Source organism: Vanessa cardui, chromosome 14 (assembly GCF_905220365.1).
Source record: "Vanessa cardui chromosome 14, ilVanCard2.1, whole genome shotgun sequence".
Lineage (NCBI taxonomy): Eukaryota > Metazoa > Arthropoda > Insecta > Lepidoptera > Nymphalidae > Vanessa > Vanessa cardui.
Window position 1 is genome coordinate 5,527,027 of NC_061136.1, and position 60,948 is coordinate 5,587,974.

Here is a 60,948-nt window from a genome sequence, read left to right on the forward strand (position 1 = left end):
TTCATTGTGTACCGTTGCCATTTTTCTATACATGCATTTTAAAACTTTTTTCATCACATGTTCATTAATTATTAATATCTATTTCTTTATCGGTTTTTTGGAACTTTTTTTACACAGCGTTCAATAAAAGGTCAAATATCCTTTTATAAGGAACAATCATTATGCCAGGCGATCTTTCCCTCACTTTCCTTTCTTCTTGTTTCATCATCCTCCTGCCCTTATCCCAATTTTATTTAAGGTCAGCGCAACATGTCTTCTTTCATACTTCTTGATATCATCTCTCAAGCAACATTCTTTCCAGCCTAGTCTTTCACACAATCTATCAATCATTTCATTCGTCGTCCCTTAACTGTCAGTCTGTCTCATTTTCAACCGACTTCCAAAAGGAGGAGGTTATCAATTCGTCTGTATTTTTTTTTTTTTTTTTTTTTTTTTTTATGTTTGTTACCTCATAACTTTTCACTGGGTGGACCGATTTTGATAATTTTTTTTTTGTTTGAAAGGTAGTGCTTCCCGTGGGGTCCCATTTTTTTTATTTTTTTTTCCGATGATGGTATCCATGTGAAAACGACATAAGTCTTAAATTTGCATTATGTATATGCGCGACAAATAGGTGAATAACTGAAAATCACGTTAACCAATTTTGATAATTCTTTTTTTATTATAAAATATATACTTCAAGGGTAATTTGGTAAAAGTTTGGTAAGGTTCTGAGCAAAGGATCCATGACAAAGTAACGGAACGGAAGGGAACGGAACAATTCTGAGGAGCACGTTAACGATACTCGGTCGAATCTTTTATTTATAGGTTATTTGGATATTTGAGTCACCTTCCGGTGACTTAATGTGGTTATGTTTATGTAATTATCATAGTCGAATATTATAATCAACCCACCCCGGCTTCGCACGGGTGCAATACTGATACTAAATATACTACAGAATTTGTTTATTTACGACATCACATCGCAAACTTCTAAAATTATCAGTGTTTCTTTACTATATTGTTCATTTATTATATACACAAACCTTCCCCTTGAATCACACTATCTTTTAAAAAAAAACCGCATCTAAATCTGTTGCGTAGATTTAAAGATATAGGGACAGAGAAAGCGACTTTGTTTTATACTATGTAGTGATGGAACTCCTATACGGCTCGCAGTTAGGGTGCGATATGGGGCAGAATTTCTTACTATCTTTAATCAAATTTTGTGTATGTGATGTGATGTCATATGATGTCCGAAATATAGTTGGTCTTTTTCAAAGTTTTTTTGCTGAGTTTGATTACAGCTCTTTCGAGGGATCCTTGTAGTTTACGCCGCGTGACGTATTAAGTCCGCATTTTCGAAAGTCTATTTTTGCTTTATTCGCAAGTTTCCTTTGAAATTGTCCTCGAAGTAGTTTCTGACTCATATAAACGGAACGCTTAATCTATCCATATTAAAAAAAATTAGTTAGTCAACATCAGCTTCACTTAAAATCAAAAAATAAATAAAATTTTAACAAAAAGAAAAACCGACTTCAAACAAAACACTATTTTAAAACAAATGAATATGCACGAGAAAGTAATAAAAATAATTGCGTATTCAACATATTTTTTAGAGTCTTCCTAAGTTAAATGAAATGAAAAATATTAGACTACTTAAAAGTCGATTAACGATTATATCATGTAGTTATAATTATTGTTATATTTGGAGTCGGTGGCAGCCAATAAAACCCTACAGTATATCTATCAAAAAACAATACGAGAATACTTTAACAAATATGTTTTTTACAAATTACCTTTTACACAATAATATACTGGATCAACCAAGGGGCTCGTATCGCTTCTTTCTTTTGATTGTTGGGGCAAGGGCACCGTGGCTGACACCGGCTCCAAATATACCAATAACTATAACTACATGATATAATCGTTAATCGACTTTTAAGTAGTCTAATATTTTTCATTTCATTTAACTTAGGAAGACTCTAAAAAATATGTTGAATACGCAATTATTTTTATTACTTTCTCGTGCATATTCATTTGTTTTAAAATAGTGTTTTGTTTGAAGTCGGTTTTTCTTTTTGTTAAAATTTTATATTTCATATCAATTATATGTATACATATATATACAATACTATACAAACTCTTTTTTTGTTATTTAAATAAAAAATAAAGATTTATTGCCTATTAAACACTCTCAAAAATCTTTAATATATAATATATAATCATAATGAACTAAATTATTGCACTGTATAAATATTTGTGCTTGTTTACTTGATTTATTGAGTAGGTAGAAAACCTTAATTAGGGAAAGGGATTCTTGTTTGTCTTTAATTATTCAGTTAGAAATTTTGAATGTAAAGTAAGAAGATACTCATAATTAAATTTTGAAAATTCTTAATAATTTTAGTCGTACCCGATACTATACACAACACGCTTAACTACTATCTCGAAATAAAACTACCGTGAAGGTACACTATATATATAAAAAATAAAAACATTTTTTCAAATTTGGAATGAGCAGAAAAACAAACTTCTGTTTTTTTTTTAATTTCACATTATCTTACATAACATTTTGTAAAACGAAGCGTGCATACGAAATTAGGGTAAGCAGGTCACTGTAAAGTTCCTTCTCTATTCATGAAGCAATTTAAATAGCTCGACCGTTATGGCTAACGTTTACGAACGTGGATGAAACTCACGCACTAAGTTTCACCAACGAAAGTACAATAGGGTTGTGGCTATGTATGTCCAACTATAACTAGTATAATTTCCCGCTAAGTGTTGTGTTTTGTTGCAATTTATTTAAACAAAAACGTCAGGATTTCTTTATAATATTTTGACACTTAAAACGTTTTAGAATTGTGTTAAAATAAAGATGAAAAAGTAAAATAAACACTAGTTATTTAATGCTACTCTTTCGCATTAATTACGGTACGATTTAATACCGATTTGGATATAGTAAGGCCTCGTCCACACATATTATAAAAAAAAAGTATTTATTTCAACCAGTACGAGTATGTTTCATACAATATTTACTTTTAGGATTTGTTAAAAGTGTCACGTTAGTATCTTTGAAGAAATATTTAAATGGATCAATTATCGTGCTTTTGTTCGTTTGTTATTATCATTACGTATACAAAATAAGCCGAGATGGCCCAGTTATTAGAACGCGTGCATCTTAACCGATGATTACGGGTTTGAACCCAGGCAATCACCGCTGAATCTGAATGTGCTTAATTTGTGTCTATAATTTATCTTGTATATTTTGCTAATTTTAACGGCTAAGCTAACCTAGCTATGGGAAATTTACAGGCTGCTAAAGTAATATAATACAAAATAATAATTTATAGGATCAATGTCACATATAAATACATTAATCTACTTAGCATCGTGGTAATTGGTTTAGTTTTATAAAGAAGGTTTACTAGCTTTTGCCAACGTGGATAATAACCTTACATAATTGAATAATCTTTATCTTAAAATGGATTACTTTAAAATACTATATAGTATAAAAGATAGGGCAGTTGAAAGAGCTGCGTTCTTAGAAGACTTACAATATTATTTAAATCATTTTAGGCCTTGCATAATTATTTCATCGACTTGTTTTAACAAGGTTCGATACGATATGATCATAGGATTTCGTATGGTTCAGTCAAAAGAATTTAAATTGGAGGATATGATAATTTTGGATGTAAAGTAAAAATATATATTTAATCAATATAATATATTTTTACGTAATTCAAAAAAAAAAGTAATCCAAACAAAATTACTAAACAAAACTTTAGTTGATTATTCTGTGTAAGCGTGTGAAGGAACCTGGTTTTCAAAAAAAAATAGAATGTTTTATATACAATTTATCTATACTTATAATAAATCTGTAGGGAAGTCAATTCTGTACATGAAATATTTTTACAAAATAACTATCAGGGGGTGATCAGGGGTCGATACTGATGGCAAAAATGCAATCAGTAAAATTTTTGTCTGTCTGTCTGTCTGTCCATATAACCGTTATAGAAACAAAAACTACTCGACGGATTTTAACGAAACTTGGTATAATTATTTTTCATACTCCTGAGCTGGTTATAGTATACTTTTCATCATGCTAAAGTCCATAGGAGCAGAGCACTGAAGGGAAATGTCTGAAAAAAGGGATAGTTACCCCATATTTTGAGCTTCCGTCGCGTGTTTAGCTTTAATGGTTAAAGCTACACAGAAATCATGTATTACGGAAATGTTCTCCTTAAAATTATACAAAAAAATATCCCATGACAGCCTATGTCTATCTTTTATGGTTGACTCACAATAACACGTGTCACTCCCAATAGCTAAGTAGTTCGAAGCATTCTGATTATATTTGTCTATTCCTACGTTTATAATAATCATCCCAAATTACAAAAGTTAACAGTATTAACTATTCCATAAAAAATCATGAAATCGGTATAGAAACACTAAAGTTATACATAAAATACGCTAATAATAAAGCTATCGCACGTGAGTACTAAATCTATACTATTATATAAATCTCTAGAATCTGTCTGTACACTTATTTTTGTCGTTATTCGTCATGTGTTCTTTGACTGACTTAATTTTTACCACTTTTGAAATTTTTGTGTGTCTGTATAATTATAAAAATTGGCATCCAGGAAAAACATGTACTTGCGCAAATCATTGGATATCTATAGATACAAAAGTATATATAGATAGCCAAAAGGATGTGTTTGCATGTGTGCCATCGATAAACTCAGAAACTATTTGATCGATCATTATGAAAATAGGTATGTTTATGGAGAAAGTAATTATTTCATCCGTATCATTAAAAATAACCAACAGATGGCCCTTACGTGTATCACGATACATTTATATTCCGATCAACCGATAATTTAAAAATATGAAATAAAAAATGAGAATCTATTCAAAAAGCATAACAACTAACTTAATTTCCGTCATATGCCAATAAACATAAAATAATCACAACAATAATAATTGTCATTTTAAAATGAGATAATTATTATAAATTACATATATGGGAAGAAGTGATTAGCTGTTTTGATTATAAGAAAGTAAATAATAATCATAATTGGTAAGTATACTCATAACTCCAATAACAATGAATCTTTAGTATAAAATGTAAACATAAGACACATAACCAAAAAAAAATAACTTATTTATATAAATAGAAACCACCATGCCATTGAAGAAACATAAGATCGGAATATCAACAATATATGCGTAGCGTCATCCAAAAGAGCTACGGAAACAACATACCAACATGAAATACGTTTAGAAACAAATAGAATCCGAATTTCTACTTTAAGAGCTGCCAAAACAGTTAGTCAACGAAATGATTAAAGCTTCCATAGCTCCTGAAGTCACAGCTGTAATTGTCGGTACAGAAATTACAAAACGAGGTATTGTTATCACTAAGCGACACAAAAACAATCAAGGTGTCGTTGAAAAATATCAATCGTATGACAATTATTACGATTATTCAATTATGATTATGCGAGCAGAAGATGGATATCATCTCGGACTGTATCAAAATAATCTCACGACTGGCTCTGTGACATCGAAGAGTTTGATTTTTATGCTTATCGTATAATTAGAGATAATCAATCTAACCATATTCTGAAGTATCGTCAACTGTTTTAACAATTCATTGTTGACATGTACGCTATGGTCGAGAACGAAGGATTAAGCTACATTCGATGCAACCAATCAAAACTTCGAGCCAAGTACATTTATTTACAAGATACATACAGATGACAAGGTTGTAAATGTTATATCATCGATATTTGATAGAACCGGATAATATAGGACGTTTTTGGTGTAATACAAACTTTTCTAGACTATAGAAATTTAATTAAAATTTTCATCGTACCAACTCTACATCGAGATTACACCAACAAAAACATTCTCATAAATCATATCTGTTTCCGGATTCAAAAAAAAGAAGATATGATCTTGATAAATAAGTTTATGGGTGTTATGACCAATCTGCAGCCTATCGAGAACATCATTGATGAATATTAAATGAAATAATTTTAAGTATTTGATTAGATCTCGCATATTTCTTGATAATTTGTACATTGTATCGGTAATTAATTACAAAATGAAAAATTAAAAAAATATTTTTCTACGACTAATGCCCAGCGAAGCGGGAGGGTATAGCTAGTGTTAAATATAGATAGGTATATATAGGTATATAGGTAGGTAGGTATAGGTGTATAATATATTATAACAATTTCTCAGACGAAACACAACTAATCGTGTAGGAAAAAATATCTTATCTCATCAGTTAAAAATCTTTCTTTTTCTTTATTCAGAATATCTAATATTTTTTTTATGGAATAGGTTGGCGAACGAGCATACGGGCCACCTGATGGTAAGTGGTCACCATCACCCATAGACAATGACGCTATAAGAAATATTAACTATTCCTTACATCATCAATGCGCCACCACCCTTTGGAACTAAGATGCTATGCCCCTTGTGCCTATAGTTACACTGGCTCACTCACCCTTCAAACCGGAACACAACAATACTGCGTACCGTTATTTAGCGGTAGAATATCTAATGAGTGGGTGGAATCACCAAGAATTGTCAAAATACAAATAATTATAAATACTTTTATAATATAATTTTGTTAAATTACATTTTCAACAACTGCCGTAAGCAATACTTGTTACGGTTTAGGTAATTTTATTTTATAGCTTTCGCAAGATAAATAACTTTTCCTTAAATTGTTCTGAACTCCGAAATTACTTCAATTCTAAATAAAAGTATTTTCTGAATAATTAGTTCACATTATAAATAAATAAATATATAGATTAAACCTTTGGGTACACGAGTTAATCCACAGTAGATCGTTTAGCGTGTATAATGTATCACAACAAATCAAAACTTTCTCCAAGTTGGCTTTTACAAGCAGTCTTGATATTTTACTTAAAAGTCGATTAACGATTATATCATGTAGTTATAATTATTGTTATATTTGGAGTCGGTGGCAGCCAATAAAACCCTACAGTATATCTATCAAAAAACAATACGAGAATACTTTAACAAATATGTTTTTTACAAATTACCTTTTACACAATAATATACTGGATCAACCAAGGGGCTCGTATCGCTTCTTTCTTTTGATTGTTGGGGCAAGGGCACCGTGGCTGACACCGGCTCCAAATATACCAATAACTATAACTACATGATATAATCGTTAATCGACTTTTAAGTAGTCTAATATTTTTCATTTCATTTAACTTAGGAAGACTCTAAAAAATATGTTGAATACGCAATTATTTTTATTACTTTCTCGTGCATATTCATTTGTTTTAAAATAGTGTTTTGTTTGAAGTCGGTTTTTCTTTTTGTTAAAATTTTATATTTCATATCAATTATATGTATACATATATATACAATACTATACAAACTCTTTTTTTGTTATTTAAATAAAAAATAAAGATTTATTGCCTATTAAACACTCTCAAAAATCTTTAATATATAATATATAATCATAATGAACTAAATTATTGCACTGTATAAATATTTGTGCTTGTTTACTTGATTTATTGAGTAGGTAGAAAACCTTAATTAGGGAAAGGGATTCTTGTTTGTCTTTAATTATTCAGTTAGAAATTTTGAATGTAAAGTAAGAAGATACTCATAATTAAATTTTGAAAATTCTTAATAATTTTAGTCGTACCCGATACTATACACAACACGCTTAACTACTATCTCGAAATAAAACTACCGTGAAGGTACACTATATATATAAAAAATAAAAACATTTTTTCAAATTTGGAATGAGCAGAAAAACAAACTTCTGTTTTTTTTTTAATTTCACATTATCTTACATAACATTTTGTAAAACGAAGCGTGCATACGAAATTAGGGTAAGCAGGTCACTGTAAAGTTCCTTCTCTATTCATGAAGCAATTTAAATAGCTCGACCGTTATGGCTAACGTTTACGAACGTGGATGAAACTCACGCACTAAGTTTCACCAACGAAAGTACAATAGGGTTGTGGCTATGTATGTCCAACTATAACTAGTATAATTTCCCGCTAAGTGTTGTGTTTTGTTGCAATTTATTTAAACAAAAACGTCAGGATTTCTTTATAATATTTTGACACTTAAAACGTTTTAGAATTGTGTTAAAATAAAGATGAAAAAGTAAAATAAACACTAGTTATTTAATGCTACTCTTTCGCATTAATTACGGTACGATTTAATACCGATTTGGATATAGTAAGGCCTCGTCCACACATATTATAAAAAAAAAGTATTTATTTCAACCAGTACGAGTATGTTTCATACAATATTTACTTTTAGGATTTGTTAAAAGTGTCACGTTAGTATCTTTGAAGAAATATTTAAATGGATCAATTATCGTGCTTTTGTTCGTTTGTTATTATCATTACGTATACAAAATAAGCCGAGATGGCCCAGTTATTAGAACGCGTGCATCTTAACCGATGATTACGGGTTTGAACCCAGGCAATCACCGCTGAATCTGAATGTGCTTAATTTGTGTCTATAATTTATCTTGTATATTTTGCTAATTTTAACGGCTAAGCTAACCTAGCTATGGGAAATTTACAGGCTGCTAAAGTAATATAATACAAAATAATAATTTATAGGATCAATGTCACATATAAATACATTAATCTACTTAGCATCGTGGTAATTGGTTTAGTTTTATAAAGAAGGTTTACTAGCTTTTGCCAACGTGGATAATAACCTTACATAATTGAATAATCTTTATCTTAAAATGGATTACTTTAAAATACTATATAGTATAAAAGATAGGGCAGTTGAAAGAGCTGCGTTCTTAGAAGACTTACAATATTATTTAAATCATTTTAGGCCTTGCATAATTATTTCATCGACTTGTTTTAACAAGGTTCGATACGATATGATCATAGGATTTCGTATGGTTCAGTCAAAAGAATTTAAATTGGAGGATATGATAATTTTGGATGTAAAGTAAAAATATATATTTAATCAATATAATATATTTTTACGTAATTCAAAAAAAAAAGTAATCCAAACAAAATTACTAAACAAAACTTTAGTTGATTATTCTGTGTAAGCGTGTGAAGGAACCTGGTTTTCAAAAAAAAATAGAATGTTTTATATACAATTTATCTATACTTATAATAAATCTGTAGGGAAGTCAATTCTGTACATGAAATATTTTTACAAAATAACTATCAGGGGGTGATCAGGGGTCGATACTGATGGCAAAAATGCAATCAGTAAAATTTTTGTCTGTCTGTCTGTCTGTCCATATAACCGTTATAGAAACAAAAACTACTCGACGGATTTTAACGAAACTTGGTATAATTATTTTTCATACTCCTGAGCTGGTTATAGTATACTTTTCATCATGCTAAAGTCCATAGGAGCAGAGCACTGAAGGGAAATGTCTGAAAAAAGGGATAGTTACCCCATATTTTGAGCTTCCGTCGCGTGTTTAGCTTTAATGGTTAAAGCTACACAGAAATCATGTATTACGGAAATGTTCTCCTTAAAATTATACAAAAAAATATCCCATGACAGCCTATGTCTATCTTTTATGGTTGACTCACAATAACACGTGTCACTCCCAATAGCTAAGTAGTTCGAAGCATTCTGATTATATTTGTCTATTCCTACGTTTATAATAATCATCCCAAATTACAAAAGTTAACAGTATTAACTATTCCATAAAAAATCATGAAATCGGTATAGAAACACTAAAGTTATACATAAAATACGCTAATAATAAAGCTATCGCACGTGAGTACTAAATCTATACTATTATATAAATCTCTAGAATCTGTCTGTACACTTATTTTTGTCGTTATTCGTCATGTGTTCTTTGACTGACTTAATTTTTACCACTTTTGAAATTTTTGTGTGTCTGTATAATTATAAAAATTGGCATCCAGGAAAAACATGTACTTGCGCAAATCATTGGATATCTATAGATACAAAAGTATATATAGATAGCCAAAAGGATGTGTTTGCATGTGTGTCATCGATAAACTCAGAAACTATTTGATCGATCATTATGAAAATAGGTATGTTTATGGAGAAAGTAATTATTTCATCCGTATCATTAAAAATAACCAACAGATGGCCCTTACGTGTATCACGATACATTTATATTCCGATCAACCGATAATTTAAAAATATGAAATAAAAAATGAGAATCTATTCAAAAAGCATAACAACTAACTTAATTTCCGTCATATGCCAATAAACATAAAATAATCACAACAATAATAATTGTCATTTTAAAATGAGATAATTATTATAAATTACATATATGGGAAGAAGTGATTAGCTGTTTTGATTATAAGAAAGTAAATAATAATCATAATTGGTAAGTATACTCATAACTCCAATAACAATGAATCTTTAGTATAAAATGTAAACATAAGACACATAACCAAAAAAAAATAACTTATTTATATAAATAGAAACCACCATGCCATTGAAGAAACATAAGATCGGAATATCAACAATATATGCGTAGCGTCATCCAAAAGAGCTACGGAAACAACATACCAACATGAAATACGTTTAGAAACAAATAGAATCCGAATTTCTACTTTAAGAGCTGCCAAAACAGTTAGTCAACGAAATGATTAAAGCTTCCATAGCTCCTGAAGTCACAGCTGTAATTGTCGGTACAGAAATTACAAAACGAGGTATTGTTATCACTAAGCGACACAAAAACAATCAAGGTGTCGTTGAAAAATATCAATCGTATGACAATTATTACGATTATTCAATTATGATTATGCGAGCAGAAGATGGATATCATCTCGGACTGTATCAAAATAATCTCACGACTGGCTCTGTGACATCGAAGAGTTTGATTTTTATGCTTATCGTATAATTAGAGATAATCAATCTAACCATATTCTGAAGTATCGTCAACTGTTTTAACAATTCATTGTTGACATGTACGCTATGGTCGAGAACGAAGGATTAAGCTACATTCGATGCAACCAATCAAAACTTCGAGCCAAGTACATTTATTTACAAGATACATACAGATGACAAGGTTGTAAATGTTATATCATCGATATTTGATAGAACCGGATAATAGAGGACGTTTTTGGTGTAATACAAACTTTTCTAGACTATAGAAATTTAATTAAAATTTTCATCGTACCAACTCTACATCGAGATTACACCAACAAAAACATTCTCATAAATCATATCTGTTTCCGGATTCAAAAAAAAGAAGATATGATCTTGATAAATAAGTTTATGGGTGTTATGACCAATCTGCAGCCTATCGAGAACATCATTGATGAATATTAAATGAAATAATTTTAAGTATTTGATTAGATCTCGCATATTTCTTGATAATTTGTACATTGTATCGGTAATTAATTACAAAATGAAAAATTAAAAAAATATTTTTCTACGACTAATGCCCAGCGAAGCGGGAGGGTATAGCTAGTGTTAAATATAGATAGGTATATATAGGTATATAGGTAGGTAGGTATAGGTGTATAATATATTATAACAATTTCTCAGACGAAACACAACTAATCGTGTAGGAAAAAATATCTTATCTCATCAGTTAAAAATCTTTCTTTTTCTTTATTCAGAATATCTAATATTTTTTTTATGGAATAGGTTGGCGAACGAGCATACGGGCCACCTGATGGTAAGTGGTCACCATCACCCATAGACAATGACGCTATAAGAAATATTAACTATTCCTTACATCATCAATGCGCCACCACCCTTTGGAACTAAGATGCTATGCCCCTTGTGCCTATAGTTACACTGGCTCACTCACCCTTCAAACCGGAACACAACAATACTGCGTACCGTTATTTAGCGGTAGAATATCTAATGAGTGGGTGGAATCACCAAGAATTGTCAAAATACAAATAATTATAAATACTTTTGTTAAATTACATTTTCAACAACTGCCGTAAGCAATACTTGTTACGGTTTAGGTAATTTTATTTTATAGCTTTCGCAAGATAAATAACTTTTCCTTAAATTGTTCTGAACTCCGAAATTACTTCAATTCTAAATAAAAGTATTTTCTGAATAATTAGTTCACATTATAAATAAATAAATATATAGATTAAACCTTTGGGTACACGAGTTAATCCACAGTAGATCGTTTAGCGTGTATAATGTATCACAACAAATCAAAACTTTCTCCAAGTTGGCTTTTACAAGCAGTCTTGATATTTAACAACTATATTAAGTGAAGTTACCACCGGTTCGGAAAGTAGATTCTACCGAGCAAAACCGGCAAGAAACTCTTTTTCAACATTTAAAAGTACAGACATGTTGGTGAAATACAACTATGTATGTAAGTATTTACAAGTATGTGTGTAATATATCCTGCCTGGAAGTCAATTAGTATTAATTTCACGTTTTCTTTATCGTCTGTATTTACAACAAGAAACCTTATTTTATGCGATTTATTTTATTTGTGTCCTACTAATAGTTTATGATTAATATTAAAGATATATTTATAATACAAAACACTAATACACTTAATTACTTATTTCCACTTTAATTTCGCTTCCAAAATTTCGATATTAGTTTCATCCACGTTCAAGCTCTCGACCAATGATATTGCGTCAAATTTCTGTCAAATGTTGCTTATTTGGCTTTTCTCCTCTTATGGTTCGAATAGAGTATATATTTAATGTAATTAAATTTGAATATTTATGCAAAATAGGAATAGCTCTAGGATTTTGCATGTACATATGGAATAGCTCTAGGATTTTGCATGTACATATTCCTTACGATGTTGATATTCCTGTATATTTATCCTTCTAGCAGTATATACATATGATACATTACAATTGTTCGATTTATTTTTATATAAATTGCATAATTGTTTGAATTAAGTACCTTTCTATTTAATCTCATTATTTTGAAAGCAATTATTAAGAAGGTAACTTGAGCTCTTGAGAACTAATAACGAATAGAGTTAAATATTTTATTTCCATAAAAATATTGAAGTAGGTTTGATCATAAACATCAGGTAAACCATAAAATCCCCATTTGACGTTCCATTTTACGAAGTCAAGCTTCGAATATAGTTCGAAGACTTGCTACGCCGACAAATTTCGTTTGCCCGGACTTTAGATATGGATCAAAATATGTATTCAAGTAAGCGTAAGTAAAGATACTTTACAAAAGTCATATAAATTTTATATTAAATTTAAACCTACCATCTGGAACACAGATGGCATACTACACTTGATGTTCAACAACAACAACAGCCTGTAAATTCCCACTACTGGGCTAAAGGCCTCCTCTCCCTTGAGGAGAAGGTTTGGAATATATTCCACCACGCTGTTCCATGCGGGTTGGTGGAATACACATGTGGCAGAATTTCTATGAAATTTGTCACATGCAGGTTTCCTCACGATGTTTTCCTTCACCGCTGAGCACGAGATGAATTATAAAGACAAATTAATCACATGAAGCACCGCTGATTCATGTGCTGTTGTTGTTGTTGCAGCGGTGCTTGCCTGGATTTGAACCCGCAATCATCGGTTAAGATGCACGCGTTCTAACAACTGAGCCATCTCGAGTCTTGATGTTCAATTGATATTTATTTTTTATACATACCTACTTATGGTAATTAATAGAATTATAATTTATTATTAATTATTGAACGAATGAGTTACTTGAAAGACTTAGTATATACAAAATCGTATTTACATATGTTTCTTTATTACTAGTTCTTGCCCGCGGCTTCGTTCGCGTTGTAATGGTCGGTTGTCATGTGTTAGGCAAAAAGTAGCCTATGTCCTTCCTTGGATTTTAAGTTTGTTCCATAACAAATTCCATCAAATTCGGTTCATCGATTTAATCGTGAAAGAGCGACAGACAGACAGACAAAATTTCTTTCACATTTATAATATAAGAATAAATTTTGCTCCCATTTGCAATTGGAAAATTTGGGCCTTGGAGTAGTAATGCAAAGAGCAGTACATATCCTCGCTATATTGCCTCGACTGGTGATCGAAGGGCTAGTCCATTTTTTGATCAGAAGATTGTCATAGCGATTTGACGGGCAAAGGCTAACATTCCACGCGACCATGGTTTTTAAGAAACTATTCTTAACTATTGTATATAAGGCCTTAATGTTAATAACGATATTGTAAAAAAAAATATTATTCCAAATTTAAAAATTATATCCAATAAAAAAATAACAAGGGATACTGCACATAAAATTGTTATTCGTAAAGACGAACCGCAACGATTTGATTTTATGTATAGATTTGGCAAGATGTCGGTTTTATCACATTTCTTTATGGTCCTGTAATAAACTTTTACAAGAAATGTAATAATAAAGTCTTGAAATATTGTTATTACTTTGCAATTATTGCTTTAATTTAATAATTATTATAGTGACGAAGTAATGAAGAAATGTGTTTAAACATAATTGTTGCCAAACGATGCATCGTACATAATTACTGCATAAAGCCTTACCAACAAGCAAAGCAAGGCCTAAAAATATAATTCTTTTGTTGCCTGACGACTATTGCCGGTTTTGATGGGAACGCCACTCGGAAGTCTCGCGTTCGATTCCCGGCTCAGTCGATGTAGAAAAAGTTCGTTACTTTTCCATGTTGTCTTAAGTCTAAGTATTAAAGGCAGAATAAGGGGTGGGTGTTTATGGTACCGTCATTGCTTCTGATTTTCCATAACACAAGTGCTATAGCTACTTAACTTGGGACCAGAGTAATGTATGTGATGTTGTTTAATATAATATAACAGCCTGCAAATTTCCCACAGCCGATCTATGTCCTCCTCTCCCTTTGAGGAGAAGGTTAGGAGTATATTCCTCCACGATACTCCAATGCGGGTTGGTGAATTAACATGTGGTAGAATTGCGTTGAAATTAATCACATGCACGATGTTTTCCTTCACAGCCGAGCTCGAGATAAATTATAAGCACATATTAAGTACATGAATTCAGTGGTGCTTGCATGGGTTTGAACCCGCAATCATAAAATAAGGATCCATATCGGATCTTTAAAAACAAATTATTCCAAGTAATTAATCAAAATTATTAACTGAAAATTACACATTTTATAATTCAATCTCAGAATCATTTGAGAATGTAACTAGTAAAATAATATAGTTTTACTTCTCGGTATGGCTTTGTGCAACTCCTTTTGTGTAGGTACCATCCAATCATGTAATATTCTACCGCCTTATTTAATACATTTAGTACCTGTATTGTTACGTTCTGGTTTGAAGGGTAAACGAGCCAGTAAAACTAAACACACAAGGGTAAGGGCGATGTATAATATGAAGGAATGTTTAATATTTCAGGTCATATAATCATGTTTACTTACTATAATATAACATATATATTTATACGGGCGACCCGTCCCGGCTCCACACGGGTGCAATACTGATACTTAATATTCTACAGAATTTGTTTGTTAACATCATATTAGAAGCATCTAAAATTATCATTGTTTCTTTACTATATTGTCCTATGTATTATGTAAAAAACCTTCCTCTCGAATCACTCTATCTCTTGATGATAATGATAATGATGATGATTATGATAATGTTTAGAGTAGGTAACCGAGTATGTTTATTAACATTTAATATTACTATATTAAGTTGTCTTAAGTTTATTAATAATATTAAGTATTTCTCGACCATGTCTGTCTAACCCGGTTATACTTTCAATCACTCTCACACGTGAAAATGGACACTTTAAACGGGATATCATTTCACTAATGGACTATTTATATGTGTGTGTGTATAGTCGCGAAAAAATCGTATGCCATGTCTGTGGGTGTTTCTTTGTTGTCGCCTCGAGGTGTTGACGGGGAAAAATGAGGATATAAATATTACCCGTGACGGAAAAATTGCACCATTTAAATGAGACGCTGTGCTTTAATTTAAATGTTCGTGTTTCTTAGCTTTATTTAAGTAAACATTCGTGTAATGTGTTATACAATCAAGTTAAGAAGTCATGAACTTTTTGACTGATATTTATTTTAAAACAATTATTATATAATATTATAAGAGCTGAGATGGCCCAGTGGTAAGAACGGGTGCATCTTAACCGATGACTTCGGGTTCAAACCCAGGCAAGCACCTGCATGTGTCTAATTTCATCTGAAATTCTGCCACATGTGCATTCCACCAATCCGCATTGGAACAGCGTGTTGGAATATGTTTCAAACCTTCTCCTCAAAAGAAGAGGAGGCCTTAGCCCAGCAGTGGGAAATTGATAGGCTGCCTGTTATTTGACTCTAAAACTATAGTACAGAAGTTCAGTAGTTTTACAGAAGTCGACGTTCGAAAATGATACAAAAAAATTAAATGAATAAATGTAAACAATAATATATATAAAAAAGTTGTTGCAGTATCAAAATTAAAAGATATTTAATGTTTAAAAACATTATTATTAAGATTTGCCAAAATGCACAACAGTGAAACATAATTTTGATAATGGAACCTTTATAACAAATGAACTATTATTTGATTTATGAAACGACGTGACATTAGGCTGATTGCTAGAATTTGCAGAGAAAAGTAAATTGAATTTACAATATATTAAGGATTTAAGATGGATATTTATGTTGGGTTTATATTTTCCAAATAAATTGTATTGCACTAATTCCAAGCAACATAACTTATTATATACATACGTATTATATGTGAAAAAATATAGGTAAGAATTTACAGTTGGGACGATGTTGCATTCGCGATATATTATGTATGCCCGTATAAATCATAATTAATTATTAACTTTAATACCTAGAACCGTATATGTAATAGAAAGAGAAAGAAAGGAAAGGTTGGCTGGGGGCGTATAAAACTTTTTCCTTACGTGACGATTTCTGCTAGTTCTTTCCAAAAACATAACATACTACGTTGCGCTTGACACACACTCACTCATACACACACAGACACACACACACACACACACATTTATATTACACAACGCATTAGGTATGATCTTAACTGCCTTCGTTTTGTGTTTCCAGCCTCATTAAGTGTACTTCAAGGATTATTTGAATATTACGATTATATCGTTTTTGTGTCTGCGTTAAGAGCGCATTTTATAACATATTATATTAATGTTGTGTTCCGGTTTGAAGGGTGAGTTAGACAGTGTAACTACAGGCACAAGGGACATAACATCTTAGTTTCCAAGGTTTGTGGTACATTGACAATGTAAGGAATAGTTAATATTTCTTACAGCGTTATTGTCTATGGGTGAGGGTGACCACTTACTATGTATTATATATATTATACTATAAAAAAAAAACAATCTGCATTTCGTTATCATTTCGGAATTACACTACATGATTTTATTTTCAGCTGATGGAATAGCATAGAAACATTTGCTCAACGAAAAGACTTTGAGGCTAGTATTTTTAATAAGCCATTTCAATAATGGTTATAACATCTTGTGGGATATTCGATAAGAATATTTTCAAGTTACTAACATTCTTATGTTATGTATATAAGACTCAATTTCGAATGAATACCTAAATTAAAGTATCGTAGCAAGATTAATTATTAAAAGGCCGAGCTCACATAAAGTTCCTGCTTAAAGTTAAATGTAAAGGCTTGCTTTACTTCAAACTTTACTGCTTATATTATGTTTGGCTCTTTTCTTCGTATAGTTTAATATCAAAATATACTTACCAAATGCACCTTATTTTAAATACTGAAAGAGTATTTTAATTTTGTGTTTTTTTTTATTTAAGTGTATAAGTGACGCTCGTTTACTCAAGAAACGATTAATTTAACTACAGATAGAAAAATCGTTTACAAAGCTTATCGTTTCATTCAGAAGCAACTATTGACTTGATACTTATGCATTGTGGAGTAAATGAATAAAAATGGCGCATATAATTGATGTTTCATTTCGAAGCGTCTATAACACAATAGTTTACGTGCCACCTAGCGATGTAAAGTCACAGAATAGATTCTGACCCCTTGGGCTATTATTGATCGATTCATCGAATGAAAGTATTTCATCGTCATTACACAGTATAAAACAAAGTCGATTACCGCTGTCTGTCCCTACTTCTTCATCATCATCATCATCGTCATCATCAGCCTGTTTTTGTCCACTGCTGGACGTAGGCCTCTCCAAGTGCACGCCACTGTGGTCTTTCTCCGGCTACTCGAATCCAGCTCCTGCCTGCCGCCTTGCGTATATCGTCACTCCACCGTGCCTGAGGACGTCCTACACTACGTTTGCCGAGACGCGGTCTCCACACTAGAACATGTTTTCCCCAACGGTTGTTGGTTCTACGGCAAATATGACCAACCCACTGCCACTTCAGCTGAGTAATCCGGTATACTTATACGTAGATCGTTAAAATTACGGAATGGAACTTAATGCATTTTTTTTAATAGATAGAGTGATTCGAGAGGAAAGTTTTTGTAAATAATACTTGGAAAATATAGTAAAGAAAACTCTGATAATTTTAGAAGTTTCGAATATGATGTCGTAAATAAACAAATCTGTAGTATATTTAGTATCAGCAATGCAACCCGTGAGAGGCCGGAGCGGGTCGGTAGCTTAAAATATATTAGAAAAATAGTATAAAGTAAAATCCAGCAAATTAATTCCAATATACACATAATTAAGCCTTTATTACACTCCTAATAAGACTCACAGCTTTGATTAATTTTATTAGAAAAATTATATCTTATCTTTTATTATGTATAAGCGAGATAAATAATACATAAGTTCTTAACAGCGTAAGTGGACATATTATGGCAGGACTATTCTAGAAACCCGAATATTAGCGACCGCACACGCGACGGACAGTTGAACTACTTCACACGAAGTTTTCCGAGCGAATCGTGTACGAAAATATTTTCTCTTAATTACTATCACCCTGGTTAGTTTAGAATTAGACCGTATTGTTTCGTTTTGATTAAGATTAAAGCCTACACAAACAAAGGACCTCGTGGTTAGCGTTGATGCAAGATAAGCCGAATCTATTGCTGTCGGGGTTCTACGAATGGGAAGTAAGCGCTTATCCCGGGTTGCTAACTTGACTTACGATCGAATAATCAAACCAAGATGACTCAGATGTCAAGCGAAAAGTGACCTAAATATATTCCGCAAATAGAGCACATTTCCATTTGACATATGTTCGTCCACTTCGGATGTAAATAGTGTTGGGCTGTATTTGGATATTCAGATGTTTCAGCGAAAAAGATTTAAAACGACCTCGATTTACGGTACGTTGGAAGGTTAAATTTGTGAGCACAATAATACATTTCAGAAGACTCCGTGGTTCACCTTTACGATGCTTGATATATATTAATACTAGCGACCTGTCCTGGCTTTGCACGGATGATATGCTCATACTAAATTTACTACAGAAATTTTCTAGTTTCTTTACTATATTATCCATGTATTACATATAAAAACGAATCCTGTCGAATACAAAAAAATCAGCGTCCGTAGCGTTATTTTAAAGTTAGATCTCGAATTAAGCATACATAGGGACAGACAGCGGTAAGCGACTTTGTTAACGTAGATGATGTAGGAAACATATTACAATTACTATATGAAATTTTAACAACAACAACAGCAACAGCCTGTACATTCCCACTGCTGGGCTAAAGGCCTCCTCTCCCTTTTTGAGGAGAAGGTATGGAACATATTCCACCACGCTGTTCCAATGCGGGTTGGTGGAATACACATGTGGCAGAATTTATATGAAATTTGTCACATGCAGGTTTCCTCACGATGTTTTCCTTCACCGCTGAGCACGAGATGAATTATAAAAACAAATTAAGCACATGAATCAGTGGTGCTTGCCTGGGTTTGAACCCGCAATCATGGGTTAAGATGCACGTGTTCTAACCACTGGGCCATCTCGACTCTCAATTTAATAATAAAACTTTCAATAAAATTTTAAAATATCTAAGTATTTCAAATGAAGAATAAAGTGTTAAAATTTAATTATATAATATATTTATTATTTAATAACGGTTGTCTTTACCCCGAATATAAATGATGGTATAGACCACTTATGTATATTTATGTATGTAAAATAAATTAGCAAACGAATATGTGAATTAACACAGGTGCAGTATGTTTCGAGACCTACATAGTTCGAAGGGACGGCTATCCGAGATCATCGTTGAGAGGTTTCAGCAAAGGACAAACAAGTTACCTTAACCCGAGTCACAGAATAATATACCTTAAATTCTGTGGTACTGTCGTGACTCGGAAATAAATAACGTGCGGATCTTAACCGACTATTGTTAGATCAAACCGAGTCAATAATTTTTCTATTATTTTTAATTATATTTAATGTTTTTAGATGAAGGAAAACATCGCAAGTATTACATTCGGCCAATTTCAATCAAATTGTGCCACGTGTGTATTTAAATAAAATAATAATAATACTTTAAATTGCAAACATATTTCACACTTCATAATATTTCGACAGTTTTCAATCTGTCTCGTCAAATTGTAATCTAACGAATTTTGTAATCTGACGGTGACATATCCACCAATTCGCGTTGGAGTAGCGCAGAGGAATAAGTTCCAGTCCTTCTCCTAGTAGAGTAGAGGAGAGTCACTCTAGTTTAAGGTGGTTGAACAAATCTCGCCAAAGAATCACTTTGTAACTTAAATTATTAATTGTTAAGCTTATTTTGATGAAAATTCTATTTTAAATAAATATCTTACAAATATCAAGAATAACAGCTCACAAACATAACATCATCGATGTATGTAGATGTATATGTATATAAAAAAAATATACATATCAAAACTAATATCAGCGACAGACTGTTCAGCGCCATCAATTCGCAAATGGTTATTGTATAAATCATACAAATAGAATAATTTTTGCGCTTCGGCTTAGGATAACATTCTCTTACTGGTATAAAGATTTTTACCTTTTCACTCGACTGACAATAAGCAACACAATGCTTTCATATTTCAGGTGTGAATGTGAGTTTATTTCTACATCTTTAAATTTTAAATGCATTAATAAATTTGGATATTTGATAAGTATGGTATCACTAGAGTCCTTACATAACCTTGAGTAATGAGAGTTGTCAGTCAAGCTGTAACATTTACGTTGTGATTTTAATTTTTGATAACGTCATTATAATTTTCTAAGTAACTATTGTCTTTGCTGTGGTAGATGTGACTTGTTATATCAGTATGTTCTTCTATTTATGTGCGCGTGTATGCTTATGTATTACAACATAAATAAATTAATACAAATTTATCATGGATTAGAAAAGGAAAGTCAATTTCAATGTCAGATTTGTGTAATTGCCAAATACATTAGTTTGAAATAAAATCTTCATAAAATTTCAATTGACATTCAACATTCCAAATAAGGTATACAAACGCCATCGCTGTTTCTCAAGTAATCATTTTTACACTCGCATGATGGCAAAAAGCAGTCGCTAGAGATACTCGGACACGGCGGTGGGCTTTTCAGATGTTCACACGTCTTATAGCAAACTTCAAGAGAACATTTGTAATACTTTTCATTTTCCGAACAGCCTGAAAACATAAAAGGAATTTGTATCACAGATTTATCTATACGCATATTATAAATAGGTAGGTAATGGGTATCTGGTACTAATGATACGTTTCTAAAAAAATACTTGTAGGAAATTTTATTACTACTGAGCTGCATCAGTGCAAAGCCGGGACGGGACACTTATAATATTATTAAGTGATTTGTAAATTTTGCTAATCGAAACTAGATATGTTTAAGTCCGTAATCTTAAGCGGAACCGTCGGATTACCGAGACAAAAAAACTATGCGAAACCATAACCAAATCGGAACAAGTTATTATAATTATGTTTTTGCACTGTTTTATATTTAAAAAGACAGATAGAAAAAAGATACTAAAAAATGTTAATTTTGTATATACCGTGTATACATAGATTTATTTAAATTGCGGTTATTTTAGTATTAGAAACTGACACTCCTATTTTATTATTTGTGTACATGACGTTTTTTACATGAGATAAAATTAAGATTTAAAAACTCGAGATAAAAAACTACTCTATTCATATTCTCATATTTAGCGTTTCCATTATATTTATTTACAGTAAAGGTTATCACTGTCTGTTTATATTGATTTAATCTTTGCCCCTAATTACATTGAAGGAGAGTGTGCTAGGCAAAATATTGCATATAATTATGTAGTAATAATGTAATATACATTGAGCATGGAACTGTTACTATATGTGTCTGGGTTTTGTAATGAGTATGGGTCTGAACCCTCAATTATTAGTTTAAAATACACATTCTAACCACTAACTCTATTCTCATTTTATAAATTGGGTCAATCTCTTCAGCTATATTATAACCTTGCACGTTTATACTGCGTTCTATTGCCCTCATTAGTGACAGGAAGGTCATATATAGATACGCTGTCGAGAGATTCAACGGGAAAAACCCACACGGTAACACATGATTTTCCACTAAATGTTTTCGTACATACATAATGCAGGATCCTTGACTTACGTCGTTTCAAGTTACGCCCAACAATGTTTTAACACTATTCCTCAAGCATACGTCAATTGTTTCAATTTCTGGCATAGAAGAATTCACTTGTCTCGAGGTCAATGTCATAGCAGGAAGAAAAAAACGAAGTGATCTCATATGACTCGACTTACGAATTACGTCGCGTATTTCGAGAGCACATACCCACGTATCACGTATTTATGTGAAGTTATACTCACTTAAAGGGGTTTCTTTATCCGTTGGCACAGCAGCAACAAAAGACACAAGAAGCACAGTCGCAAATACAAACACGTATGTCATGGTTACAGCTACTCAGTTAAAACAGCAATGATAGAAACGATTCTTGCCTTTTATTTATATAAAACGTGTAACGGTAAAAAAAACATCTGCCGAGACTCCGTATGTATATTATTTTATATGTAATTATACTAATATTATAGCAGGTATATGTTGTTTGGGTATGTTGTTTGTTTTTGTAATAAATTATACTGAAAGCGGGCATAGGTTGTATACCCGCTTAATTTACATCTTGCATAATTATCGGAATATAGTTGCTTACAATATCAATATTGCTATAGAGAAACTAACCCTTTGAAAATGATAATTCGTTCAAGGAAACTGTAGAGCCGTCTCTTTCTTTCTTTCTCTCTGTGTCTCTCTCTTTCACATATATCAGTAATAGAAAAGATCTGCTTTTTGGTTTGTCTATGGAAGCTTATTATACAACCTCGTTGATAAATATATTATGGAGCAAATTTATTCATGTAAAGTCAGGCATGGGGGCTTGTAAATAATATTTACAGAGTTATATAACTCTTTATATGATCTATTAGAATTCCCCGTGTCGTATATATCTACAATTAAAATAGCATCAGGGAAAATCCTCTTCGAAATTATAAAGTATAGAGAATATAATTTTATCTACAAAATTATATGCTTAGAAATATGAAACAATAATTCTTAATTATACGTCTAAATAATTTGTTTGATCATCAAACATGATACCAATTTTAAAATAATAGGGAAAATACATAAATAATAATATTAATGTTATGTATTAACTAAAGCCGAGATGGCCCAGTGGTTAGAACGTGTGCATCTTAACCGATGATTGCGGGCTCAATCCCACAACAGTGAATATTCATGTGCTTAATTTGTGTTTATAATGGATTTCGTGCTCGGCGGTGAAGGAAAAACATCGTGAGGAAACCTACTTTTGTCTAATTTCATAGAAATTCTGCCACATGTGTATTCCACCAACCCGCATTGGAACAGCGCAGCCTTGAGGACAAGGTGTGGAATATGTTCCAAACTTTCTCCTGAAGGAGAGAGGAGGCCTTATCCCAGCAGTGGGTAATTCCCAGGCTGTTGTTGTTATTGTATTTACTATTATATAAAATTGAAAAGGTATATAGGCTATATATATCAATATAACTATAATCTGTGAAGCGTTCCAATTTGACGACCTCCGTGGTCGAGTAGTGTGTACACCGGTTTTGATGGGTGCGCTACTCCGAGGTCCCGGGTTCGATTCCCGGCCGAGTCGGTGTAGAAAAAGTTCATGAGTTTCTATGTTGTCTTAGATCTGGGTCTGGTTGTGGTACTGTCGTTACTTCTGATTTTCCATATCACAAGTGCTTTAGCTACTTACATTGGGATCAGAGTAATGTATCTAATGTTGTTCTATATTTATTTAATTTTTGATCTACTTGATTTAGGAGGGAAGCGGTTTAACCATTTGTTTAATTCAATGTGGAGATACGTCATGTTGTACTTAATACAAATCTATATATATAAAAATGAGTTGCTGTTCGTTAGTCTCGCTAAAACTCCAGAACGGCTGGACCGATTTGGCTAATTTTGGTCTTGAATTGAAAAAAAAACATTGATGTTTTAAAATTGATTTTGCATTATTTATAACATCGCTAAGTCTATTTTTCGAAACTATTTCTAGAAAAATAAGTAGCATTTTTCGATGTCACTTTATAACTCAAGAACGGGGTCACCTATCCAAACTAAATTTTCAGGGTTTGTTTGGACTATTCAGTAGGTGGTTTATGTGAAGTTTGCTCAAAATCGGTCGAGTGGTTCTTCATTTATCACATTTTTTGTAACAAATGAATTCAATAAATGGCGGGTCATTTTGTTATTGGAGATTTTTCAGACGAGGAATTGTGCTGTTAAATTAAAAGTAAGTATTAATTAAAAAATGAGTACACTCATCCACCAGTTTCAATAGGTAATACGTCTTATTTCAATTTATTATTTAAAAGTGCAGTGTTTGCATTTATTTTCATGTCTAAATATACAGAATAAAGTTACTGCCATGAATTTTTATTCGCATCGATTGATGGTTCGTCAACAAGCACAAAATTATATCTCGAGATGTGGTAAACTGTATCATCAGTACATCGTTGATACGTATGCTAAAATAGAAGCTGAACGTTTTAATTTTTTTTCGTTTCAACCGAGCAAAATTAAGATCCGAAGAATATATTCAATTGCAAGATGCGATAGCGAATGATGCTAATGCAAATGACATCGGGCGGTTGACTATATTGCCATCTTCATTTATTGGTTGCCCACGGCATATGAGCGAATATGCACAGGACGCAATTTCTTATGTACGAAAAATAGTTGATCGTATCTATTCATTATAGTTACATGTAATCCTCAGTGGGATAATATTAAAACAATTTATTTGAAGAAGAATTGACAACTGACAGTCATGACATTAAAGCACGTGTTTTTCGGCAAAAATTGAAAGCACTTATAAAATAATATATATTTGGAGAGGTGAGTTGCCATTTGTACAACATTGAATGTCAAAAAAGGGGATTTCCGCATGCACATGTATTAATTTGGCTGGTACATAAAATTACCCCGGATCAAATCGATAACCTTATATCAACTGAAATTCCCGATGAAACTCTTGATCCTGATATTGAGTTATTTCACATTGTCGTTAAAAATATGATAAAAGGTCTATGCGGTGAGCTACATATGAGTTCGTTACATCTATTTCTCGATTTTAATAATTTCTTCCAGTCGCCAAAAAAATACCGATGTTATCGATTAACTTCGATGTTTAGAGCTCCACAAACATCAAGTATCAATGTTCGGTATTGATCATTATCAACGCCATAATCATGCTTTTGTAACATGGGTCATCCCTACTTTGTCAAACATTTGATGTTGTCCCCGTTATACAGAAATCAAATTGAAAGAATAGTTATATCTTTATAGGTACATGTTTAGGAGGGACAAAATAACCTTAATTTTAACTAACTTCAATTGTTTACTGTCTATCAGATCAATTTTATGTACATATGTTCAAGGTGCTGAACTGGAAAGGACGTGGCATCAACATCAATGGCGAATACATCTCTCACTTGAGGTTCGCAGACGACATCGTGATCGTGGCATAAAAGCTGCAGGACCTACAACAAATGCTGAACGAGCTAGCTGATTATTCTATGCGTATCGGCCTAAGGATAAACTTGGATAAAACCAAGATCATTTTTAATGAACCGTCCTCGAAGTTGTTCAAAGATATGTATGTCTACCTCGGGCAGACACTGCGATTAGGTAGAAACAACCTTGAGGACGAGGTGAATAGAAGAATTCAGCTGGGTTGGGCAGTGTTTGGGAAGTTACGTCGAATCTTTACAATGTCGATCCCACAGTGTCATAAGACGAAAGTCTTCAACCAGTGCGTCTTACCCGTCATGACATACGGAGCCGAAACACTCACTTACTCACTCACTCACTTACACTCACGATAAGGCTGGTCCACCAGTTTAAAGTCGCTCAGTTATGAAAAGGGTTATGCCCGGCGTTTCTCTGAGGGATCGCATCAGAAATGAGGTGATCCGTCAAAGTCATCGACATAACCCACCGGATGAGTAAGCTGAAGTGGCAGTGAGCTGGCCATATTTGTCGTAGAACCGATAACCGTTGGGGAGAACGTGTTCTAGAGTGGAGACCGCATCTTGGCAAACATCGTGTAGGACGTCCTCAGGCACGGTGGAGTGACGATTTACCCAAGGAGGCAGGCAGGAGCTGAATATCTGAACGGGCTGATGATGATGATGATGATGTTATAAGTGTGCGCATGCGCTCACTTACCCACGCACACTTTACCCAGAAAGCCAAATATCAAACAAATGACGGCCAATTTCCAAACGCTCAACATAACCTCTAATCACACTTTACAATCGAAAGAAGTATGTATATTTGATAAACGAAAGAGTAATTTTATCATAATTACAGAACAAGTAGAGACGTATCAGTGTTTTCCAAAACACTAAAAAGTTGAAAGTAAATCAACGAATATATTTTTAGCAATTACTGAGAAACAACACACAGTGCGGCGCGCAGGCATGTCGCAACTAATTTACCATTTAGGCCCCACTGATTGGTCGAAACAACCCCTCGCCTCCCGCACCTTATTCCGGAGTTTATACTAAATGGTTTTGCAAACTTTATGTTGTAAGGACTTAATCATAGCAACATGGCAATTTATCACGCAACATGATTCCTGTGTCATTGAAAAAATAGAAAAAATTATTGACAGTGTCGTTTTTAATGTAAGTATCAATTATTTATTGTTTAAGTTCATATCACCCGTTTCGCTGCGTGCAATGGTTTCTATTCACATCACATTTGGACCAATTTAAGCATTTCGATTATGGCAGTACGAAGTTTGCCGGGTCAGCTAGTATTGTATAAAAATCTTAAATATTAATAGAGTACGCAGTATTTGTTTCAGTGATCATATGACGATAGCTGCACGTACAATATTGGTTATCGTCTCATTTTGAAGAGCTGCAGCTGTAGATGTCAAATCAAATAACGCGCCCTTTTACATCCGTCACTTTTCATCAAATTGCTCCCACATATTACAGTAGAGGGAGATAAAAGATATTACACATAAAAATATTTTTAATAAAACTTTACCCATACAAATATATCTTCGTGGTATACTAGGACACAACTTAGATGTAGCATCGGATTTGTAAAACCGATCACATGCAAATTAAGTATGCTATCCCAAATTATCAATATTTATAATATAAACTTGTAATATTATATGACCTAATATATTCGTTAATTTGACACGTCAATTTACATGCACTTGCAATCTCGAGTTGAACTGACGCGAGAGTCTATAGCGACGAATAGCGTCGAATGGCGCGATAGGGAGCTACTTCTATTGGTTGTATAAATCGGCAGTAATCGGTTTTATTGAATATGCCGATGCTACATCTAAGTTGTGTCGTACTATACAAAGTTTCCTGTTGCTCGTGCTGTAAACATTTGTATTGATATGACATAAAGGAAAATCCCCATTAAAATTATACAGTACAGTCAATAATAATTACATATTACCTTCAAAATAATATGCCTGCAAATATAAAGCCATTTCCATTTCCATGACCAGCAGAGATGGCCCAGTGGTTAGAACGCGTGCATCTTAACCGATGATTGCGGGTTCAAACCCAGGCAAGCACCGCTGATTCATGTGCTTAATTTGTCTTTATAATTCATCTCGTGCTCAGCGGTGAAGGAAAACATCGTGAGGAAACCTGCATGTGACAAATTTCATAGAAATTCTGCCACATGTGTTCCACCAACCCGCATTGGAAAAGCGTGGTGGAATATGTTCCAAACCTTCTCCTTAAAAAGGGAGAGGAGGCCTTCAGCCCAGCAGTGGGAATTTACAAGCTGTTGTTGTTGTTGTTGTTGTTCCATCGCGTTCATGATTTGTTATCATCAATCTATCCATACTCATATTATGAATGCGAAAATAATCTCTGTTTGTCCTCACGCTTAAACTTCTGAACCAGTTTAGATGATATTCGGTATAGCAATATTTCAAGTACCGGGACATAGGATATTTTTTAAATTGGTTGAATTAAAAATCATGATGAAATAAGTATGAAGGTTTTGTGCTATAGATAAGGTTTTGTGACTTTCGTTCAGCTTAATCCGCTGGTTCAGCTAGTATGTAATGTTACAATCTTTTTACGAATAGGATGAAATATAATATGTCACTATAGATGGAACTATACTTGCACTGCATTATTATTTTAATATAATTATTATCTATGAAGAGTTAAAAATTGTATGGCAGATAGGTAAACCGCTTACACGAAACTCTGTGTGTAGATATGAGTATCATGTCCTATGTCGTTGCGTAGACCTCAACCAGGCTACTCCTTGAATAAACCACAGCCTAAAGAGAAGTGGAATTTTGCAGAGAATGTTCCATATTTAAATTAAATATACATATTACTAAATTAATCGTTAATTTATTGTTAGTATTTTGATGTTATTAGGAATCCTTCTTAAGTAAAAATTTGTAATAATATGACAAAATAAACGCCCCGGCTTCGTTCGGGTGGCATACTCATATTAAATATACTACAGAATGTCATTACTTATAGACAAAAGTCATAGCTTTTTCTCATTACACAATATAAACCGCTATTTAAAAAATAATAAATTTTAAATCTGTAATATCTTGCAAAATAATCATTAAAATAACATTAAAACCATATTGTATATGGATTAACAATGTTGCTTAAAACCGCTTCGACAGCAGCCATTATCTGTCGTAAAACTTAAAGGATAACAATGCTTATTGTGGGTTATCTCTAAGAAATATACCATCGCGGACTTTTTATAAAAAAATTTAAGGTTTACTGTATTGAAGTACATCACTTTGATTTATCTTGTAGGATTCAACTAGCGTTTGCAATTTAAGCGCATAAATAAATAAACATTTTAACAAAAAGAAAAACCGACTTCAAATAAAACACTATTTTAAAACCAATAAATATGCACTAAAAAGTAAAAAAAATAATTGCGTATCCAAACAAACATAACAAAAATAAAAATTTTAAAAACATACAGACGAATTGATAACCTTCTCCTTTTTGAAGTCGGTTGAAAATGTGCTCATTTACTACATCACATTAGAAACCTCTAAAATTATCAGTGTACTCCACTATATTGTACATGTATAAATCTTTCTCTTGCATGTGTGGTGCATTTTATACAGGGAAATTAATATGAACAAAATAAATAAAATGTTGATATATGTTTTATTTGACATTGAACATTCTGAATAAGGCACACAGATGCTATCACTGTTTTTCAAGAACCCATTTTTACACTCGCAGGATGGCGAAAAGCAATCGTCAGATATACTTGGACACGGCGGTTGATTTATCAATTCCTCGCAAGTCTTGACACATTTAGCGAGAGAACATCTGTAATACTCTTCATTTGCTGGACAGCCTGGGAAGATAAAAGGAAGTTGTCACATTTTATGAGAGAAGACCTTTTGTAATACTGTTTTCATTCTGTCGTAAAGCAGGACAAGAAATAATATGGCCTAATTCTGCCTAGTGCTCCATGGAACGTATTACAAACCGTTTGTTCGTAGGTAATAAATGAACTTTTTTATTGCATTCACATTGTATACTTTCGTTTTATATGTGACTTCCGAATGAGACAGCAGCATCAGCTATAATTGGATCCTTTTTGTTTCCGATTTATTATATTTATTACGAACTAAACAAGCTTGTTTTAAAATTTAATATTAGTGTCAAGACAAAAAAACATTAAATAAAAAATAAAGAATAACTTAATTCAAGAATTAAAAAATTATCCATCGATAAAAAACGTAACGTTATGTCATTAACGACGTAACATTTACGGTAAAAACTTTATAATAAATGTTATTTATTACAAAACTGACATTACTCAAAAAGAAATAATGTATGAGTGTTTCAGACGAGCTTGAACGAAGCTCTGTGACGTAATTTGAACTACCCAAACAGTTTATAATTCGAATCTTATGTTATTCCAATATCAAATTTAATCTTTTTTATTTTGATGATAGACAAATGTTGGTCAACAAAAATAAACCGACAACATTCGAATATGCTTAAAAAGTCATTTTTTTTTCAATTCGTTTTAATTATTTTATTAATTCGATGAGTTATTAAAACTTACCGCTTCCATTTTAATTTAAATATTTACATAATTTATATACAAGATCGGATATTTTTAATTATAGTTTTACCAATTTCATCAAAGTAAACATGCACTCTGTCTTAATGAAATTTACCAAAAGTCTTAAAATATATTGTCTTAATTCTCAATATTTATCTTATGTGAATCTTATTTAATTTTTTTTGTATCAATCAGTCTAACGTCGCTCCGCCTCGTAAATCAAATAATAATTCATTCGTTATAAAGGTTCCATTATCAAAATTATATTTCGTTTTCGTGCATTTTGTCGAATTCTGTATTGTTTGGAAACAAACGCTTTGACAAATCAAACCTTCGCGAATGTATTGTCTTTTAACTTGATCTCATATGTCTAGATTTACGTCGGGTATTTCAAGAGCACATACACACTATCACGTATTTATGTGAAATTATACTTACTTAAAGGGGTTTCTTTATCCGTTGGCACAGCAGCAACAAAAGACATAAGAAGCACAGTCGCAAATACAAACACGTATGTCATGGTTACAGCTACTCAGTTAAAACAGCAATGATAGAAACGTTTCTTGCCTTTTATTTATATAAAACGTGTAATGATAAAAAAAACATCTGCCGAGACTCCGTATGTAATTATACTAATATTATAGCAGGTATATGTTGTTTGGGTATGTTGTTTGTTTTTGTAATAAATTATACTGAAAGCGGGCATAGGTTGTATACCCGCTTAATTTACATGTTGCATAATTATCTGAATATAGTTGCTTACAATATCAATATTGCTATAGAGAAACTAACCCTTTGAAAATGATAATTGGTTCAAGAAAACTTTGTAGAGCTGTCTCTTTCTTTCTTTCTCTCTCTCTGTCTCCCTCTTTCACATATATCAGTAATAGATAATATCTACTTTTCGGTTTGTCTTTGAAGGTTTTTTATAAAACCTCGATGATAAATATATTATGAAGCAAATTTACCCATGCAAAGTCAGGCATTATATTTAAACTGTTTATATGATCTATTAGAATTCCCCTTGTCGTATATATCTACAATTAAAATAGGATCAGGGAAAATCCTCATCGAAATTATAAAGTATAGAAAATAATTCTATCTGCAAAATTATATGCTTAGAAATATGAAACAATAATTCTTAATTATGCGTCTAAATAATTTATTTGATCATCGAGCATGATACCAATTTTAAAAGAATAGGGAAAATACATGAATAATATAATATTATAGTTATGTATTCCCTAAAGCCGAGATGGCCCAGTGGTTAGAACGTGTGCATCTTAACCGATGATTTCGTGCTCGGCGGTGAAGGAAAAATATCGCGAGGAAACCTACTTTTGTCTAATTTCATAGAAATTCTGCCACATGTGTATTCCACCAACCCGCATTGGAACAGCGCAGCCTTGAGGAGAAGGTGTGGAATATGTTCCAAACTTTCTCCTGAAGGAGAGAGGAGGCCTTATCCCAGCAGTGGGTAATTCCCAGGCTGTTGTTGTTATTGTATTTACTATTATATAAAATTGAAAAGGTATATAGGCTATATATATCAATATAACTATAATCTGTGAAGCGTTCCAATTTGACGACCTCCGCTGTCGAGTAGTGTGTACACCGGTTTTGATGAGTGCGCTACTCCGAGGTCCCGGGTTCGATTCCCGGCCGAGTCGGTGTAGAAAAAGTTCATGAGTTTCTATGTTGTCTTAGATCTGGGTCTGGTTGTGGTACTGTCGTTACTTCTGATTTTCCATGTCAAAAGTGCTTTAACTACTTACATTGGGATCAGAGTAATGTATGTAATGTTGTTCAATATTTATTTAATTTTTTAATGACTACTTGAATTAGGAGGGAAGTGCCTTAACCATTTGTTTAATTCAATGTGAAGATACGTCATGTTATACTTAATATAAATTTTGTATAAAAATCTTTCAGTGATCATGGGACAATATACGAGCTGCATGTAAAAAATTGGTTATCGTCTCATTTTGAAGAGTTCCAGCTGTAGATGTCAAATCAAATAGTGCGCTCTTTTACATCCGTCACTTTTCATCAAATTACATAAATGATATGACATAAAGGAAAATCCTCATTAAAATTATACAGTACAGTCAATAATAATTACATATACCTTCAAAATTATATGCCTACAAATATAAAGCCATTTCCATCGTGTTCATGATTTGTTATCATCAATCTATCCATACTCATATTATGAATGCGAAAATAATCTCTGTTTGTCCTCACGCCTTAACCACTGAACCAGTTTAGATGATATTCGTTAAGGCGATAGTTCGAGTACCGGGACATAGGATATTTTTTAAATTGGTTGAATTAAAAATAAAGGAGTATGAAGGTTTTGTGCTATAGATAAGGTTTTGTGACTTTCGTTCAGTTTAATCCGCCGGTTCAGCTAGTATGTAATGTTACAATCTTTTTACGAATAGGACGAAATATTATATGTCATTATAGAGGGAACTATAACAGCACGCATTATTTTTTTATATAATTATTATCTATAAATAGTTAGTTATCTATAAAGCCGTGGTGTGTCAGATAGGTATCTGACATACCACGGCTTACATTAAACTCAGTATGTAAATATGAGTGTCATGTCATATATCTTTGCGTAGACCTCAATCGAGCTACTTCTTGAACAAACCAACCCCTACTGAGAGATTGAATTTTAAGATAATGTTCTATAATTAAACGAAATATATATATTTTATTTTATAATACTTCCCAGATTACTAAATTAAACGTTAATTTATTGTTAGTATTTTTAATTTTATTAGGAATACTTCTTAAGTAAAAATTCGTCATAATATGACAACTTAACGATCTGGTTTCGCTCAGGTGCAATACTGATATCAAATACACTACATAGTGTCATTAATTATAGACAAAAGTCATAGCTTTTTCTCATTACACAATATAAACCGCTATGTAAACAAATAATAAATTTTAAATCTGTAATATCTTGCAAAATAAGCATTAAAATTACATTAAAAGGATCATATTGTATAAGGATTAACATTGTGTTGCTTAAAACCGCTTCGACAGCAGCCATTATCTGTCGTAAAAATTAAAGGATAACAATGCTTATTGTGGGTTATCTCTAAGAAATATACCATCGCGGACTTTTTTAGGTGTACAGTATTGTAGTTTATCATTTTGATTTATCTTGTAGGGGTCAACCAGCGTTTGCAATGTAATCGCAAAAAATGCGTTTCTTTACTACATCACATTAGAAACCTTTAAAATTATCAGTGTTTTTTCTACTATACTGTACAAACCTTCCTCTGGAATCTTTAATGCTTTTTATAGAGGAAACTTAATATGAACATAATAAAAAAAATGTTGATATATGTTTTATTTGACATTCAACATTCTGAATAAGGCACACAGATGCTATCACTGTTTTTCAAGAACCCATCTTTACACTCGCAGGATGGCGAAAAGCAATCGTCAGATATACTTGGACACGGCGGTTGATTTATCAATTCCTCGCAAGTCTTGACACATTTAGCGAGAGAACATCTGTAATACTCTTCATTTGCTGGACAGCCTGGGAAGATAAAAGGAAGTTGTCACATTTTATGAAAGAAGACATTTTGTAATACTGTTTTCATTCTGTCGTAAAGCAGGACAAGAATTCTAATTCTGCCTAGTGCTCCATGGAACGTATTACAAACCGTTTGTTCGTAGGTAATAAATGAACTTTTTTATTGCATTCACACTGTGTTCGTTCCTTTTATATGTGACTTCCGAATGAGACAGCAGCATCAGCTATAATTGGATCCTTTTTGTTTCCAATTTATTATATTTTTTCCGAACTAAACAAGCTATTTTTAAAATTTAATATTAGTGTCAAGACAAAAAAACATCATCAAGACAATAAAAAATAAAGAATAACTTAATTCAAGAAAAAAAATTATCCATCGATAAAAAACATAACGTTATGTCATTAACGACGTAACATTTACGGTAAAAACTTTACAATAAATGTTATTTATTACAAAACTGACATTACTCAAAGAGAAATACTCGTAATGTATGAGTATTTCAGACGGGCTTGAACGAAGCTCTTTGACGTAATTTGAACTATCTAAACACTCTTTAATTCGAATCCTATGTTATTCCAATTTCAAAACTAATGTTCCTTTTTTTATGATAGACAAATTTGGTCAAAAAAAACAAATCGACAACATTCGAACATGCTTAATAAGTTACTTTTATTCAATTCGTTTTAATTATTTTACTCATTCGATGTGTTATGAAAACTTACCGCGTTCATTTTAATTAAAATATTTACATAATTTATATACAAGAACAGATATTTTTAATTATAGTTTTACCAATTTCATTAAAGTAAAAAAGCTCTTAATGAAATTTACCAAAATCTTAAAAATATATTGTCTTAATTCTCAATATTTATCTTATGTGAATCTTATTTAATTTTCTTTGTATCAATCAGTCTAACGTCGCTCCGCCTCGTAAATCAAATAATAATTCATTTGTTATATAGGTTCCATTATCAAAATTATATTTCGTTTTCGTGCATTTTGTCGAATTCTGTATTGTTTGGAAACAAACGCTTTGACAAATCAAACCTTCGCGAATGTATTGTCTTTTAACTTGAATTGAAATTACTGAACATATTATATTGACACTATTCGGAAATTTTGCCTCTGATATATACATGTTATTGTAAAACAATTTTATTGAATATTGAATACGTTGTATTATTATTATAAAGATGAATATTCATATCGCTTTTTAGTTTAGCATATACCGCTGCACTTTCAAAGACGTTTTCTTTACATGAGTGGAAACCAAATCCAGAGGTTAAAAAACATACGTCACAAATGCCGACATGAACCTTAAGGCTTTAGTAAATAATATATGATATGAAAATAATTAAACGAAATATGAACGCATGTTTAATTTTAAAATAAAAGAAAAACAGTTTTATCATTTACATATTATGTGAAATTAAATTTGTTTGTGTCTATTATAAGCTCAAAAAACTGACCTTTTTTTAACGTGGATTAAACTAGTTTTCTTCTTTTTTTCTCATAAACAACATAATGCCAATCATCTCTTTATAGTGTATACCTACTCGTAATTACATTCAAACCAATATTGAATAGTTTTTAAAATTGGAACAGAAGCTTTTCCAATAATAATAATATAATTATTTGAATACTTGTATAATAACAATATCATGGAAAGATACAATAATTCTGTAATAAAAATTGATCAACCGCTTACAAACGATGAGATCCCGACTTATTTTAATGTTAATGAAGCAATTACTGGAACAATTGTGGTAGCGGTTTGAATGATTTATTCTTATTAGTTCCACTGTATCGAACCCTTTCACAATTTATGTTTTATATATACCCGCGACTTCGTGCGTATTTGAATCAAACTTAAATTTTATTTATAATTTTAAAATAAAAGTAGGCTAAATTACTCCTTATTACATCGACTAAGTAAGTAACAGCCTGTACATTTCCCACTGCTGAGATAAGGCCTCCTCTTCCATTAAGGAGAGGGTTTGGAACATATTGCACCACGCTGTGCCAGTGCGGGTTGGTGGAATGCACATGTGGCATAATTTCGATGAAATTAGACACAGACAGGTTTCCTCACGATGTTTTCCTTCACCGTCGAGCACGAGATGAATTATAAACACAAATTAAGCACATGAAATGTGCTTGCCTGGGTTTGAACCCGCAATCACCGGTTAAGATGCACGCGTTCTGACCACTGGGCAATCTCAGTTTCGACATCGACCATTTGCCAGTAAAAAACGGTTATTTTAAAATTACAAACAGACACTATGTATAGAATGGCCAGTGTAAATAATGTAACAAATTATGATGTTGATTTGATTCTGTCTAGCTTCGGTCACAGCGACAAATAAGACTAACCTAACTACGCTGGATAATTTATAAATTACTATAGTGAGTGCAAACTCAAATGCAATCAGTATTCTCTCACTTCGTAATCCGTTGATATAGCAAATCCCATACGACCGATATTGATACAGTTACAAGCGCGAGTCCGTAATTCCAAACTGTGTAACCAAAGGCTTCGTATCTAGATTCCAGACCAATTAGTTAACAATAATTGCAGATTAAAATAAAAAAGCTGGAACAAAATTACGATCCTATGAAATGCTAAGCCCCATTGAAGCACTATTCCGATTGACAGGTTGAAAAATGAACTGGAGATTACAAAGATTTCATTGAAGATTTCCATTTTAAAATGTTTTAAATTAAATTACTTTTTATTTAACAAGACTTATTTGTCTGAATAACAAACACAAACCCTTCGGATGTTTCTATTTATAAATAGCAACATAAGTAATTGGAAAAATAATTCAGTGTTAATCGGGATAATTTCTTTGTTGGAAACACTTGAGCGTATATATTAAGTGGTAACACTGAACAAGTGTTGTATTGAACTCCTGTTAAGAGTTAAATAACTCCTTATAAGCGAGCGTTTTATCGGTTCAAAATTTATATTAAATGTTGCTAGCATTTGTGCCAACATTTGTATCGATTAATTTTTAATTTTATTAAATTCATTGTATTCCTCGATTTTAAAGTTTTAAATATTCATAGCGAGTTTTCCTAAATATAAATATATTCGAAAGTCATATTTTGTTATTAATTAGAAACACGTATTCACTTATTATGAAGGTTGAATGAATGGACGTTTCATTTGAAACTGCGATTTCAATCTTTTCTCATTAATCTTTATTCGTAAGTATTATTTAATTATTATTAATATTTAGACCGTTGGTAATGGTTACTCGACCAAAATTATTTTTATTTTAAATTATCATAATTTTAATCCGAATTTATCATAATCTTTACAAACTTTTCATAATTCTATTTCTATATCCCGTGAATTGTTGTATAACTAGGGATTTTTATAACAATTGAATTAAAAATAAAATAATCTAAAAATAATATTATCTAATTATCTGGTCTTCTGATATTTTAATACTTACATCATATCTCTCTATATAAACTATTATTCAGATGTAAAATTTTGGAAATATAGTTCAACCTTAAATCTCTGGATATAGGACCAGAATCTCAATGTCGCGAAGATCGAATGATGAATTGGCAGATGATCAAACTTCATATGGTTTATGCCAGTTTGTTCATCCTACAAAGGCATTAAATTGTTGCCGAACTTAGTAATATTTTTCAACGTGAATAAAAAGCTACATTAGCAAAGATATGTTTGTAATATTAAAATAGCCCTTTTTTACTCAATGCATATTTATTTATGCACGGTACATATACCAATTTTTAACAATTTTTGTCGATGTCTGTCTATCTCACTGTCTGTTGTTCCGGCTAATATCTAAGACGGCTGGACCGATTTTGACGGGACTTTCACTGGCAGATACCTGATATAATAAGGAGTAACTATTCTACATTTTTTTTGTTATATTCAAAGGCGTACAAGGTCGCGGGCACAGTTAGTAATAAATATAACCTTGGCTTCAGTTCATGGCCAAAGCAAGTAAATTACAGTCAATCTCAAAACAAATAAAGTAAATAGATTATTATTAGAATATCTTATTGAAGTTAGTAAATCTCAACCCTTTTAAAATATACAGCTGAACTAAGGAAATTTATTTGTGGTTGCTTAATCGCCGTTGTTAATGGTATCAGAAGATACTAAAGTAGAGATTCCTACCGCTGAGGAATTCTATGAAAGTTATAGCTCTATCAAATATCAACGCTTAAATATTCCTCTAATATATCAATTTTCATTTAAATATTAGTAACGTTATCACAGGCAATATTATAGATTTAATGTAAGAACACATAATACTGCGCAAATGTGTGCAAATACAAGTTCGATAGCCCTATCGGGCGGTAATTTGAAATGCTCATTTATAGCCTCTTTCGCTCCGGTAGTTACAGTCATGTGGCCATCAAGTACATACTAGAACCTCACAACTGTAACCGTATGCAGTGAGTACACAGCCTTATAATCTATATATATAATAAAATTGGAGTGTCTGTTTGTAATATTAAAATAGGCCTTTTTACTCAATATGTATGCATATGTATACGCGGTACATATACCAAAATAACATTTTTTATAATTTTTATCTGTCCGTCTCTTTGTTCCGGCTATTCTCTGGAACGGCTGGACCAATTTTGACGGAACTTTCACTGGCAAAAAACTAATATCATAAGGAGTAACTTAGGCTATAATAATTTTTTTTTTGTTCAATTACAATTCGTACAAGGTCGCGTGCAGAGTTACTAGGTACACAAAACTCATTATAAACCAGCAGACACAATACTCGACTCTTAACCTATTTAAAATCGGAATAGAAGCGGTAAGTCAGCAAATAATTCAACAATGAGAAATTTTAAAGGCAGTCGTCGACGATAATGAACTACTTTTTTTTCAATGATGGTAATAAAAAGAGGCCAACTTCCGCTAGTTATGATTGTCACCAACAATCGAGGGTTCTGGATGAAGTCCGTCATTTAGCATTTTGTAACTCTGCATTCTTGGGACAGATCACACTGGTCGATTTGTTAAAGACATTTTATAATATTCAAAAGTAAAGGCCAATCTACTACCATATCTTTCTTAATAATTTATTTGACAGTGACTATATGTCACACATGTCATCATTAAAAATGTACATTACAAAAAAAATCTTGAAGTGTTCTAGACAATTTCAATTACGATTTAAAGGGGCATATTTACTGTTAGCATTTTTCTTGTTTCAATATTCCGCATTGTTTTTTATTTTTCGTTCAATCTCTTGGTTACATAATTAGAAAGAAAGAAATAAATGATTATTTTATTTAATGTTAATTAAGGTATAATAATGTAACAACTGAATCAGTCATGTCTAGATATTTAAGACTCGTCAGAATTATTATTTACAAATCAGATAAAACCAGTTAAACGTTTCAATAAGTATTGTAGTATATACTTGTAGTATATAATATATTGTAGTATATACTTGTAGTATATAATTTTGTCATTGCTATAAAATATGATTAACATCTATAATCTATATGATCGATGGTCACGCTTGTCGAGCCAAAAGGGTGACTCTCAAGTTCATTCATGTCTGCTATTTAATACATGTATTTACATTTGTGCTAATGAGGAATATATTTCATAAAAACTCATATTATTTAGGTGTATATGTAAGTTCACTTTCAATTAAAATGTGTGTATTATTTAAATTAAAAGATTGTATCGATAACAATTTTCAATTTTACTTCTGCATTCTACTAAACAATTCTTATAAAAACAAAGTCGTTTCTGTCTACCCAGATCTATCAGCTCCGTTGTGTTATTATGAATGCGTACTTATGTAATTATTTTGTTGTTAATTTATATAACAAATAAATACAAATAAGTTTCAAATCGTGACTTACACTTTATTTTAGTAGAACATACAATAAAATTATAAGGTTTTTACATAACTTCAATCTAGAAACATCTCGTAATCGTAAAAATTGAATAAAATCAACCAGTGTGAATGGTTTTATTCCAATTCGGATGGACTCGTCGCCTGTCGCGGGGGATTATTAAAACTTTCCTTTCCTCATAATAAAGTTTCTTATTGAAAGAGCTTGGTTACATTTTTGCAGCATTAAGCTTTTCTTAATTGTAAAAAGCTCATATTGTTTTCTAACATTTCTACTTTTGAAAATAAATCAATCAGCCTAATTCCGATTTCAATAAAATTGGTCGTGATATTATAATTATATTACACGCCTATCAACTGACAGTATGCTTTCGTGTATAGTCAATATATCATGAATGTTCTCGGTAACATAATACACCGTCCAACCGTTGAAGGCTTGCCTAAGCAGATCAGTCATTGGGCTGTCAAAATTACAAGTGTTAGCGGTTTCCTGACGTGTTACAAAAATGTGAGAATTGCAAAATTGATGTCCTAATCTTCCAATACGATATTTTATTTTAGTGAAGTGACTAGCTAATTAGGGTTTAGATCACAGGGAGCTTAAAACCCAGGTCAGGCCATTAATAAATAATAAATAATAATAATAAATAAATAAATATGAGACAACATCACATACATTACTCTGATCCCAATGTAAGTAGCTGAAGCACTCGCGTTATGGAAACCAGAAGTAACGACGGTACTACAAACACATCGACTCGGCCAGGAATCGAACCCGAGACCTCACAGTGGAGTACCCATGAAAACCGGTGTACACACCACTCGACCATGGAGGTCGTCAGTATTAATAATTATATATAACAGCTCGAAACCTGAAAGTAAAAAATGTGTATATTCTTCCCAATTATGTGAGATTGCTATCCCATCAGATTATGAGAATGCATCTGTGTTGCGTTTGCCCTATCATATTATATTCGGTGGCATTGGCTAATTGGGACTGCTGCCGCGTCCGGAATCTATCAGGAGTATATTTAAAATCATCATCATCATCGTAACTTTTATGGTTTTTGGGTATTACTTTAAAGTCCTGGGTGAATACCATAAATCATGAAAGGGGTTGAAGAAGTTGAATAAAAATAAATAATTCAAATCTCTGTGTACCAGTAATTGATTCATTAACATTAAAATGAGTCCAAGTCTTATCACTTTCATGCAGCCAATGAATTTTTATTTCAGAATTATTGTATCTTTCTAAATTTATTTCTAACGGGTATGTTAAGTAACTAGCCGGTTTAAGATCTATTTTATTCTTCGGTTTCAGAAATTCTCAACTGCAAATATAATCAAAATTTATAAAAGTCCTTCAAACTTAACCATTAATAACTGTTTTGATCCGCTTCAACTTCGCAACGATTTTTGTGAAAGATGCGATGTATTATTTAAAATCGTTTAATCATAAACAAATTTTATAATGTTATCAAGGCAATAATTAATTATCAAAAATATATGTTTTAATTCATTATAATTATTTCCTATTTTATTATTACGCTTTTCTGTTAAATCTTTCATATGTATTGCGATTGGATTAACATTATATTGAAAATGTATTATTTTTCATGAACCAGAAAATATCATAGGTACTACTTTCCTTAGTAGTAATTTTAAAGTTGGGTCTAGTACTTCTAAAAGGCTAAAAGGAAATACAACTACTGCATAGCCGGGCACCGCTTCAGTCAATTTTACGGTACGTATGACCTTTTCTTATAATAATGCTAATAGGATTATTGTATAGCTCTTATAAAAACCATAACGAATTACACAATAACAGATTATTACTATCATGTGACTTGCTTGTGTTTTGTCGATTTTTTTTTTGTTGAGCTGATGTTTTATTATTTAGAATTACCCACCATGATTTATATGATACACATGAATTTTCGGACGATTCTCCTTTAAATTGTCATATCTAACTAAATATACTGTCTGTGTTAAAATAAAAGTGAGTTTGTGAATAAAAATCTAATGTGAACTTGGGAATCATGAGAGAAAAATGACTCCAGTTGACGATGTTTATAGATTTCGCCTTTATTTCGATTTAAATTTTTTCCAATTGGGGCTTTATTTTGATAAATAAGTCAGTACTTTCATTCCTTGAAAGCTAGTGAAGGCGAGATTACATCATAATGTCTATTAAAGTGCAGTCTTTTCAGTTATCAGAGTCCTATTCCAATACAGCTTAAATTTACTTGATTCGAGGATACATTTCTAAAAATCCGTTTTGTCAGAAATAAGCTCGTATTGAGAGCGAGCTATTGATGATCTATGATAGCTGTTTGATCGTGCTAATGTTTGTAATCTATCTGTGTTATTAAACTGTATGCTTTTATGATATGTTGTATAGTTCGAGAGCTATTGCGGCAGTGTTGGCAAAGTAGTTTTATTAGTGTTGTTATGTGTGGTCTTTGAAAACTTGTTTTCTATAGTTTCCCTAATATGTAGTAAGGCATCGTTTTAGGTTTTGTTTATATGAGTAAGTAGAACCTCATACAAAAAATGAAAACTTGATATAACACTAGTTTTATTAGAACTAATAGCTAAGTAGAAGTAAAGACGAGGGGTCATCTTCCTCATGAGAAGCTAGTTATCATGCTGGTTTGATTTGATGAACCATTCAGAGATCTTTAATTGAGACTTTAACCGAGTTTGCCGCTATTCCATTTGACTTCAGCCTTCAAAGTCCGATAGTGCTTCATACAACACATCTTTAGCCTAAAGTCATGCATAGTCAAGATTTTTATTTTTAGCAGTATTACTTGTAGCTAAAGGTTATACGGGGCTCGCTGCTCTCAAATACCTAACCAGTATACTATAACGTTATTACTGTATCGTTTAGCTATTGAGAGATAAATATATTGCGGCGCTTACGTCATAGTCTGGTAATACAATGTAATACATTAGATACGATGCGTCTCCGCCAACGCTTATGAACGCCTTAACTTAAAGAATTCCATGGAAAGTTGTTTGATTAGTTACATAATCCTGTCACTCCTTCTTTTAAACGTCAAATCAATGATAAATCGTCAAATCATTGATTGAGAATTAAAAAAAAACAGTTAAAACGAAGATGATCAAATATGATAATAATAAGCCAGACTTTCTTTTTTTATATTTATTTATAAATGGTTTTTTATGGAAGGCGGACTGGCAAATAAGCCATTAAGTGATCACCACCGCCGATGAACCACCAACTTTAGTAAATAATGTCTTATGTGCCTATGCCTATAAATAGTTCAATCACCTTTCAAACAAAAATACAACAACACTAAGTATTCCTATTTGGCCGAGTATCTGAACCACCACCCCCACCAACTCTTGGTGGTAGGGCTTTACGGATGGCGATGAAAGGAATGGTAAATGTTTACAGCGCCATTTTCTATGGGCGGTGGTGACCAATAACCATCAGGTGGCTCGTCCGCCAAGCAATAGCATAAAAAAAACTTGGTGGCATCTATCACCAAGTAAACACATATTATATAACTGGATTTCAGCGCGTGACCTTGGATCATGATAGGTGGATGTTAAAATTCTCTAAGTATCAATTTTTTTAATAAACAATTACCAAAGCAAATATATTTTATCTGGACCTAAATATACTCGACGTATAATTTAGTGTTAAAAAGGTCTTATGTAAATTTTGTTATACGATAGGGTCGCTTCGGGATTTATGTTTGAACGTTAGGAATTTGAAAATGGATTTCTATTATGCAAACGTTTTTTAATTTGACTTCTGAATATTTGACCTTAATTATTTCTTCTGTATTTATATTTAAAAAAACTAGCAACTTACCATGTTTTTTCATTTTGTCCGGTGGGGCTCGAAATTTCGACATTGTCTACGAATGTCATGATGACGAGACTGACAGTAAAGTAAATATACCGAAAGTAATAATTTTAATAATTTGTATATAATTCTATATAGGTACCCAAAGATAATCCTTCTTACATCAACCAGTGAAAGTATCTTCTGTCTGTCCAGCCGTTCTAGAGATTAACCGGAACAATCAGACAGACAGACAAAAATTATATTTACCGTGTATACGTACCGAATTTAGTTATTTTGTGTTTTAATATTACAAACAGGAACAGACACTCCAACTTTTATTATATATAGATAACTAATTCTTATTTAAAAAAGTATGAGACGAACGTGAACATAAAAATGTTAACACAAAGTCTAGTGTTTTCTCATTCTTCTTCTCATTGCTTTGTTTTGTAATCAACGTTATTGGAAATAATGCGTCGTGAGAAAACCTACACTTGTCCGAAGTCAATAATACAGGGTTGGTATTTGTTCCGACTTACAATGAACATTTAAACAACAGGATCCAATATTCGATTTTAAACATTTTTTATGAATACTTTCCGAACTAAGGATGAAAATAAATTGATTTACCTAAAACTACTCAGACTCTACAAATATTTTATGATTCTTGTATCAAGTCGGGGACACTAGCTAGTTTGAAATACTCATCTCGATATAGTGCACCAAAATAGCGTAATATGTAGGTTTTCAATACAATAAAAGAATAGCTATATATTTCAGAATAACAATATGTAATACAAATAATACTTCATTTATATACTATGTAGCTAGAGTCCAGCCCAGCTTCCACGGTAGTATTGCTTATACTAAAGATATGTACTGTAGAATATGTATTTACGACATCACATTAGAAACTTCTGAAATTATTGAAGTTATTAATTTCGGGATATTTACCATGTTTTTTATTTTTGTTCGGTGACGAATTACGCTATCTATTAAAAAAACTGCATCAAAATCTGTTACGTAATTTCAAAAATCTAAGCATACACAGGGAAAAACAGCGGTAAGCGACTTTATATTATTCGTCTGTACCTTTGTAAACAAAACATACATCGACGAATCTGTATGCTGGAGTTATTCTTAGTCAACAACACGTGCATCGATCACGACACTGAGCGCACCATTCGATATACTCACTAAGGATCTGCAGCAATGGACGCGTTATATGCGATATTATATATGTAATCCCATTTTTTTTAATAGTTTGTTTGATTTTTTTTTGTATAAATGAGTTACCGTATAATTTATACTAAACTAGTCGTCATGAGTGTGTCAGTTGTAGGCTGTCATGTTAAAAAAGTAACCTCCTTTTTTGGAGTTCAAGTTTGGTTCGTACCAAATTTCATCAAATTCGGTTCAGCGGTTTGGTCGTGAAAGAGCGACAGATAGTCATACAGAGTTACTTTCATATTATATTTTAACCTACGCTTAAAATATATCAAAAAGATTTGCACGTAAATTTATTATTTTATTCGAAGTATGTATGTATGGTTCGTGCTTATCCAAATAATGAGATCTTCAAACATACCTGTGTAGCCGTTCCTTTGTAACAGTCCAAGTATCTCATATGTTGCGGCATTACAATTTTATTTGTGTTCAAAACAAAATTTAAAAAATAAATAAAATGAATTTTTGAACTATAGATGTGTCTATGAGATTAATAAGTCTGTGGAACACAAAGAATTTCAAAACGAGAATTGTCTGATTACTTTAACTCGGCAATCGTTCTTATCCGATTAATGAGATCTCGAAACTTTTTGCCTGTATTGATTCACGATCAGAAAACCCAAATAGTTGTCAGGGGAACTCGATTCTTCGTGTAATTGAATTTGGCTACTTCATGTTTGCTCCCACTTTTATTCAGTTTCGAAGTATCTCGGCTCTTTGTTGACCGTTCTTTGTTTAGTTTCTTGAAACTCGCTGGCTTCCTACTTGAAATAGCTCGTGGCTACGTACGGATATGACTGTTTGATGGTCCTCTAGAATAGTTCAAATTCGAGCGAATAAATACTTGCTAGTAGAAACTTAATTAAGAAAGTTATATATAAAGATAATTCGAATCGCCATGAGCTATAAATAGAGACTTGATTTAGAATAGGAATATAATTTGTCCGTTATTTTATTTAAACTAAAATAAATGTTCCATTTATGAATTATATATTTTTTTGAATAACAAACACATTTTTTTTCTATTGTTTAAATAAAAAGTACTATCATAGATATTAATAGATTTTTCCTAAAGAACTAAAGAGGATTTTGTTGACATGTATTTGCACTTAGCCAGGTATCACTTGTGATAGATCATATTAAAATTCTGTAGTTTATAAAATTTGTGAATAAAAAAACCATACGAATAACATCTATATTTTTTAAAAATATATAGAATTGAATCGTATAGGTAAAGTTTAAAACATTTTTGATTTAATGTTTTAATGAAGGAGAGGAAGCCTCCAGAGTTAGAGGATCTCCATGAAAGCCAAGCATTACAAAATGTATAACCATGGCGAAAATTCATCACGATAAATAAAATTTTAACAAAAAGAAAAACCGACTTCAAACAAAACAGTATTTTAAAACAAATTAAAATGCACTAAAAAGTAATAATAATAATTGCATATTTAACACATTTTTGAGAGTCCTCCTAGGTAAAATGAAATGAAAAATATTAGACTACTTAAAAGTCGATTTACGATTATATAACGTAGTTATAGTTATTGTTATATTTGGAGCCGGTGTCAGCCACAGGCACACGCTTCAACAATCAAAAGAAAGAAGCGATACGAGCCTCTTGATTGACCCAGTATAATATTGTATAAAAGGTAATTTGTAAGAAACATTTCTTAAAGTATTCTCGTATTGTTTTTTGATTGGTATAGTATAGGGTTGGCTGACACCGACTCCAAATATAGCAATAATTTTAACTACATTACATAATCGTAAATCGACTTTTAAGTAGTCTAATATTTTTCATTTCATTTTACCTAGGAGGACTCTCAAAAATGTGTTAAATATGCAATTATTTTTATTACTTTTTAGTGCATTTTAATTTGTTTTAAAATACTGTTTTGTTTGAAGTCGGTTTTTCTTTTTGTTAAAATTTTATTTATTTTTTGATTTTAAGTGAAGCTGACGTAGACTAACATTTTTTTCTTAATATGGATAGATTAAGCGTGCTGTTTATATGAATCAGAAACTACTTCAGGGACAATTTCAAAAGAAACTTTCGAATAAAGCAAAAATAGACTTTCGAAAATGCGGCTTTAATACGTCATGCGGCATAAACTACAAGGTACCACCCTTGAAAGAGCTGTAATCGACCTCAGTAAAAAAACTTTGCAAAAGAGCTATTCGTATGCTATGTCATACATCATATTATGACATCACATCACATACACAAAATTTGATTAAAGACAGAAAGAAATTCTGCCCCAAATCGCACCCTAACCGTAAACCGTTTAGGAGTTCCGTCAATACATAGTATAAAACAAAGTCGCTTTCTCTGTCCCTATATCTTTAAAACTACGCAACGGATTTTGATGCGGTTTTTTTTAATAGATAGTGTAATTCAAGAGGAAGGTTTGTGTATATAATAAATGAACAATATAGTAAAAAAACACTGACAATTTTAGAAGTTTGCAATGTGATGTCGTAAATAAACAAATTCTTTAGTACATTTAGTATCAGTATTGCACCCGTGAGAAGTCGGGGCGGGTCGATAGTTGATTATAATATTCGATTATGACAATTACATGAACATAACCACGTTCCGGAAGGTGTTTCAAATATCCAAGTAACCCATAAATAAATAAAAGATTCGACCGAGTATTGCTAACGTGCTCCTCAGTTGTTCCGTTCCCTCTCGTTCCCTTAATTTGTCATGGATCCTGTGCTGAGAACCTTACCAAACTTTCACCAAACTACCCTTAAAGTATATCCTTTATAATAAAAAAAGAATCATCAAAATCGGTTAACGTGATTTTGAGTTATTCACCTATTTGTCGCGCATATACATAATGCAAATTTAAGACTTATGTCGTTTTCATACGGATACCATCATCGGAAAAAAATAAAAAAAAATGGGACCCCACGAGAAGCACTACCTTTCAAACAAAAAAAAAATATCAAAATCGGTCCACCCAGTAAAAAGTTATGAGGTAACAAACATAAAAAAAAAAAAAAAAAAAAATACAGACGAATTGATAACCTCCTCCTTTTTGAATTCGGTTGAAAAGAAAAATGACTTCGAACAATAAGCTAGCCACTAAACCAAATCAGTTACTATTATATTAAACAAGGTAAAATATGATACTGCTTTGCCCTGGGTTTTTAATATAGTATATGATCAATGATCAAAACAATATATAAATAAGTTTTTTAGAGTAGTCTATCGACGAGGATCATTAATTCATTTTCTATATATAAAAAATATACATTAGTTACAATAGTTGCTTGTGAACAAACATCCAAAGAAAAAACAACTACCTTAGCGATCGAGTCTACGTTCTCAACAATTCGAATCATCCAAAACCTTGATATGTACAGGCCACTCGACGATTCAATATTCGACTACAGCACTCAGTAAGATACAGAACCAAACCACGATATGTTTCACATTCGAACAACGATATTGTTTGTCTCCACTGTTTATTGTAGATCCAATACGCACGACAGCGATTAACAAACATTTGAACACGATGTCCATGAACAATTCAATTAAATAGATAGAACGTGATGTAGCAATATCTCAAAAGGATTAACAGTCATCTATATAATTTTATTCATACAAAAAGTGTATTATTTCAGTTAATATATACGTCGTGAGTTTTATTCTATTAACAATCTTAATTGCCGTTTAAAAATATATGTATTTACATAAACATATACACGAGGTTTAGATATTGTCGATTTATTCTACTTTATTGGATACAACTACAATAATTTTTTGCTGCCTAAATATATGAAAACGTATCAACAAAATAAACTAAAATCATTATTATTGTTAGAAGGATTCTTAAAAGGATTTCTTTTTTAATTTAATCAAACGTTAAATCGGGTGGATTAACCTATATATATTTTTTCCTTTTTATTTGGTTAAAAACAGCGCTACAATTTGCATATTGTTCTAAGTTAACTCGTTAATTACCTTTTTTATAGCGAGATAAAAAGTATATTTCAAAAGAATTTTGTGTCAAAATGATATAGTGGTTCCGTTGTATTTTTTTTATGAATTTATTATTTGATTCCGTAAATTTAAGATGAACGATATAACATTGTTGCTGATTAACATACTACTAATCATTGCATAGTATAAAACAAAGTCGCTTACCACTGACAGTCCCTATGTATGCTTAAATCTTTAAAATTAAAAAACGGATTTTGATGTGGTTTATTTAATAGATGGAATGATTCGAGGCAGTATAATATATAATACTTGGACAATATAGTAAAGTCGTGAAAGTAGGGATATCGTAAATAAAGTTATATTTAGTGTCAGTATTGCATTCAGGCGAAGTCGAGGCAAGTCGCTAGTAAATCATTGTGATCATTTCATATGTTTATAATAAATAGTATTCATAAAAATTACGCTGATACAATAATTTCAAAGCTTGTTTAGGTCTTTCCATTCGCAAGTCGCTGTAAATCCGTCCAAGTTCGGACGTTAAAGTGTCTTATACCGATACAGCTTTCCCTCAATTCTCTTTACTTGTCTCAGTATTCTTTCAACCTCCATCGGATTTTCTTTGAAAGCCTCTTATCCCATTTTCTTGTCTGTATGGTAGTTTCAGCCCCGCAGCGCTGTTTGGATGTTATTTGTATTTTTTATCTTCGACAGCTCTTGAACGAATCACTGTATATTTTGTTCTTATTATTCAGATTTGTAAAAAATGAATTCGAAAATCTTTTGATGAAAGATTTTATCTTTCATTGATTTCATGTTATAGATAAAAATAATGGTTAATAAATTGATTATATTGATAACAAATATAAAATTATGTGATGTTTATCTAACATCGATCATTAATGTAATAATAACTCGGGAAAACCAACTATAGACGAAATATGTTTATATAAGTATAAATAGATTTATAGTATCAGTATTTTTTTGTACAGTAACAAACATATTAATAGTAGGTTTTTTATATGTTAATATCGATATTATCGCATATCGTCAATAAAAATTAATGGTTAAAAAAAGAAAATAAAATTTTAAAGGCGACTAGTTACCGCCCGTAGCTTCTATCGCTTAGGGTTTGTTGTCAAGTGCACATTTGTTGTATTAAAAAATAACCTACATGCTTCCTTAGAATATACCTCCTTCATACCTCCTCCAACCACTTACATCAAATAACTGTAATGTCATATAACACATTTCATAAGAAGAAATAATACAAAAATAAGGATTTTTTTTGTTTGGGTCTCTAACTTGTGCTGTGAGTATTTTATACAATAAGGAGTTGAGACGGACTTATCCGGTATCGCCCACGTATAGTAATAAAACTACCTTCGAAAAACAAGTTTCACTGTACTTGGTTTGATGTATAAGTAAGCCAATGTAGACAAAAGGACAGAAATGCGATTCTGTTCTTACAGAAGTGAATTCTTATTCACTTCGTATCTCACTACTAAAACGTTTACAACTACTTCGATACGTGCAACCTCCTTTTATTAATTATTAAAGTCAATGTCGTATATCACATTCTGATATTTTACGGTCGTTTTTTGAAGTGAGATTCGAATTGCTTGTTACAGAATAGCCCTATTGAAGTCAAACCTTTACACATATTAGACAGGATTCAATGGATTGTGGGCCACACTTATACGGCTTAGAGTGTTATTTATATATACTTCTATCAAAGGTATTAAGCAAAACATTACAACAACAAATCAACAACTCTTTTGAATAGATTAATAAATAAAATCGTGCTAAGACACTAACTAGTTGAAACTAGTTAAAACAAAAATTAATTATTCCTTTACATTATATTTTATAATAAAAAATGGAATTCGTAAAGGAAAAATTTACTCATCTACCTTATATACCTGCGCTCTTCGTTTCATAATTTTATGCGTCACTTGACGTAAAAAAAAAAAAAAACTTACTAAAGCACTCGGAGCAAATTTCATTAACAAGTCATAACCAGGCGACGTCTAAGTATCCATTAGGGACATGGAACCTTGTTAAGTTAAAATTTAAACCAGCGCAATCTTTTTCCTTTATCATATAAAACACCATATGTGATAATATTAATTTAGTTTATGAAATTTTATTTCGTGCAAAATATGAAAAAGTATTTAGATGATATAGGATTTTAAATTAACATGGTTATTTTTATTATTAAAGTTATTAATTTCGGGATATTTACCATGTCTTTTATTTTAACATACAAAAATAAAAAACATGGTAAATATCCCGAAATTAATAACTTTAATGTTTAGATGATATTTAATATCGCGTAGTCCTTTAAACTACTTCAGAAGCATTTCGTAACAACAATTGAATTGCAAATTAATAACAATCCAAACAATAAATACGATATACTACCATACTAGAGCTTTAATCTGATTGGCATAAAGTTTTCGTATTATTACAGCTCAAAGTTTTATTCCCCGCCGCAACGCGACGCCATACGGGTCAAATTCATTCAAAGTTATCCGGCCGATCCTTCTCAGACTCAATAATTAGTTTCAGCAATAATAACGATTTTTAAAACATAGATAACATTAAAGAAATCACTTAAAGCAGACGAATAAAATGATTACGAGTCCTACTTTCGTGATCTATGTTTATCTTAAGAATATCCCAAAAAAAAACCATGATCAAAATCAAGTTGAATTGTATCAGATAATTTGGATGATAAACGCATGATGAGTTTCACAAATTCATAGATAAACAGACGATAAATTTTAGATTATGTATGTAATTTATTTGGGTATTGTTGCATTAGTTGTAGCATCGCTGTCATTTGTTTCTGTTTAGCCCAATGGTTTCGTATTTTAGGCATTAACCTTGTTGTACTGATTACACTATTTTAAAGTTTTATAAATATTAATAATAAAATTTAAAAGCTGAGATGACCCAGTGATTAGGTAAGCGTGCATCTTAACTAGATTTCGAGTTCAAACCCAGGCAAGCACTATATATATATGTGCTTAATTTGTGTTTATTATTCATCTCGTGCTCGGCGGTGAAGGAAAACATCGTGAGGCCATATGTGCGTTGCACTAACTCTCATTGGAACCGCGAAGTGGAGTATTTTCAAACCCTCTCCTTAATGGGAGAGGAGGCCTTAGTCCAGCAGTGGGAAATTTAAAGGCTGTTAATTTACTTTTTTACATTTTGCATAAAAAAATCATCAACTTACCACACTCAGCTACTGGTACACAAATGTCATCGTCATTTCTGCGATAGCCATCTTTACATACGCACTGAGGCTGACAATCTGGACCGGATCTTATACATTCTCGTGGTGGCTGATTCAGGTCTCGACACCTTTCAGAAAAACATGGTGGCGGACAAGGATTCCATACTTCGTTGGCTCGTGTACAGTTCACTGGTGCTGTTTGAAAGTAATAAATTATAAGAATTTAATACAAGATATAAACAGACGCACAAAATCTTTATTGTTATTCATGTTAATGGTATATATTATTTCCTGTCACAATTATATCTACTATAACACATTGGAGCTGAGATGGCACAGTGGTAAAAACGCATCAGAATTCCTCTTAACCAAGCACCACTGAATTTCCGTATGCTTAATAATTTTTAATTTATAATAAATCTCGAGTTCGTCGGTGAAGGAAAACATTATAAGGAAGCCTGCATGTGCTAATTTCAACGAAATTCTTATATGTGAATCCACCGACCAGCATTGGAGCAGCGTGGTGCAATATGCTCCTAGAAGAAGGGTCTTCTAAAATGGAGAGAAGGCCTTAGCCCAGTGGGAAATGTATAGGCTGTTACTATTATTACTATATTATTTAAAAATATTGTATTTATCTATTTTAACTTACGACATTCAGAAGCTAAGATGCATCTGTTGTCTGTCAGGCTGAGGATTTTATAATTCGCTTTGCAAGAACACCCTGACGAACATGGGTATGGGGGCGAACACGCAATAATTCCCCGATTGTCATTCACGGGACAATAACTTCTTGGGCATTTAGCGTTACAGTAAACGAACGTTTTGTTTTGACCACACGGGTTACCACCTGAAACCATAAATCATTTTAATATTTAAGTATGAGTTTTAGTGGTAATCTTAGATTTCTATGATTGTTACGTTTATGAATTTTTCTGTATTAAAATAATAATATATTATAGTGAATATTTTTTTTAAGTTAGCAACCTCAGAACTCTGTCATTTGTAAACCGATTCGTTGCTTTTTTTTGTTATGAGTGTTCTTCCTATTTGGTCGCCTTTAAAGTTAATTTTCTTTTTCATTAATTGAAGTGTATTGAAGAAATATATTATAAAATATTTTTATTATTTAACATCATCAAACATTACCTGGACAGTCGTCTAATGAAATACATTTTCCTTCATCGGAAAGAACATAAAGAGGATTACATTGGCATCCATAGTTCTCACACTGAGGTTTACAAGTGCCGTTTGGATTAGAGCACGTAGAGACACATTGCCTTGGGCATGATGTATAGGTTGCGTTACGATCGCCGCTGCACATTGAATATTCTGATAAAAATTTGAATTAATTACCAAATAATGAAATAGAAAATGAGTATTTTTTTATTATACGTACTTTAGATTCATGTTAAAACAAGACAGCACAAAGTTGGAACGTGAATTTTTTTTAAATAACTTATTTTTTAAGCATAAAAATTATCGAACAAATGATCCTGTCTACAATAAAAATCGATGGTCTTTCATCATGTGTTTGAACACAATTTTTGTTTTTCTTATTTCATCATTTAAAAATAATTAAGAACAAAAAATCGTCTGGAAATATTAATGAAACAGATGAGCAACATAAATAGATATCATATGGAAAAAATATTCATATATATACGAGGTACTGATCTAACAGTAGATATTCTAACAGAAAAGAGTGAAATAAATTAAAACTTCTGAGCGCCACAAATGCAGTTCTAACCGGTTACATCCGGACATAGAATTGTTTATGATTTTATTTGAAAGTGACATAATAATGATGTTTAAATTCAAAATCGCTTTGTTTCATAAATTGTCAAGAGCGATGAGAGTTATAATTACACTTACTTTGACACTCCTCGATTTTAACACATCGTCCTCCTATCTCTGACAAAATATATCCCGATTCGCATTTACAGAGATCAGGTGTTGACGACAAAGTTTGAGGACAATTCGGAGGGTTTGGTACGGAACAAGTTGGTGTGCAATCGCACGAACTTTCACCTGTGAACAGATTTGAGAAATATTTTTTTACTATTTAAATGTAAAAGAGCCAATAAAATGATACATTTCCCAATGTGTATAATACATTAATTGAATTATCAAGTATTTATTTTTTGTTTATTAATTCGTGATGAAGGATAATATAGTGTTCTTCACTACATGTGCTGGATGAAATTATGCCTTATTTATATTCACAAAGACCTATTACAGCAGCGTACTGGAATAAGCTCCAAATCTCCTCGTGAAGAGTTCTTTGACTTGTAATGCATTTATAGACTGTTACTTACTTTATATACTAAAATGTATTCACTTTGGTTTATAGTAAAATGGAATAAAAACAGTTTGACTTACTTGACGATTTTGGTGACGTAGATGAGCTGCTAGAGTATGCATATGACGATGATGATGACGACGATGATGATGAATGCGAAGAAGCAGTTGCTGATGAAAATGACGAACTCAATCTTGGATTGTCGTTTTCATCTGAAACTATGTACATTTAAATTTATATAATTCTAATGTCATGAAACCATTCCTAATAAGTATTAAAGATATAGCTAAGGTAGTTTATTATTTAAATTAGGTAACCAATAATGAACTTGATGGTAAGTGGTCGAGTGGTCGGTCGAAATATTATCCGTGTTTTACATATTCTATTCATCACAACCTTGGAAACAAAGATGTTATATCCCCTGTGTATGTACTCTGTAGTCAAATTGACTTACTCCTTGAAATACACCACAAAAATATAACTACTTAGTATTTCTATTTGGTGGTAAAATATTACGTGAGGATTGGTACCATTTACCAAGTCGGGCAAGCATAGCGTTACTCCTCGGAAAAGAGAAAGAAAAAAGTTCGCTGCACTTAAAACTCGATGTCATACCGGATTTTCGAAGACCCAATTTTTCAAAAGCTACTTAATTAGAAATACTTCAAATGTGTGCATATTTATAAAAAGGTGCAAATATTCTTACGATACTGTATACGTTAGGGCTGTGCCGAATAATTATTCATAAAAACATAAAAAGTAATTACTTCACTGTTAAATGCAGTACAGCAAATTTATAACATCATGTAATTTTGCAACGTCTATAAGTGAGCTCATTCCAGTGTTGTAATCATATGGATTGAAATCGTACTTACATATTGGTTCGTCGTAATCAAACGATGCAGGTGGTAATAGACCTAAAATATTAAAATAAGTAATACATATTAATAATCAATCACTACACTTATAGGATAGGTACAAAATAATTTTATACGTAAGAAAAATTATTATAAATAAGTATTTATTTTCATTCTATACAAAGTAGTAAATAAAATCAAAATACACTTATATAATATTTTTTGGAAACCTAATATTAAAAATGTAATAAGAATTCTTGATGAATCTCTTAAAAAATAAAACACTTTACTTACATTGCCCTTCCAAAATAAGAAAAAAAGTTGTCACTAATATTACAAAAAACACAAACATCGTGACACTTGTGTCTCGATTAACTCATTTAAATTATTAATAGTCCTTTGTTATATATGACTAATAAAACTACATATATGAAGAAAGTACTAAAAAAACGTTCAGAATTATATGGAATGGTTCCGTCTACAAAAATGAATACTTATAAGGTTATTATATTGGATATTTTAAACCTTATTTTTAGTGTAATTTAGCTCAAACACAACCGTTGATTCATTAATTTATTGCTTAAATAACACGATGAATTAAATAATAATTATAAAAATAATAAGTTGCAAAACATATTTTATGATCAAAGTTATAGTACAAGTTCAGTTCCAATTAAATACGATTATTTAGATTGGCGAAATATTTGCAAAACAATGGAAAAGCACTTCACTCGGTGGTACGGCATTGTACAAGATCGTCTGGATAAGTACCACCCACTAATCAGATATTCCAGCCCTAAGCAACAATCCTTGGTATTGTTATGTTCCAGTTTGAAGGTTAGGTGAGTTAGTGTAACTGCAGACAGAAGACAGAATATCTTATCACCCAAGATACATTAGTAATGTAAGGAATGCTTAATATTTCCTATGAATGGTAACTTACCATCGGGTTTGAGATATACCCGCCTTATTACCTATTACATAAACAATCATTCGTGTATCGAATCTGTATCTGTAACATAATCTGTTCTGCACTTGACGATAAAATTTTGCAATGTAGAATTAAGAAATCAACAGAAAGGTCCGCAAAAAAATTGACTCGTACCAGTAATATAATTTCTGCATAATCAAAGTCGTTCTCAATTGCTATACTTATAATAAAACGGCCAATTAATAGTTAATGCTATCGCTTTCCAATATCATGATCGTATATCATTTCTGCATTTTTATTCATTAATTGGAAATATTGTAATTAATAGTTCGTTAAACTCTGCGTCGACGACTTTTATTCCAAGTAGTTAGTATATTTGATCAAACATTTCGTTGAATACCACCAGCTGTTCAAATAATAAGACCAAGTTGTATATTTTGCGCCAAATAATAATTTTAAATTAATAATTATATATACTTCTTAAGTGAAGATTATAAAAATATAGTGCTTTTTTAATAGGGCTTTCTATTGGTACCCAATTTACGTTTTTAATTCACTAATAAATTTCTCATACCAAAAATTTATGCTTATTTCTGTGTTCTGCTCTTGTTAATACTTACTTCGACGTGTAAGACAATATTATAATAATATAATTTTATAATATCGGTAGGTTGACGCGCTAATGGACCATCTGATGGTAAGTGGTCACCAATGCGCCATTGCCAACCTTGGTAGCTAGAATATTACTTACCTTGTGCCTCCTATAGTACATACATACAATACATTGGTTCATTCAGCCATCAAACCAGAACACAACAATACTGAGTACTGCTGCTTGGCAGTAGAATAGCTGTTGAGTGAGAAGTACCTTCCTAGACGGGATTGCACTAAGCCCTACCACAAAGTAAAATAAAGGAACCCCAAAGGATAATTTACCTTCTATGATTGCATGTTTTATAATAATTATAAATTAAGTAAATGTTGTGATCCAAATAAAGAAGAAGAGTTTTTTCAGTACATACTCGTACAGTAATATCGTAATTCTTCGTTTTCCCTTATAAATCCTTTTGACACCAAATTGTCTCCATTGTATAAGAATTCTCGAGATCCTACGTAAAACTGAAAAGTGGAAGTAAATCCCAGCTTTTAGGGGAGAGGCGAAGCTTAGCGGAAATCCTGGGAAAACAGATTCGCTATTGCAAAATAAGTCATCTGGAAAACAAACGTACAAAACATGAAAGGAAAAGAAATTGTTCAGCTCAGGATCAAAGTGTTTACTTTAAAGCATTTTTTTGCGTATTCAATCCTCAGGTAGGATAGCTTTGTTAGAATAATTTTAAATATATATATTATTCAACGAAAAACTCCTAATCCATTGACATAACATTACATCATGATAACTTTTCTCATCATTCTCATCATCAACTTTATCGTTCATCATTATCCAAGAGGAAGGATAGCTTTGTTAGAATAATTTTAAATATATATATTATTCAACGAAAAACTCCTAATCCATTGACATAACATTACATCATGATAACTTTTCTCATCATTCTCATCATCAACTTTATCGTTCATCATTACCCAAGAGGAATAGAATGTGTACAGTTTTGTAAAGCTCGTTAAAACAGCAAAGCTTTGAAAAAATTATCATTAGTCTAGTAGCTATACGACCATATAGGCTCGAAGTCCTGGATTCAAGAACCGCAGCAAACAGTTGCGTTCCTATATGTTTATGAGAGTGCACTTTGTTTGTGCACTCAATATACTATATCTCACACTTGTCTAATCTCCCTAGAGAATTTTTGCTGTGGCCAGAACAGGTGCAAAGGACGTGATCGTAGAATAAAATAAAACAAATATCGTGTCGAGTGGTAGACCTAAAATATATCTGTTCGAATTAAATACACCAGACTTTGTATTGATCTTTCAGTAAGAATAATGGAATTATTTTTTAATATACGCTAATATATTACTCGACTTTATGAATTTAAATTTAATGAATAAAATACACGATTTGATAATGTTTAGTAATTGGTCTTTTTTTTCTGAGTCTGGTGTACCTCTGGGATCAAATTTTGATCACATCTTCTTCAAAATTTTCATTAAAGACTTGTGTTCTAAACTTAAACATTCTATTTTGTAGGTATAAGTTTGATCTCTGATCAAATCGTTTGGATTTACAATTATTAATTATTACACAATATTAAAACGCAGGCTTATGTATTATTGCTTCGAGAAGACATAATATATCCACCAACTAGGTACTTGGCGTGAACAAAACAAAATGCAAACAAATGTAAAAAAAGTATCATCACTTTCACTTTATAAGTAATTTTTTTTTTTATTATACCGATTTTATACTCATTATGTATGTATTATATAAATAATGAGTATAAAATCGGTAGTCTAAAAATAGGCAAAGTGGACACATCTTCTTACAGAGTAATACTTGATTAAAAAAATACAATTTACATATCTTATAGAATATACAGTGAAAACTGTGTTATAGTCATTGTTTTTTTGTATTGAGAAGAGGTAGGGAACTGTATAAGGGTTCTGCAAATATAACGTTATACAATAGCGTTGTCAGAAGTCAATTGGAATACTATTCCATTGTTAGGTCTCCGCAATATAAAGCACATATAGACAAGATTGAAAGAGTACAAAAAAAACTAACGAAATGCCTCGGTTATCGATTTCTTGAGGCACAACAGTATCACACTACGTAAACAAGCTAAAATTCTTTAAATTAATGATTATGCGCCGAAAATTATTTGACTTAATTGTTTGATTAAATCAATTTCAACGTTCATAAAAGTATTTCTGGAAATGCCCTTTACTAATTCTCACATCATTTTACAACTATAGGTTAGGTTAGAAAGTACAGCATTGCATATAATTGAAAGCGCAATTAGCATTTATGTAAGTAGTTAAATGGGATTTGATCCTGTGGAATTTTTATTTTTGTTGGATATTCGGAGTGGACTACAGCGCAAGAGAGGCCGTGGATGTGTTCTATCGACACCTCTCCGATCATGGTAAGGTTGAGGCTTGCAAGGTAAAAATAAAAAATATTAAGCTTTATTTTTTTTTTTGATAGTAATGCTGTAAAGTCATCTACGAAAAATAGGTAGGTAACCGAATATGTAACTAACTAATTTCGAAATTACTGGATATTATATTTGTCACTAATACTCTAATTTCGAAAAGAGATACCATCAACAAATTTAAATGTGACTGCATTCATTCTTATTTTAAAATTAAAAAAAAAAGAAAATAGGTGAAGTGGACTGATAAAACTGTGCTTGCTGAAATGTAATTTTTGATGTTCATGTAAACGAGATCGTTACGAGATATTTTCAGGACGAAATGGCCCAATCTGATTTTAGATTCATGTAACATACTATAATTATATTAAACGTTAAATTTCCATATTATTATTAACCAAAAATAAATGCAGTATATATCTTTGATCTTATCATTTATTAATCGATCACTCAATTTAATATTTAAATTATAGATTATTTTTTATAGTTTTATAAATATACAGCCGTAGATTTTTAACTTAATATAATTAACAATATTCCGTGCAATCATTAACTTCCATATTATCACTTAGACAATATCCCTACGACGCGTAAATATTTCTACCTTTCTTTTTTATATTGTAAATTTTATTAAGGTCCAAAGTTATCTCGTAACCTAAGAACTGTTTGTTACAAGTTGCCTTTATATCATCCAAGCATGCGTCTTAATCTTAAATCATTTAAAATTATAGAGACAAGGCATTCCCTTAGTGACAATTTTTTTGCGAAATGTACATATAGGTATGACATAGGATGTCGTTATTCAGAATTTGTTATATCACGCTATTTTGTTGTAAGAGGATGACATTATTTATTGATGTGGGTAGCGGCCCTTTTCTCTTAGCGTATCATGAGTACCTATATACGTCTCAACCTTAAAGAGCTTTTAAGAGAACTCCATTTTAGGGTTGGATGCTGCTGACCCTACGTTTAATTAATGCTCCAGGTACGGTCAAAGGTGGTATATAAAATATTTAAGTGCAGAATACGTAATGAGTAAAAGTTCAGAGGGTTACTGAAAATTTGATAGCGGGACACTTTTTTTCAATCTCCAAAAATGATAAGCGACGGTAAAGTTTAAACAGCCGCCGTATGTTTTAGTCAACCCGAAAAAGTTTTTATATTTTGAACGTAAATTTATTTTAAAACGTTTTTAATGTGCTTTTCTATTTATATTATGATAAAAGTCGACCCAGTGGACTCTGGTTTAGCAGATTAAACAAATTTTGCATATGAAAGTATGGCTATATAATTTCCTTTTTTTATCAAGTGATTAATTCGTGTTTGAAATTATTTTCGCTCTGCACTGTGAATATACCATGATACAGCATATCACGAAAGAAAATTGAAGTCGCCCGTCAACTCGTAATAAGCTCTATCCATGATGGATTAAGTTGAGAAACTTTTTAACAGCCTGCCTTGCCAAGAATACATTAAGGTAACGATTACATTATATTATGTGCATATACTGCATTATTTTAAATCTTTATCCATAAAATCAAAAGATTTAATTCTGATGTAGGAATTAAAGCTACTACTACTATGATGTTATTGGTTGTGTAAGGAAAAAAA

General features: G+C 31.7%; 1 protein-coding gene and 2 long non-coding RNA genes across 4 annotated transcripts; all 3 read right to left on the reverse strand.

Annotated features, from left to right (window-relative positions):
- Positions 1–21,252: 21,252 nt before the first annotated feature.
- LOC124535211 lies at positions 21,253–23,061 on the reverse strand. The gene is made up of 2 exons (XR_006966794.1): positions 22,706–23,061; positions 21,253–21,511 (listed from the first exon to the last, which is right to left on the reverse strand). It is a non-coding gene; the product is annotated as an uncharacterized LOC124535211 (long non-coding RNA).
- A 6,523-nt stretch (positions 23,062–29,584) lies between these two features.
- Positions 29,585–31,441, reverse strand: LOC124535244. Its single transcript, XR_006966799.1, has 2 exons — positions 30,951–31,441; positions 29,585–29,792 (listed from the first exon to the last, which is right to left on the reverse strand). It is a non-coding gene; the product is annotated as an uncharacterized LOC124535244 (long non-coding RNA).
- Positions 31,442–33,869: 2,428 nt separating this feature from the next.
- LOC124535363 (mucin-6-like) lies at positions 33,870–55,735 on the reverse strand. Of its 2 annotated transcripts, none has more exons than XM_047111562.1 (8): positions 55,651–55,735; positions 55,375–55,416; positions 54,580–54,711; positions 54,073–54,228; positions 53,347–53,529; positions 52,850–53,047; positions 52,198–52,392; positions 33,870–34,077 (listed from the first exon to the last, which is right to left on the reverse strand). In XM_047111562.1, exons 1-8 carry the CDS (start codon positions 55,706–55,708, stop codon positions 33,893–33,895), a joined length of 1,149 nt encoding a protein of 382 aa, XP_046967518.1. In that variant the 5' UTR covers positions 55,709–55,735; the 3' UTR covers positions 33,870–33,892. The 2 variants fall into 2 exon arrangements, with proteins under 2 accessions (XP_046967518.1, XP_046967517.1); XM_047111561.1 differs by having other exon boundaries at positions 54,580–54,717.
- Between the last annotated feature and the right edge of the window lie 5,213 nt (positions 55,736–60,948).

Bases quoted from the DNA above. Each gene is read 5' to 3' on its own strand.
- LOC124535363 (XM_047111561.1), bottom strand. From the start codon at position 55,708: ATGTTTGTGTTTTTTGTAATATTAGTGACAACTTTTTTTCTTATTTTG. The intron at 54,229-54,579 runs GTAAGTCAAACT...ATCTGTTCACAG, and splicing joins TACGTCACCAAAATCGTCAA to GTGAAAGTTCGTGCGATTGC. The intron at 52,393-52,849 runs GTAAGTTAAAAT...ACTTTCAAACAG, and splicing joins CATCTTAGCTTCTGAATGTC to CACCAGTGAACTGTACACGA.